General features: G+C 36.8%; 2 protein-coding genes and 1 long non-coding RNA gene across 9 annotated transcripts in view; 1 reads left to right on the top strand and 2 right to left on the bottom strand.

The window, feature by feature from the left end:
• Positions 1 to 13,818: 13,818 nt before the first annotated feature.
• LOC139125572 (UPAR/Ly6 domain-containing protein cold-like) lies at positions 13,819 to 37,904 on the bottom strand. 4 transcript variants are annotated; one of them, XR_011550283.1, is made up of 4 exons: positions 37,345 to 37,628; positions 32,534 to 32,695; positions 29,766 to 31,562; positions 26,767 to 27,143 (listed from the first exon to the last, which is right to left on the bottom strand). XR_011550283.1 is itself a non-coding variant. In XM_070691668.1 (3 exons), the coding sequence occupies exons 1-3, from the start codon at positions 37,729 to 37,731 to the stop codon at positions 15,780 to 15,782; spliced, it is 471 nt and encodes a 156-aa protein (XP_070547769.1). In that variant the 5' UTR covers positions 37,732 to 37,894; the 3' UTR covers positions 13,819 to 15,779. The 4 variants fall into 4 exon arrangements, 3 of the variants coding, with proteins under 3 accessions (XP_070547769.1, XP_070547768.1, XP_070547767.1); XM_070691668.1 differs by lacking the exons at positions 26,767 to 27,143; positions 29,766 to 31,562; positions 32,534 to 32,695; positions 37,345 to 37,628 and adding exons at positions 13,819 to 16,039; positions 16,724 to 16,885; positions 37,683 to 37,894; XM_070691667.1 differs by lacking the exons at positions 26,767 to 27,143; positions 29,766 to 31,562; positions 32,534 to 32,695; positions 37,345 to 37,628 and adding exons at positions 13,819 to 16,039; positions 16,724 to 16,885; positions 20,425 to 20,518.
• Positions 37,905 to 42,404: 4,500 nt separating this feature from the next.
• Positions 42,405 to 45,690, bottom strand: LOC139125237 (uncharacterized). Its single transcript, XR_011550165.1, has 3 exons — positions 45,511 to 45,690; positions 43,813 to 43,974; positions 42,405 to 42,747 (listed from the first exon to the last, which is right to left on the bottom strand). It is a non-coding gene; the product is annotated as an uncharacterized lncRNA (long non-coding RNA).
• A 22,235-nt stretch (positions 45,691 to 67,925) lies between these two features.
• LOC139125128 (paired box protein Pax-6-like) overlaps positions 67,926 to 72,089 on the top strand; it is a 10,117-nt gene continuing 5,953 nt past the window's right edge. Inside the window, exons 1-4 of one of the 4 annotated variants that reach the window (XM_070691231.1) lie at positions 67,926 to 68,098; positions 68,645 to 68,730; positions 70,575 to 70,730; positions 72,020 to 72,089. The exon at positions 72,020 to 72,089 is cut by the window's right edge and continues 89 nt beyond it. In XM_070691231.1, coding sequence (XP_070547332.1) covers positions 68,706 to 68,730; positions 70,575 to 70,730; positions 72,020 to 72,089 — 251 coding nt within the window. In that variant the 5' untranslated portion in view covers positions 67,926 to 68,098; positions 68,645 to 68,705. The remainder of the gene's footprint in view (positions 68,099 to 68,644; positions 68,731 to 70,574; positions 70,731 to 72,019) is intronic. The other 3 variants (XM_070691233.1, XM_070691234.1, XM_070691232.1) reach the window with 3 other exon arrangements.

The following is a 72,089-nucleotide window of genomic DNA, read 5'->3' as shown; positions in this document are numbered from 1 at the left end:
CCATCCAACAAAAATACACAATTTGCTATATATCGCATGTTAAACAAGCTATTTCAGTGATTTCAAAGTCTGACACTAGTAATTTGGCCCAAGGAATTTTTTGGAGGTATAATCTTCATTATAGGTGCTTTATTAATTTGCATAATTCCAATATGGCGGCCAACATCCTACAAAAGACATTTTCGGTCATATACCACGTATAAAACAAACTATTTCAGTGATTTTAAAGTTAACACGATTGGAACTAAATTGGATAATTGGATGAGAGTAATTTTAATGAAAGTTTGATGAAATCGAAATTTTTACAGCTTAAATTTTACAAAATGATAGAATACTGTAAAAAGTAAAATATTGTTTTCATCGAACAAAATAACAAAATCACGTCAATTATTGTATATCCATTAAACCGTATTCATTTCTATGAAAAAGTGGTATTTTTGTGTAAATGTCATAAAAAAACGAGACAAAATGCATAAAATTTCTCTAATTAATGATTTTGAGTCGGGGCACTTTTAAAATGTCCCTTACTTTTTCGTCAATTTGGGGCTTAATAAATACTAAATGTAGTCAGGGCACTTTTGAAATGACCCTGACTAACTAAACCGTAAATCGATCGAAAAACGTGATTTTGGTTGGGGAAAAGTAACAAATCGAGATTAAACCTAGTATTTCAGTACCAAAGAAAGCATAGACAAGTTCGCATATTTTCATTCAAATGTAAATATTGTTCATAAGTATTGAACAATATTGCATTAGATGCAGTCATGCAATGATTCTTACTCATAACATGAGCACAATATCGCAAATTTTGAATAAAATTTTAAAGTTGGTAGGTATATATGGTGTAATATTTAACAAATTCCTTAAATTTTGGAGAAATTGTGCCAATCCAATTATCCCAAATTAGTTCCAATCGTGTTACTGTAAAAGTATCTTTCTTTGGCATGGACAAACGATTTTCGAGATGCTATGATTTGCATAGGTAATTTGTTAATTTGCATAAATTTAATATGGTGGCCAACATTCCTACAAAGGACATTGTCGGTCATACATCACGCATTAAAGAAAGTTTTAATATTTTTCTTGGGTATGAAGAAACACTTTACGGGCTCAATTTTTACAAAGGCCCTTGATAATTTGCATAAATTAAATATGGCTGCCATATTAATGGCCCGTGGCTTAATAGCTTCTAATATAAATAACGGTTTTGGTATAGTTTTTAGCACTAGAAAACTATCAAGAAGAAACGTTAAGCCCTTGGACATTCATTTTTAATTTTTTTTTTATTTTCTGTATATGACGACTGTTAATGTTAATGAACGTTAGTCGTCTGAATGATATATTCTCTTTCTAAATATAATATTGAATTCATCTGTGTGTGGCATTTTCGTAATTTGTAAGGGTGTTTAACACTCTACAGTGTCAAGCATGTATTATATGTAATGTTTACTGTTACAAAAAGGGGTGTTCAAAATATTTAGTTTTTAATTTAGTCTGAACCCCTTCTTATGGATGGGTGCATCTTTATAAGATCCCTAAGATGATTGGAAGAAGTCATCACACATACCAACAAAATACAAAAAACACAACAAAGCTAAAAAAACAGAAAAAATGATATGACCGAAATAAAAAGTGTCGTGATACACACAAATTGAAACTTAGCACTATTGCAAACAATGTCAGATTCATAAAAACTTTCTGGACACACAAACTCAAAATATCTGAAAACTGCATGCTTTAGCAAAGACTTACAATTAATCCAAACACAGAATCCAACTATTACACAATACAAACGAGTACATCTTGAGTCATTTTTCCAAGTGTCATATTTCCAGATGTACATGTTTGTATCGTGTAACAGTTGGATTCTGTTGGGCTAATGAGTTGTTTGAATTAATTTTAAGTCTTTGCTAAGCATGCAATTTTCAATTTTTGTGAGTTTGTGTGTTGATCAAGTTTTTAAGAGTCTGACATTGTTTGCATCAGCGCTAAGTTTTAATTTGTCTGTATTGTGGCATGTGTCATTTTTGGTCACATTATTTTATTTTTTGCGTTGTTATTATCTTTGTTGTGTTTATTGTATTTTTGCTGTTATATGTGATGACTTCTTGCCTATCATCTAGGGGGATGTACCAAAGATGCACTCGTCCATAAGGAAGGGGTTCAGTCTAAATTAGAAACTAAAGATTTTGTCCACGACTTTTTTAAAACAGTAAACATTAAAGATTACATGTTTTAACACTGTAGAGTATAAAGCACCTATAAAAATCACAAATATTGCCGTACACAGATGAATCCAATGTTATATTCAGAAAGAGATTATTATTAGATGACTAACAATCATTAACAGTTGTCATATTGAGAAAAATCACAATAATTAAAATTGCATGACTTTCTTACAACTCAATAGTAAGTCTACCAAATTTGCTTTAACATTCTTTTCAAAAGACAATATATTTATGGGGTATTTTAACGAATTCAGGTATCACAGACACCTATTAAAATAAACTTTTATTCGTAAATGGGTCGTTATTGTAAGTAAATTTATTGTATATTTTCTACATTTTTAAAAATAAATGTTCAAGGACTTAATGTTGAGCTGCACGTTGCCAACACAGTTTTTTCGAAGGAATATTTCTCATCTAAGATGACAAGGAAACCCGTACAAACTATTTTGTGAAATGTAATATTTCACTTGAAACAAGGGTATATCCTCATTCTAAAATGGCATGGGCTGAACGACTGACACTCAAAAAAGTGCTTAAAATCATGGTTAGCAAAATAAAAATGCCTCTAATTCAAAATGTAAGAATTTTATTGCAAAACAAAATAGTTGTTTTGTTATATAGCATTTAAAAACATAATGTGAAAATTTCAGAAAATATGACCCAGCAAGAACAGAGTTATATTCTTTGGAAATCTTGAAATTCGGATAAAAGGGAGCAGGAATTCGGGTGATTTGCATACATTTGCATACATTAACCCTTCTATATCATGCAACTTACGACTGCTTGCCAAGCTAAAAGGTGAACCTAACCAATTTTTAATCTTGGGTTAACAAACTAATAAAAATTGGAAGAATATTTGCAAAATTCAGTGCGTTGGGTGCAGTGCCCTCTTGACAGTTTTTTCTTGATATTCCTATTCCTAAAAACTCTACCATAACCTTATTTATATTAGAAGCTATTTTGGCATTAATTTGGCAGCCATATTCAATTTCTGAAAATCATCAAAGTGTCTTTTAAAAACATTGAACCACAAAAGGTGTTTTCTTCATGCTCAAGAAATATAATTAAATTTCAAAATGGCTGAAATATATTGTTCAATACATTTTATGACCGAAAATTTATTTTGTATTGGATTTATGCAAATTAACGAAGTGCCAAAGCAAATCATTGCACCTCAAACATCATTTGACCATGCCAAAGAAATATACTTTTAACTTTGAAATCACAGAAATAGCTTGTTTAACCCTTTGACTGCTGTAATTTTTACACCAAAATTTTAATGCGATATTTTACCAATTTCTGTGAACATTTCTGTACGTTTTTTTTCATAATTTTGGACCAAATGGATATCATTTTTCAGCAGCTACAGATTTTATTCTAAATTTTGGCAAAAAGCAGAAAAATTGACTGTGGTACATTTTATAAAGTTGACAAAAATAGACTTTGGCGCCAAAAGGGTTAATACATGGTACATGACAGAAAATGTCTTTTGTAGGTATGTTGGCAACCCCATTGGATTATGCAAATTAACGAAATACCTAAGCAAATCATTGCATCTCCAAAATTGTTTGTCCATGTCAAAGATATACACTTTTAACTTCGAAATCACAGAAATGGCTTGTTTACCCTTTGACTGCTGTAATTTTTTACACCAAAATTTTAATGCAATATTTTACCAATTTCTGTGAACTTTTCTGTACGGTTTTTTTCATAATTTTGGACCAAATGGATATCATTTTTCAGCAGCTACATAATATTTTTATCAAAATTTGGCAAAAAGCAGAAAAATTGACTGTGGTACATTTTAAAGTTGACAAAAATAGAATTTGGCGCCAAAAGGGTTAATACGTGGTATATGACAGAAGATGTCTTTTGTAGGTATGTTGGCTACCATATTGGAATTATGCAAATTAACAAATTACCCATAAAAATCATAGCATCTCGAAAATCGTTTGTCCATGCCTAAGAAATATACTTTAACTTTAAAATCACTAAAATAGCTTGTTTAGTATGTGGTATACGACCGAAAATGTCTTTTGTAGGAATGTTGGCCGCCATATTGGAATTATGCAAATTAACGAGGTGCCTATATGAATCATTATACCTCCAAAATGATTCCCTGAGCCAAATAACGAGTGTCAGACTTTGAAATCACTGAAATAGCTTGTTTAATATGTGATATATAGCCAATTATGTCATTATGCAAATTAAACATATTTCCCCAAGGTGGATTCGAGTAAACTTTTAATATGTTGTTCTGGGTTCCTCATTAAAATGCATTCTGAAGAAAAAATTCTGTCGCAATTTGTGGTTGGTTTAGGTGCCAAAATCTCGTAGATTGACTGGACTATTTGAAGAATGCTAAGCTATGACATCCAACCAAGTGTCACTTTACTGAAATTTAATTCCGCATCTTACTCGTGATCCATCAACGGTGAATTTGTTTTGATTTTATGAGCCTGATGGCATGTTAGATATCACTCTCTTATCTAATTCTATTGATTGTTTTTTCTACACTTGGTGGTCCCTATTATGTATGCTATATATTATCCTAATGACGTTATGCTGAGGAGTAAAAGGAACGCCAACATGTATATGTATGGGAGATTTTTCTGCAAAGTTCATTCTTGGTGGTCCCTAATGAATATACTATTCATTATCCTAATGACGTTGTGCTACTCCAACATGTATGTTGAACAAGGTGTCTAACTATTTTTTATAGCTTGAGTTTCTCTGAGTTTGCCTTTTGAGTAAAACAATTGTAGCACGGTGACACTTTGTGACAGTAACACCGCTCGCCAGGTGACTTGGAGCATACTTTGTCGATGAAATGTCAATTATGGCCTTTAATTAGAATGGAAAGGAAAGGAAAAGAACAAAGGACATATTCATAATACATCCACCAATCAATATCACTAGAAACCCATCATTCATTTATTTAATCATAATATGACGCCATCTCCTAATCTGCATACAGCAACAACTTATGCCTTGCAATGTTCTCTTTACTGATTATGTGGTGATATATTTATATATCCGTCATTTGCTATGATCCATAAAGAAGATAGCTGACAGATCTGTGTTTGCTTCTTTGATTGGTCATCGCCTTATAAATTATCCGTTTGCCAGCAATAATGACGATATTTCATTCATAAATGTTTTCTTATCTCCGTCTCTGACACAACTGGCAATCTCATAGCAGTACGCGAAAACTGTAATTTTAGAACATAAAATACATTTATGGTGTTAGAAGGTTCATGCAGTTGCGACTGGAGAAATTTAGTTAGACTCTTAAACATTTACAATATTCTCTCGACGTACCACTTTGGGGAGCTCATTTTGAAGCTTATGGAATATAAAACTGTCACCCGCTTAGTTTCGTAAAAATCGGGACCGACATTTTATTTTATTTTATTCCCATAGAGATAACACAGGATGTTCGGTCAAAGTGAGAACAAGAAATATGGTGACAGAGATTGTGGTGTTGATGTGCCCAAATTGTGGAACGCTCTTCTGCTGAACATCCGTTTGTATTCAAACTTTAATAATTTTAAGGGTTTGCTAAAATCTAACCTTTTTAGATTTGAATTAATTTTTTAAATTAGATTTTTAGGTTCTGTTTGATTTTAAACTTTTGATATCTGAAATTTCAATTTTGTTGATTTTTAAAATTGCTTTTGTATGTTTACTTTTTAATGTGTACTTTAAGCGTCTCTGGTCACTGTCTTATGTGGATTTAGATGCTATAGAAATAAATTATTATTATATTATTATTATTACAGGGATTCCGGCCATTTTGAATTTCAAAATTTCAAAATTTCAAAATTTATCCGATTTTCATTTTGAGTCTGAAAGAGAGTGGCTGAAAATTTGTTTCATTAAAGTGTAAGCAGAATTTCGAACGTGTATCACCGTGATCCAATATGTACAACGTTGTCATTCAATGCCTTGGAGGTTAGTGTTATAAATTGATGGAAGCACTCATATTGTTATTAAAGTAATTGCATTGAGACAAATGATGAATAGATTATTGGAGAGGTCAACATTTACTATTGACAACAGATTCTGTTAAAAAATGAAAAAGGTATTGTCATAAAATAATGCAAAATGACAGGAAATAAACTTCTGACGCAGGAGAGACAACTGGTGGCAGCAAATTGTGTTAAAACAATTACCTAGCACTCAAAACATGAGGACCCGTATTACGCGGTAAAATTATAAATTAAAGCAACGCACATAACATAAAATAACTGTAAAGTAAACCATAAACAAACTTTATAAATCCTATTTAAAAAGAATACGTTTTAATGCAAGGGAACATACGATTGTGTATTCCAGGAAAATCGACAATTTCAGTCAGATTAAGAATCATTTAAGAGCTAACTGCATCCATGGATCACTTTGAATTCAATAATAACATTCGTGCTGACAAATTTGTCGTCTATTACAAAGTGGTGATACATCTCATTTTACAGAAGAAGCTATTTGCATGTAATTAACACAAGATTCAGACACAATATATGTGGCTGTTTCCGAAGACACAACCGATCAATGAAATGAATGTAGCATTATAGACTACAAAGTAATAATAATGGAAGCTTGGTAAATTTACTAGAAGATATGATTCAATATAGCGAAGGACTATTAGCAGATTAAATGCCAAACAGAGGCCGACGATGTATTCAGATGTTTTGTTTGAATTTGGGTTTTTTGAGTTTCTTTACCCCGAAGATTAAAATGGGAAAGATTTTGCTCTTTCTAGTCAAACTAGCTGACGAAAACATACTACTTCAGTGATCTTACTAATGTTTTTATATTAATTGGGCCCATTTGCTTTCTAATATTGCTCCTTGTTTTTTTAATTGGCCTCTTGGATTTCGTCTCCATAGTTCCATGCACTCATGAAACATTATGGATACGGTTCAGTTAATTAGAATATTGTAAAGACAGATACCGACTCGTTAATCGTTTTATCTATTACAGTATCGCTGCAGTATTATGTGTGGGCCACAATTAAGTGTAATGATAGAAAAGTAAGGTTTTATTTATGTTTACAATATATTTTTGTTTTTGCATGACAATCCAATATATTAATGAGACCCGGTATCATATATTATTTTCTCATAAGTTGCCCACAATCCAATAACAATATGGACAAATAAAGCACCGTCACGGTACTATGTGTTCATTAGCAAAATGCTGTGAAGAATGCATAGGGAAGCTTTACCGGCCTATCGCCCGTCGGTATTTTCCCGGTATTTTACCGATAACCGTTTATTATACATCGTTAATTCGTGACATGGGCGTCATATGGACCAGGTATTGGCCGTTCTGTACAATGTCAACTATTTATCTACCGATATGTAACACAACGATATGGGATGCCATCAGGGCATCTCATAAAAGCCTTTGAGCTACATGTAGAGAACGCAAGACATATTCTGCGAATCGTCAATTATGACCTTTGAAACGTTCAACAGTAAACTCGCGTAGGCAGCCGCAGAGTGCACTGCAAATGGGGACGGAGCTTGAAACGGTAAATATTACGAAAAGCAATTTCCACTATTGTACTCTATACTATAAAATAACAAAATCAACGACATACTGCCGAATAGCTGTATGTTAAGATTACATACGCCTTTGATGGATTAGCAGGTCCTTAAAAGCCACAGCCTTAAATTCAGAAAGCTGTAGGCTGTAATAACCAGTCTGTTTTGGTAACTCATGGATGGTCTAAGGAACACGACAGAAATTAAGGGGGGACTGTTTTTCTAAATAATGATGCACCAAAAATAATGACCCTTCAAAAGTGTTTGGAAACAAATTGACCCTCCCATGTTCATGTGCAAAATTCATTGCCCCCTCCTTCTGCGTATCAATTTCAATGATACATTTTCTCATTTCACCTATAGAATACTTTTTAATCTTTATAAATATCACTTTTCTGCGAGGTCTCAAGCAAAATGATGACAAAAGACGCCATTTCACAAAAAAAAATTCCATCAACTACTTGCAATACAATTGGTTATTCAAAGTCAAATAGGTCAGTAACTGTAATGTTTTTCTTCATAGTTTGGCTTTTAATTGTAAAAAAGAGTACTATTATTGTTTGTCAATAAACAAACTCATTGCTACTCATAAGTCACTGCTGAACAACATTTACGTATAAATGCACAGATATAGCAAGTTTTGGCGCGAAAAATGTGTAAGTTTACCCCTAGACTACCATGAATAATGAAATCACTGATACTTTTGGGTAAAATTCCAATATCACGTTTGTTATTCACATCAGCACTTTCAAACATCCTATTCTAATCAGGTACATTCGTATCAATTGCCAAACACTTAAAAACAAGATATAGTTAGGTCAGTATTGTGTAAAATATTCATAGTTTTCTTGTACACATGTGGACTCGTAACCGCCCTATTCTAATCAAGTTTATTTATTTCAAATATTCAATGTCTGTATATGCACAAATATTGCAGGTTTTATATGGGGCAAAAATTATTCACAGTTTTGTCACAACTCCCATGTATACTGGATCACATTTTTGGTGAAATTCCAATGTCGAATCTGTAAGACATCAGAGAAATGGATCATTTTCCAGAAAACAAGGAATGAAATGTCTTAGTGTCACCTTGCCGAACCACATTTTTGAAGAAAAATGAATAATTTGCAAGCGCCTAGTTTGTCTTTACTTGAAAAAATACGAGATTTATACTTTGGTCGTTCTACGTCACTACAACACGCATTTTTGCTATCCATGTTGCTGAGTCGCAAATTTTTGTTTAGATTTTCGATGTGCTCATCAATTTAAAGAAACATTATCACGGTGGTCCGATCAAAAAAATATAACCACTCAGTTTTGACCAGTTCACTTCATAGATTATGCACTTTCTATCATGAAGCGGTGAAAATATTGAGGTATAGCGTCACTGGGTATAGTTTTATTGCTTAAGTACACAAAGTATTTGTTGTACAATTAAATAGCCGATAGCAGTAACGTTGATTTATTTTGATTTTTTGTTTGTTTTCATCGTTAAACTTTTTGCTTCGATTTTGGACATTTTCGAGTAAAAATATTTCATAAACCGCACATGGAAGTATATCGATGGTAGCAGCAAGTATGACCACCCTAACATGTTTTCAAATAGTTAGGAAAGGGGCGTACAGAAGATATAAATATTTCAAACCAGCCCGTGACTGGCGATTTATTGTATTATAAGGCCTCTGGCCCATATACAAATTAATTCTCAATATGAGAAGAAAGTTACACATGGTTCTTCAGACATATTGGTCTAAAGATGTACGTTTTTGAAAATGTATAATAATCATATTTACATAGTTTAATTAGCAGACCAGAATGTGTAGACTGTACAAGACTGTAACAATTTTACATAGCTGCCTCCAGTCTGGAGATTTAGAGGGAGAAATTCTTGTCGTAGGTCTTTATAAATATGACAGATTGAGAGAAAATTACATCCATCTCCTCTTTTTTTTCAAATTAGAGAATATACACACTCTATCTATTAAATCGATATTGTAATGTCTGCCTTCTTCGATTACTATTAGCGATGTATAGCATCGCAACCGAGCGACCTTGAATATATTTTCTGTTACAGTTTTAACGAAGGTATTTCTCTGGTTCCAAAACAACTCTTGAAACTTGAATAAGTGCGCAGTTTGGGTTTTTTTATGACACTGTGTTGCCATTGTTGTGAAGGTCACGTGATGCAAAGTCATATTGGTAGTAAGAGGAGGACCAAACTCTCATTAATATATCCAATTTCCGAATGTTATCCGCACAGAGGGCATTTCAACTGCTCAGAGAAGTTCGTATAGCTACCCAGCCGCCACGGAAAATATAAATCCAGTTTCTCTAAAATTGGGACATCGATTGAAACAGTTATGAAGGTAAGAGGCTCGTTGAGAATATTCAATTTTTTATAATATTATTTTGATATATAAAATACCTGGTAATTAGTATTCAGCAATGATCTTCGCTTTTATTGTTTCATGAAATTGAGCTCCCTCCCTCATTTGATAGATCCAAAAACAGACACTATTGAACATAATAAAGCATCCAGTTGCACTCCGGGAGCAACACATAACACGCCCCGGGGAACGTAAATAGTAGAAATTTCAAAACCAAAAATATATTTCAAACAAATGTTGATTCGCAAATACACTTTCCACAGCCATTCCATAATATTAAAAAAATCTAGACTATGTAAATAACCTCTAGAGGGCGCCTCAAGCTCTGCGTAACAACCCACTCAACAGTACTAATCTCTATGCATGTGAAAATAAATAATCGACAACAGATGAAGAAAATCATACACACTCAAATATGACTTCAAACAATCCTCAGTTCCCGTTGATACTGTGCAGCATACTCACTGATTACAGCAAATATTGTGTGTGCTCAGACGAAGAAATATTATCACTTCATGAGTAATCAATTATCACTATTCAGTGCATGTTGGATCGAACTTCAAGATCTAAACTGTACAGACATTCCTCACTGTCCTTTCAGTTGCCGCGAATAATTCTCCTCATTCCTAGGGAAATATTCAGTTCTTACCTGGATTTCTCAAAATTGTCGTCGCTTGATCCTCTAGAACTCAAACTTTACACTTAATATGTAAAGTTGGGGGTTTCCTTGTTTGTTGATTTGCCACTTTCGATGTCTACGCACTTCTAAATAAATACAACAGGCGCCTGTCAATAGACAAAATTACTTGATCTAGGGAAATGAACTGACTTATGCCTCTCAGAATGTGTCTTTTTTATTTTACTCAGCGATTTGCACGAAAGAATGGTCAAAGTCGCCGTAGACCTTACGGTATACGATGTGGACTGTGGTATCAACGATTGATTGCAGAGATCTATCTTGTTGTACATTACAGTGTCACAGACGAAATTGCATTTACGTTGGCCTTTGTTGGAATTTACGTTCGCTTCTGCACAATGTAGAAAGGCGTTTACTGGTGTAAGCTACTAGTTTGAAACTTACGACCCAAATATCCTTACGGAATACAGACTTTTGAACTAGGGCTTCCTGACTATAAGGGTGTCGTTTCAGTGAAATGACCTTTAATCGCACGTGGCCTTTAAAATTGAAGGCAAAGACAGGCAAACTTGTAAGTAAGTGAAAGTACAGCCATAAGCTTTCGCTATTCTGTTATAGCCGTACCATTGCGGCAAAGACTACTTAACTGTTAAATATCATGAAACCTGTAGCATGTAAATTTAAAGTTGACAGATAGCGACATGTGTTTCTATGAGTGGGAGGTATCATCAGATTAAAAGTGTGTTAATAACCACAGCCTGAATAATGAGCTACTCAATAAGTTGCCATTGACATGTAGGTCACAATTTCTTTACGATTAGCCCATTTTCCATGATTAGAAATGTATTATTAATTTTGCGTATGAGCTGAAAGTGTATATACAGAGATGCATCAGAGCTAGCAGTGCACACATCCATCTTCCCTGAGCCAAATTTCCAGGGAAGCATTTGTTATGATTTTGTGATACCTCTCAACCATCTCTGCAGGATTTAGAAATGAAGGTTGACGACCTAGGCTTTACTGATTCACTTTATCATTTGAATAGGAAATCTGTCGAGATAAAGAAATTGTACGCAAGGAATGGTCTTCAGCTAAACCAACGTGAAGCAGCTTTTATTGCATCTCTTTTGCAGCGAATTGTCAACAGTGAAAAGAAAGGTGTTAATTGACAAAATAGTGTCAACTTTTGTTTTCTACTTGCATGTCAGATGATAACAGTATCACCATGCTTAAGTCTGGTGACACAATTGACAAGAGTATCAATTCCGAGGTTGGTTCATTCTATCTTGAAGAACAACCTGCGCGATCTCGCCTGAACGTTAGGAAGTTTTCCTTTCTTCCAAGATCAATGTATTTTTATAACGATCTAGTGTGAAAATACAATTTTGTTGCCATGTTTGCCATAGGTTTGTCTTCCGTCAGACTGTCAAAGATATTTTGTACAGATAATTGGCGTGTGTTTTGCTTATACTGTCAGACCTGTCATTTAGCTTTTGGCCTGTTAGTTCTCAATGCAAAAACACGATTGAAACTAATTTGGGATAATTGGATTTTCATATTTTTATATTTCTTGAAAGAGTTAGGTGCCATGTAGTTGAATCTTGTAATAATACAAATTATTCATAAAAACAATTGTGTAATGTAAAAAGAAAAGCAGATTAGATTACATTTGTAGCTTACGTCGACATTACTTCACCATCCAGTAATCCAAAATTAGTTCCAATCGTGTTAAAAATAAATACAATAAAACAGACCAATCAATAATGATGTAATAATATAACATAGAGGTGTTACAAATGTGTCACCGAAATATCTTAATTAGTGCATTTATTATTATTTTGTTATAAAGAAATATAATCAAACACAAAATATGAGTTCTGATGAGCATAGTGATTGGCAAACTACGCAGTTTGAGTTGGACTTCTAATGAACCCCAGTTGGTAAGATGTGGATGTGATATATGGTGGTAGGATGAAAGTTAAGAGAATGCAAACATGAAAACAACAACCACGTGGCCTAAAAAAACTAACATGTTTACAAAAATTAGTTATTTTAGTTAATGATTTAACTTATTAAATGGTTATACCAGAAAACTCATGTTGCTATGTGTTCACACATGATTGCGTCTCTTTAGGGACCGTCTCAGATTGTCGCAGAAGTTCAAAAAGCGAAATTTATTCGTTTAGGGGGGAGGGGGTTTGACCTCCATTCAATTAGTGAACTTCACTTTCGCACTTTTATTTTGTGATCACAAGTTTTCGTGTGTTTATTTTAAATTAAAGAAAAACTGCACACTCGTGCCAACAAATTTGTAACTGTTTCCATCTTGTTTGTGCCCCAAACACAATTTACCGATAGGAACGTTGTATCCTAAAACATTTCATTCAGCAAATTATACAAAGACAAAAAGTATCATTTTTTAAATGTGCTATTTATAAGCGTCTGCTCTAACCACTAGATGTCTTTATTATCACTTGTTATGCACCTTGTCATAGTCGTTTTAATATGATTGAACATGCCTGCCCCCCTTGTCAAAGTTTCTCGCTTATTTACCACCCCTACCAAGTACAAATTGCGTGTTCACAAAGACAAAGAACAGCACAAGAGATGCAAAAAGGGAAAGTAAAATAAAATGAAACTTTTATGCGGTAAAATGCCCTGTTAGTACTCAAATCTGATCGATTACTTTAATTGTAATGTGGCAAGGGGAATACGTCTTTACTAACTATAGCAAAATGCAACATTGTACTCTCAGGCAGGCATGAACATTTTCGCACTTTTGAAGTTTCGTTTAGGGGGAGGGGGGAGGGGTTTTGATCTAAAGGAAGAAATTTCGTTTCTTGAACTTCTGCGACAATCTGAGACGGTCCCTTAGAAGACGGAAATCCTTGGGATAATGCCTGGGTTTTAACTAGAAACAAACGCCACAATCAAATTGTATAGCGCCCCCACACGACTGCATTCATGAGACGTCACTGTAATAGTCAGTAAATGAATCGCACATCACAAAACCAGAGAACTGTTTAAGATGTTTTATTGCAAAAATTCTGTTACAAGTCTGTGCATATGCAAGTTTAGGAAATATGCTTCAAGTATTAAAAACAGATTTCAACTTCAAAATCATTTACAAACAAAAAACACAGTAATAAAATCTACACGATAAATCAAAGTATGAATTCTGACAGGGTTAAGTGGCAACGTAGAAGACATACATAGCATTCGCATAACAAGGAACAGCTATACAAACAAACAAACAAACAAACAAACAAACAAACAAACAAACAAACAAATAAACTAAAAGCGTGTAGGATTTACCCAATGTAAAACAAGGGTCTAACTCCTCAGTCTGTTATTGTACTATTAACTCTAGATCTGTCAAACCTGAATTTCCCAATGTAGGGTTAATTGAGATACGTTACCAGAAACTCAAATGGATCATCTATCATGCCACTCAGTTTTCCAAGTTTACCTTTGCAAGCTAAACCTGGGTGATTTTTAAAGGATCACATGAAAATGCAGCGTCATTAATAATCTTATAAATAATTGTCGCAGTTTGTCATCCGATATAAAGCCACCAGTCGAAGACAACATATTGGCCTAAAGCAACATTAAAGAGAAACATTTTTGCTGACAGTTTTGTATGAATCAAGGTTAGCCATTTTGACGGCTGTACACCTATCTGTGTGGATGCTGACGTGAATACGAGAGTGTATATTGGTGTCTACCCTAGATGAGTATTTGGATAGAGGGAACCGTTCATATTTCTAAAATTCACACAATTGAAAAGCCTGACTTAGTACAAGATGACATCCATTAAGTTAATATTGTTGTTAATTTCGGACGCATGCTTGAAACTGGATACATCCATAGTTATGCATTGTTCACTTGTGACGACAACATAATAATTTTTCTTTATCTTTATATTGACGCACTCCTGAATAGTTCGGAAATATCAATCACTCTATTAATAAACCATACTATACATTTCTTGCATCTTTTCAATATTTAAGAAAGGAGAAGTTGTGGTTACCGTAAAGGGTCATGAGGTGTGAAAAATAGTTGACAAGTCCTATCTGCTACTATACAATTGTTTATTCTTCCTAACGTTTCTGTCAACGAATATGAGAATAAATACGCAACAATTTAGCGCATATTAGGTAATGCAGTTACAAAATGTAATTTTCGTCCCTTTTTTCCATTGTATGTGTATACCCTCTGATGAAGGTCGTCCGTGTACGTACAAAACTGTGCACTCCTTACATGTAGACAGTGTGTTGACAAGCAGCATTATTGATGATTGAACACGTTTTGGATGTTGAATAATACAAAACAGAGGGAAAAAATTAATCATTGAGCCCTGTAGTATCTTTGCAACAGTTATAATGAAGGTTTGTCCCTGTACAATTTTTCTGAGAAATAGTCAGCTACAATTGATTCATACGATTTTATGGCATTGTGAATAATTATCAAATCATTCTACGAAAAGCGTCAAAGAAATTTTGTATGTTTGATAGATGACCTGAATAACCATTATCTACAACATTCAACATTCTTAATCCTAGCTAATCGTCGTGTTGTCGCATCTTTCATCTAGATAGGCATCACCCTAACTGTAATTCACTAATGAATAGGTTGCCATGGAAAACATTTGAACAATTTGAAATCTGACTGTACTCAGCAGGGATTCCATTGTTTGAAACTTGTTAGCTATATTCCCGTGCACTCTGTTAAATAAGAATCAGAGATGGTCACATGTTGCATCATACATTGCTCTTCTCTTATCATGTCTTGCACAGTCACCTTCTTTTGTCTGACGTAGGGAGGAGGTCGTCTCTAAATCTGATCCAATCAGATTGGGGCAGTGTACTACCCTTGCATACTACCCTGTTATCATGCATATACAGTTTCTGAAATAATCGGCGTAAAACACACTACAAAGCTATGAACTATATATGATCAGCTGTTTAAAATGAGTTAATCATTTGCAATGATATTTTGCGCCAAATATTGCCAGCATCAGTCCGATAAACGTCATTGTCAATGCGGCCTTTGACCCCCAAGCGCCGCTTTTATTACACAGATCACCTTGACAGCAATAACGACAACTCCATACGTTGTATTTTGTATCACAGTAATAATCTACTTCCAACTTGGCCTTCTCTTTAATACAGTCGTCAAAGGAGTGTTTATCGAATGAACCGAAGCAACCCTTTGTTATCTTGAGTTTGCCTGTGTCACCTGAGAAAAGACGCAAAGGAGTGAGTGAAATTCTAAGTGAGTGAGTGAGTTAGTTCACTGGGTGGGCGAAAGCGAACGAATATAACTGGCCGAGTAGATGCTATCACGGACACACAGGCTGACAAACCGACGGAGATGTAAGCATTACAGGCGAGTCAACTTAAAGGAACCCGCTGATATTATTTTTGCTTTCCACTCCTACAACATTCTCGGCGAACGGCTCCATAATTATCGTGGTGTTTTCACGCTAAGCAAAGGGGACGTTGATGTGAAATAAGTAAATAAAGAAACTTAATCATGACATTTGCGTAAAGGGGAACCACCATCAGTGTGGTAGCTTTTTACTTGAAGGTCTCCGATAAGGTGTTAGAAAAATAAACGGGGGTTTTCGTAAACAAACCCTCATAAAATAGGGTACCTCAGTTGGTTACTTTTTGTTATGTTATATATTTTAATTTATTTCAGATTATTCAACAAAAAGCAGCAAATTCGGCACATTTATGCTTGATTTTTTAAAATGAGATAAAAAGTTAAGGGTCGGAGGTTTTTAAATTGGGTTCGTCGGGTTACGGGAAACGTATATTTTTATCTATTTGTCTTAACCCTCACAATGCTTTGTAGGCTTCAATGACCCCGGCCTTGGGGTGTGCAAAATTCACTGTAAATCATAACTAGCCTTCTTACTGTTGTACTCAACCTGAGTAGAGCAGGTATCATAATTCTCATAGAGCGGCAGAAAAGTGTCGTCACATGTCGTTTCCTCCAGACACTCTGAGTTGTTATTGGCTGTGGGTGGCATTTGACCGTCATACTGTTCCTTACAGATGTAACACTTTAAGCTGTACACTGAAAAGCAAAATGTGGAATGGATTGTCATCAACAGACGACGAAGAACGGCGGCTGATATTATGACCATATTCTTTCATTTCGGGTTTTCATCACCACAACTCAGTTACTGCCTTGGATATTATGACGTATTTTACCTGGCTCCATCTGACACGACGTGTAAGAAAGGTGTAACACGAGGTGACATAAAGTTGCTCATTTTTAACTCAAAGATAAAATAAAAATAAACGTTTTTGGCGGTGCCGATCAGTACCATGACCAGAGTCAGAGAAACTAGACACACTTGTTAACAGCTTAAAACGAAGTGTCAAACTGGTATGACGAGTTTCATAAATTTTAAAATTGTCAGCGTGAATGACTTCAATGCGGCCTTGGAAACTGTCATGGTCAAAATTAAAGGACCTTCACTAAAACAAATTGTCGACATAAAAATCCATCTCCGGGATTTAGATAATTGTTATCAGAATTTACGTCACATATTTTGCAAACGTTCCCGGCTGACTTATTTGGTGACTATATTACAGCAAGAAATCAACAATTAAATCATACCAGTATATAATGTGTCACTTTCTGAAACATTCGTGAAATCTGGATTCTAATTTAGCTAGTTCTACCGATAAATAGTGAACACATTATAAAGACGTACAGGAAATGTAGGTCAAGCAGAAGTCGTTTTCAACCATATACCACATATTCCCTTTGCTCATTCTATATTTAGTGTATTAGTAACACTCTAAGAACACAATCGGACACAAATACAAGAAGATATACCAATAACTGATGCCATTGTTTTGAACAGTGTAACTATGAAGAATAATGCACTGATCCCTAGGTCAGGTCTTTAGAAATCAGAGCCTCTTCAATACATGTCACCGCAGGTGACAAGATTCACTGATAACTGAAGCCGTATACCAAGACCCTTTCTATTCATATCACAATAATCATTCAGTTATGCAGTCGTGTTTCACTCTCTGCAGAAACCTGTCACCTTATTTGACCAGCAAATATACTACCCACAGAGACTCCTCAGGCTGCGTGTAATTCATCCTTGCGCGTCAACAAAGGATCCTAACAACAAACAGGTGGTTGTGTAGGAGCAGTAATTCAAGAGTGAAAGCTGAACATTTACAGTATAAGACAAAAATTACAAATTCAAACAAAATCGTTTGGTATGATCCATGATTTTTCAAATGGCACTCGCATATTATGTCAATACCAACTTTTAAAAAAAATACACGAATTAGCATTGTTATTGATTTTATATATTTTACAAGGATTTTTGCCGAATGATGAGTAGAATATCACGGACGAGTTCATAAGTGTGTTCATATTGATTTTTAATAGCATTTTTTTCCCTAAGGGTGAACTATTATTGTCATGTTTGTTTTACAAGTGACAAAAAACTACTTGACAAAACTTTTAAATATCACATCAAAGATTGTTAAATTGTGAATTGCAAGTCCGGGATGATCGGGCTCTGGGACAAACTAGTTTTAATTTTGTTTAAAAAGTGTAGCAATTCTTATTTTGTCCGCAAAACAACATAAAACGACTCTATAAAAACAAATAATTACGGTCCATTGTGCACGAGTTCCAATAAGTTGGAAATACGCTTATGACTGGGATACCTGCTGACTGTGACTAAGTTGGGTCATCACCACAGAACCGATGGGAAACCATAGGATTTCTTGATAGTTTATTACGACACTGACTTAACTTCCAAAATAATAAGATGATCTTTGAATAATTCAGCCTATTGCTGCTCTATCACCGACTACCAATACGACCAATCTCCAACTCGTGTTAACATTTGACAGTAATGACAATAATTTTCAATATTTTTCCGTCAGCCGTAGACGGTTACTGTTCAAACTGTGAACTTTTGATCTGTAACATGTTTAATGTGCTTTAAGCCAGAGAGCAGAAATCAAATTCAAGTCCGCGACGGCTTACAGCGAGCGTGACAGTGCGTCGCGTATTGAAATACCGAGTCACTGACAAAAACACTGAGCTCGCACACAGCGCAGCACGTCACTCTGAAAGGCCTGAGTCGGTGTCATCTTGCAAGGAAATTTACATACTAGATTGCAATTTCAATGAAAAGCAAAAGGCTTTGACTCTCAATACTCCTCTTACAGCCTAAAACAAACTTGATCCCAGGGATCAAATCCCTGGCCTTTAAGAGAATAAAACATTTGCGTAATACAAATTCCGGGGGCCCGTCGTCTATCGCGTGAGAAATTTTCTTAAATTTTGACGGTTTTCTTAGATTCGTTGATAACATAATGAAAATAATAGACTCCGCGACACAAAGAACCTCCACGAGTCGGCAATAATGTGATTTAGCGGTACCCTTTAAAATATGGCTGTTACAACCATAGAATGCAAATATTTTCTTCTGTTAAAAGTCTGTTTCATATTTCTGGCATGTCCCTGTACAACAGATTTCTTACAAGGCATTGCATGTTTTATTGTGTCTAGCTAACAAATTGGTAGAATTTGCGATTAACTGTAATTTGCGATGTTAAACTTTGGGTATGGGGTAAGGTTTGGTCATATTTCACAAAATGTGTACAAGATATATCATATTACAGTATGTCATCTTAACGAAGAATAAATTGCCTTTTTAATGATATCAAACAACTGAGGTAATGTTAAAAAATAAGCTCAGCAGATGACTTACAAGAACGCAGATTTGAAGAAAATGTATGTGGGTCGCGAAATCGCGATTTTGCGGTACACTTCAAAACATGACCATAACAGCTACTGCATCCCTATAATTTTTTCTGTTAAAAATTCCATTTCGTATTCTAGGGATCCCAAGACCTCTGAAAAATACAAATTTGTAATCCTCTGGGGATCACGTAGACCCCCTCCCGCCGCCCGCCCATGGCCTATAACGCCCTCGGCAAGCCTCGCCCTTTGATTTTGGCTCTCCTGTCGCCCTTGCCTGTTAATAAACGTTGATAGTCAGAGCTTGGCCCTTTATGAAAGTAGTAACTCAACATGCAGACGAGCACATAGCTCCCTTTAACGTAAGCTTTATTATGCTGAATAGTAATTATTATGAACTCGAGGTCACTTGCATGATGAAAGGCTGAGTCACACGGAAATGAGGTATTTTCGTTACGCATAGTGTTGTATATCCTATGTAACCACGGAGGTATGATCTAATTCTAACGTGTGAATCGAAACCAAAATCGTAACCTTAAGCTTGCAGCTGCCTTGCCTTTTCTAGCAATGGACATTTGTGTATCGGCTACTGAAGACACGTCCCGCCATATCAAATGAAATTGTCACACCCAGAGAATGCAGTCAGCCCAAAGGAAGGAAGAGACTGATGCAGAAAACCTAAAATCGGACTTTGAAGCCGCCATACTGCGATCAACAGAAATACATAGATCTGATATTCTGTGCTGATTCATGACACATGATGATGTGGGAACGTTGGTTTTCCGATGTGATTAAACCGTCACGTCGAGTGTAGGCGGCGCATATTGTCAGTGAAACAGTATAAGTAACAAAACCTTGACACTTACCACAAGGAGGTGCGACAAACATCATCATCAGGGTTAGGTATACCTTCATATTGTAGACAGTTCGTGTACACTCTAAATAGGAGACATTTGCTGAAGTCATGACCTTTTGTATTTGCCATCGCAGAAGGGCATTTTTCATGAATATTAAAATTTGTGAATACGGAAGTGAACTTACGATTTTGCGGGAACGAGCCCATTGGCAACTTTCGGCGGAGTTTTTTAACCCCAGTTGACAGATATTCGTGTCTTTCGAATGAAAACATCTCCAAAATGATGAAAACTTTGAAATGGCAGCTTTGGAGGGTGGTACGTGCGAGATTTGTCTCGTTACATAATTTCAAAGTTAGTCATTGAAATACGCAAATCGCCATCACACTTTCCCGCGATTTTAACTTTGACAGTCGACTCATTTTTGCGGGCGTTTTACGATCGTAGTTCTAACTTACTAAGTTATTTCTATATTATTCCAAGGGGGCAGAAAACCAGCTTACTAAAGATGCCTAACACGTGGGTGCAACGATAGGTGCGCAACGGTGCGCGGTTTTGAAAACGGGAAGCATTGTTGATCGCCGATCTCCTTACCAGTACGGCAGTAGTATATTGCAGCCGGTATACGTACCCATGAAGTACGTGCACGAGTATGCATGGATGTAAACCAGATATGAACTGAATGTGCTCACGTGTTTTACAACAAATTCATTAATAGTAGTACGCTTCACAGAATGTTGGATATCCAGTACACGGACTAGAAAATTTTAGCATTTACTCAACAGAACAACTTGACCTACTAATGTAAAAAAAGACCTGAATGGAAGGAATGAACTGAGTTTGACAAAATTACAAACTTAGTTATCAAGATTGAAATTGACTGCTGATGACTCGACATGTATTGATATTTATCAGACACTACTGGACGCCTAAAATAATACAATATGACATGAATTACTTCATACTTTTTGACTGTTTATATGAAGTTGTGTAAAACAATTGTACCTTTGACCTGTGTCAAAACAACGAGCAAGGAGATGTAAAGCAACATAACAACTAACAAACCAAAACACAAGAAGAAAGACAGACATTGTATATTCTGACAGCAGTTCAATTGAGCACAAGACGCGTAGTGGAAGACAGACTTCTGATAAGACTAGACTTGTATAAGGCCTACTGCCAGAGTAATTATCTCTGACGATGATTTGTTGTATTATGTTTTTCAATATTCCTGTCAATAAACCAAATTCATACCAATATAATCGACACCCGTGTGATTCGTGTAATAAGAACAATCAGATATCTGTTATATCATTATATGTAGCAGGTTTCAGCAACTTTCGCACAGTACGTTTACTGTAAGATGGGGTTCTGTGTTATCTAAACATTTTAAAACATGTAATGGTGTGAGACAAGGAGGCATACTTTCTCCACGTCTTTTTTTTCAGTTTATGGTGATAAACTTAGTCATTTACATGTTAAGAAAAATATCGGCTGCTTCGGAATTCCTCGTTGGAAAGTGCATGAATCATCTGTTATATGCTGATGATATAGTACTGATTTGTCCTAGTGTAAAGGGTATCAACAACCTCTTGAATATTTGTACTCAATATGCTAATGACCATGATATTGTCTTTAATGCTTTGAAATCTAAGTGTCTTGCCATTTTGCCTAATATGCTTAATATTTGTAAGATTCCGCATGTGTACTTGTGTGACAAAGAGCTTTCTTTTGTAGATAAGCATTCTTGTCTTGGTGTCATTTTCAACAGCAATGGCGATGATAATGATGATATTAAGCGTCAAATGAGGTTGTTTTATGCCAGAGCTAACATGTTAATCCGTGAGTTTTGGAACTGTTCGTACTCTGTCAAACGAGACTTTTTATAACATATTGTACTTCTATGTACTGCTCACATCTTTGGATTAAGTTCACAAATCAGTGTATCAATAATGTTCGCGTTGCTTATAACAACGGTTTTAGAATCTTGTTTGGTATTGACAGAAGATTAAGTATCTCGAACACTTTTGTTCAGAGCAACATTTTGACTTTCGAAAGTAAACAGCGCACTTTACGCTCGAAATTTTATATGAGGGTGATGAATAGTGAAAATTCTCTTATTAGTGCTGCTATCAATACATATATTATGTGTGGTAGCCTGTTCTGGAAAAGACTGTTTTCCAACTGCTTTTAAAGTAAGTTTTCTCTGTCTGTCAGTTTTAATTTCCTTCATGATTTAGTGTTTTTATAGTTTTTTTTATAGTTTAACAGTCCCCCTTTTTTTCTGTATGTTTTTTGGTGTATGAGCTGGTTCTCGAAATAAATAAATAAATAAATAAATAAAGTACTCTCAGATATATATAGCAGTAACATTGATTTATTATCATTATTTGTTTGTTTTCATCTTGTAACCTTCTGCTCCGAGTTTTGACATTTTTGAGTAAAAATATTTCATAAACTGCACACGGAAGTATATCGATGGTAGCAGCACAGAATGAATAAACAAGTTCTCGCATTTCTGTATGACCATCCTAGTATATTTGCAAATTGGGAAAGGGGATATACAGAAGGTATAAATCTTTCAAATCAGCCTATGACTGGCTATTTAATGCATAACAAAGCCTCTGGCCATATACAAATAAATTCTCAATACCAAAATAAAATCATACATGGTTCTTTCGACATATTGGTCTACAGATATATATCTATATTTTAAGATGCGTAATAAACATATTTACATAGGTTAATAGGCCAAACCCGGAATTCGAATCGACCACGCTACAAACAAAGCCATGTGCGCAAACGCGCACAGACGTACGTGTATTTCCATACGCGTTGGCACACATGTGGGCTTGTTTGTACCGGCATCACGTGATTATTTGCGCGTACTGAGTCTGTAAAACACATCGCGTCCTTTTTATTCCGGAGTAGAACCATTAGCAGACCAGAATATGCAGACTGTAAAAGATTGTAAAATGTTACAGAGTTGCTCCCAGTCTGGAAGTAGGGAGTGAGACATTTTTGTCTTAGTTATTTATAAATAGGACAGATTGAAAGAAAATGACAATCATCTTCTCTTTTTACTTCAAATTACAGAATACACAAACTCTATTTATTAAATCGATATTGTGATGTCTGCCTTCTTATATTACTAGTGGCGATGTACAGCATCGCAAACGAGCAAAAACTTGAATATATTTTCTGCTACAGTTTCATGAAAGTTCTCTCTCTGGTTTCAATAAACTCTTGAAACATGAATAAGTGCGCAGTGTGGGTTTCTGGGTGACATTTTGTTTCCGTTGTTGTCGAGGTCACGTGATGCAAAGTCATACTGGTAGTAAGAGGACGACCAAGCTCTCAACAATACATCCAATTTTCGAATATTATCCGCACAAAGGGCATTTCAACTGATTTCAACTGCTCAGAAAAGTTTATATAACTACCCAGCCGCCACGAAAGATATAAACCGTTTCTCTAAAATCGGGATATCGATGGAAACAGTTATGAAGGTAAGAGGCTCGTTGAGAATATTCAATTTTTTATAATATTGTTTTGATATAAAATACCTGATAATTAGTATTCAGCAATAATCATCGCTTTTTACGTCATTTTATTGTTTCATGAAATTGAGCTCCCTCCCTCATTTGATAGATCCAAAAACAGACAATATTGAACATAATAAAGCATCCAGTTGCATTCCGAGAGCAACACATAACACGCCCCAGGGGAACGTAAAAAGTAGAAATTTCAAAACCAAAAATACATTTCAAACAAATGTTCATTCGCAAATACACTTTCCACAGCCATTCCATAGTAGTAAAAGACTCTATACTATGTAAATAACCTCTAGAGGGCGGCTCAAGCTCTGCATACCAACCCACTCAGCAGTTCTTATCTCTATGCATGTGAAAAAAAATAATAGACAACAGATGAACAAAATCATGCACACTCAAATATAACTTCAAACAATCCTCAGTTCCCGTTGATACTGTAAAGCCTACTCACTGATTACAGCAAGTATTTTGTGTGCTGAGACGAAGAAATATTGTCACTTTATGAGTAACCAATTATCACTATTTGCTCCATGTACTCGAACTTCAAGATCTAAACTGGACAGACATTCCTCACTGTCTTACAGTTGCCGCGAATAATTCTCCTCATTCCTAGGGAAATGTTCAGTCCTTACCCGGATTCCTCAAAACTGTCGTCGCTTGGTGCTCTTAAACTCAAACTTTACACTAAAGTAGGGGGTTTCCTTGTTTGTTGATTTAGCTTAATTTTATACCATTTTCGAGTTCTACGATCTTCTAAATAGGTTAAACAGGAGCCTGTCATTAGACAAAAGTTTGCTATTGGCACGCGGGACTTTTTCGGCCAAAACTTACGTGAATTTAGAGAAATAAACTGCCTCATGCTTCTGAGAATGTGGAGTTTTTTACACAGACATTTGCACGAAAGAATGGACAAAGTCGCCGTAGACCTTACGGTATACGGTGTGGACTGTGGTATCAACGATCGAATGCAGCGATCTAGATCTTGTACTATACTGCAGTGTCACAGACGAAATTGCATTCAAGTTGGCCTTTGTTGGAATTTGCGTTCGCTTTGGCACAATTTAGCCTTGCTGGTGTAAGTTACTGGTTTCAAACTTACTACCCCGATATCTTTACGGAATACAAACTCTCGATCTAGGGCTTCCTGGCTATAACGGTCTCATTTCAACAAAATGACCTTGACTGCGCGTGGTCGTTACAATTGAAGTCAAAGTAAGTGAAAGCATAGCCATCAGCTTCCGCTATGTACCAGTGTGACAAAGACTACTGAACTGTTAAACATATCAAACGTGTATCAAGTAAATTTGAAGTTGACAGGTAGCGAAATGTGTTTGTATGAGTGGGAGGTATCATCAGATTAAAAGTGTGTTTTATAACTGCAGACTGTTTGTGATGGGATTAAATGAGCTACTCAATAGATTGCTATTGGCATGAAGGTTCACAGATTCTTTAAGATTTGCCAATTTCCATAATTAAAAATGTATTATTAATTTTGCGTGTGAGCTGAAAGTGTAGATACAGAGTTACATTGATCAGAGCTAGCAAGCAGTGCATATACCCATCTTTAGTCAAATTTCATGGAAAGCATTTTTTATGATTTTGTGATACATTTCAACCATCTCTGCAGGATTTAGAAAAGAAGGTTGACGACCTAGGCTTTATTGATTCACTTTATTATTTGAATACTTAATTAGGAAATCTGTCGAGATAAAGAAATTGTTCGCAAGGAATAGTATTCGCCTAAACCAACGTGATACAGTTTTTATTGCATCTCTTTTGCAGCGAATTGTCAACAATGAAAAGAAAGGTGTTAACTGACAAAATAGTGTCAAACTTTGTTTCTTAGCTTTTACTGTCAGACCTGTCAGTTGGCTTTTGGCTTGTTGGTTCTCAATGAAAAAATAAATACGATAAAATAGACCAATCAAAACCGATGTAAGAATATAACATAGTTGTGTTATAGATGCGTCACCGAAACATTTTAATTAGTGCATTTCTTATTATTTTTTAACAAAGAAATTTCATCACATTTGAAATATGAGTTCTGATGAGCATCGTGAATGGCAAACTACGCTGTTTGAGTTGGGCTCCAAATGAACCCCAGGTAGTAAGATGTGGGTGTGAAATATGGTAGTAGGATGGAAGTTTAGAGAATTAAAATACAAATATGATAACAACAACCGGGAGGCCAAAAAAACAACATGTATACAAAAATTATTTCTTGGCGCATTAAATGGTAATTTTGATATCGTATAAGGGCGTGATAAATGCCGTGTGTACATTTGTATTTACTTTTAATATGAATAGATTGACTTCTAGTCCTAGTAACAATACTACATAGACAGCTGTAGAGGTCGACAATGCACATTATTTACTTTTGAAATAAATACATTTTACATATTTCAAGTCATGCATGCTACATATAAGTAAACATTCCAGCAAGGTCGTTTGGAATTTTCTGTTATACAAAAAATTCCCATAGTGTATTTTCAAGCTGACGAACTCTTTGACTCGAAATTACTCCATGGAAGATTTTTTGTCCTCAGCCATGAATAATAGTTAAGGATCTGTGCAGTTTCTTGGCCTATGGATGATTGTTTATATCAGAAAACTCATGATGTTATGTGTTCACACATGATTGCGTCTCTTTAGAAGACGGGAAACCTTGGGATAATGCCTGGGTTTTAACTTGAAACAAACTCCACAATCACAATGTATAGCGCCCTCACACAAATGCATTCATGAGACGTCACTGTAATTGTCAGTAAATGAATCGCACATCACAAAACCAGAGTACTGTTTAAGATGTTTTATTGTAAAGATTCCGTTACAAGCCTGTGCATATATAAGTTTAGGAAATATGTTTACGTATTAAAAAACTTCAACTTCCAAATAATTTACCAAAAAATACACAGTAATAAAATCTACACGATAAAGTATGACTTCTGCACGGTAAAGTGTCAAAGTAGAAGACATACACAGCATTCGCATAACAAGGAACAGGTCTACAAACAAACAAATAAATGAACTAAAAGCGTGTAGGATTTACCCGATGTAAAATAAGGGTCTAACTCCTCTGTTATTGTACTATAACTCTAAATTTCTCAAGCCTGAATTTCCCAATGTTGGGTTAATTGAGGTACGTTACCAGGAACTCAAATGGAACATCGATCATACCTTGTGTTTATTTATTTATTTATTTATTCGTCACATTTCTTGTAAAGTTCCATTGTCTTTACTACATACTTGTAGATGTAATTCTTTATCCTATGGAACCAAAAAAAAATTTATATAAATCTTGATTTACAAAAATACATAAGCTTAGAACAGGAAAAGAAGGTAAGAAACGTAACCATATTTTACATGCTTGTAGGGCAGAGATGTGACGGGGGCTAGAAATAGCTTATGTGAAGCTAATGTAAATCTGGCTCCCAAAAGAACAATAACATAGTCTTAAATACAAATGAAAAAGTAAAGTGGGCAAAACTTACACGAGGAAATCACGATTTATTGATAATGAAAGATTTTAGGGCATGCTTGAACTGTTTACGATGTGAAATGTTCCTAATGGAAAGTGGAAGCCTATTCCAGATTTTAGCACCGTGATAACTGAATGAGAATTGACCAAGGCGAAGTTTGCATTTTGGTAACAGAAAGGAAGAGTTGGAAACTGATCTAGTGGTATATTTGTGAGTGGACAAGGAAAAGTAATCATTGACGCTATGGGGTAGATTACTTGACAAAAGGTCATGAATGAAAATCCCAATCTGATATTCAAACTGATTGTATATGTTCAAAATATTTAATTCCTTAAAGATCTGTTCACTTGGAGTAGTGGGTGACTTAAAGGTAATAATTCTAACTATCTTTTTCATAAGTTTGTGGATAGGGAGTAAAGCGGAATGGTATGTGCTTCCCCATATCTCCAAACAGTATGAAATATGAGGAAGAATAAAGACATTATAGAGCATAATAAGGATGTGTTTTGGAACCAAGTGTCTGATTTTTGCTAATAAACCAATTTTTGGACTGATTTTTGTACAGACTTTATTAATGTGATGTTTCCAGGACAAGTGGCTGTCAATCTCTACTCCAAGGTGTGAAACATGCTCAACGTTACTAATCTCATTTGAATCGATACTAATCTGTCCGTTTTTAACGTAAGAACGATGATAAGTAGAGAAAATAACATAATTTGTTTTGTCCTGGTTAATGGTCAAACTGTTATCTGAGCACCAGTTCACAATGTTGTTAAATTCAACGTTGGTATCGTTGATATCAAGCGTATTACTTGTGAAGGAGTGGAAAAAATTAGAGTCATCAGCGAAGAGGTTGGAAGTGAAGTACGACGTACAATCTGGGAGATCATTAATGTAAATAAGAAAAAGAATGGGCCCTATAATTGATCCCTGGGGAACACCGTAGCCAATGGGACTAAGAGTTGAAACATAATTGCATGCACTGACATATTGTTTTCTATTAGTCAAGTAGCTCTTGAACCAATCACAAGCTGTTCCTCGAATGCCGTACAGATGGAGTTTGTCAATAAGAATCTTGTGATCAATAGTGTCAAAAGCTTTCTTTAGATCTAAGTAAATTCCAAGCACAATGTTGCCGTCATCAAGATTGCGTAACATATCATTAACAACATTGATAAGAGCCAGTTTGCAACTGTGGTTTTTCCTAAAACCATATTGATGGGGATGAATAAGTTTATGCTTATCTAAAAATGAAACCAATTGTTTGTTGATGATTTTTTCAAAAATTTTGCTCAGTTGGGGGAGAATTGAAATTGGTCGGTAATTGTTAACGTCATGTGGACATCCCTTTTTATAGATTGGAATGACTTTTGCGATCTTGAGAGAATCGGGAAAGACACCATGCTGGAGAGAAAGGTTAATGATATGAGACAAGGGTTTTGAGATAGCCACAGCAGCGTCAATCAGCAATCGAGCAGAAATATTGTCATGTCCTGATGACTTGGCAGGATTAAGGCACAAAATCTCGCTGATTACATCTTCAGCTGTTACTGGATGAAGGAAAATGCTAGTGGAATGGGGTGATTTGTGAAAGTTTCTTTGGCTGGTACTTCTTGTGATTTTATCTGCTAAGTTACTACCAATGTGAGAGAAAAAATCGTTGAACTTCTGAACAATATGTGAAGGGTCCGTAATAATCCCTGTACTGTCAATGATTTTGTTGGGAAGATTAGTACTTGTTTGACCTGTTTTCCCAAGGATCTCATTAATAAGCTTCCAACATTTTTTTGAATCTGTACAACTATCACTGAATTTATCACAGTAATACATTTTTTTTGACTTCCTTATTAAAGACGTCAAAATATTCCTGTAGACATTAAATCTAGCTTTTAAAAGGGGCTCGAAATTACTTTTAACTACTTTCCGGTATGTCCTATATTTAGTATAAATTGACTTCCTTAACCCTTTTGTGATCCATGGTTTTCTGGACTTGGTTTTCTCTCTATTCCTAGTGACCAATGGGGCAAATTCCATACAAACATCAGTGAAAATATCTGCAAAACTGTTGAAGCATTATTAACATCATTGCTTGACAGAACTGTGTCCCAATTTATATCAAACAACGCTCTTTTTAAAAGAGCTTTGTCATAATTAACAAAACTCCGTATTTGAGCTGATACCTGATGAGGACTCTCAAAGACTGAAAGTAGGTTTTCAAAGGTAGCAAATATCGGGAAGTGGTCCGCAACATCAGCTGTAATAACACCACAATTTACAAAACGGTCTGTAAAGTTACAGTATACATGGTCGATCGTTATACCACTCAGTTATTCAAGTTTACCCTTGAAACCTTGGTGATTTTAAAAGCATCACATGAAAATGCAGCGTCATTTATGCTCTTATAAATAATTGTCGCAGTTTGTGATCCGATATAAAGCCACCAGTTCAAGACAATATATTGGCCTGAAGCAACATTTCAAGAGAAAACTTGTTGCTACAGTATTTCTGTGTGAATCAAGGTTAGCCATTTTGACGCCTGTACACATATCTGTGTGGATGCTGAGGTGAATACGAGAGTGTATATTGGTGTTTACCCTAGATGAGTATTTGGATAGACGGAATCATTCATATTTCCACAATTCACACAATTGAAGAGCCTGACTTAGTACAAGATTACATTCATTTAATTAATATTGTTGATAATTTCGGACGCATGCTTGAAACTGGATACACCCATAGTTATGCATTGTTCAATTGTGACGACAACATAATAATTTTTCTTTGTCTTTATATTGACACACTCCTGAGTAGTTGGGAAAATATCAATCATTCTATCAACAAACCATACTGCACATTTCTTGCATCTTTTTAATATTTTAGAAAGGAGAAGTTAGGGTTACCGTAAAGGGTCAGTTGATGTAACCTATGAATATTTTACTTTTTATATACCAACAATAGTTATTGTCCAACTCTCCAAAGCATGTTAAGATACACATTATTCAGCTTGTCACCAGTTAGCCAGTACATGTGAAGACTGCATTATTACTGTCGACATAAGTGAAAATTTTGATGCGGACCAGGATTCAAATGTGAACAAAACAGTGGTTAACAAAACATGTAGACACAGTGTTGACAAGCAGAATTATGGACGATTGAACACGTTTTGGATGTTGAATAACATAATATGCCGTCGGTATAAAAAAAAACAGAGGGAATAAATCATTTAGCCCTGTAATTACTCTGCGACAATTATAATAAAGGTTTGTCCCTGTACAATTTTTTCCAAGAAATTGTCCACTACTATTGGTTCACAAGATTTCATGACATTGTGAATTATTATCAAATCATTCTACGAAAAGGTTTCAAGAAATTTTGTCTGTTTGATAGATGACCTAAATAACCATTATCTACAACATTCAACATTTTTGATCTCAGCTAATCGTCGTGTTGTTGCATCTTTCATCTAGATAGGCCTCATTCCACCTGTTAGTCACTAATGAATAACATTTGAACAATTTGAGATCTGACTGTACTCAGCTAGGTTTCTATTGTTTGAAATTTGTTAGCTATATTCCCGTGCAATCTGTTAAATAAGAATCAGAGATAGTCTCACGTTGCGTCATTCATTGCTCTTCTCTTCTCATGTCTTCTACAGTCACCTTCTTTGTCTGACGAAGGGAGGAGTTCGTCTCTAAATGTGATCTATCAGATTGGGACCCTATACTACCCTTGCACGCTACCCTGATATCATACATATACAGTTTCTGAAATAATCTGCGTAAAACACACTACAAAGCTATGAACTAAGATCAGATGTTAAAATGAGTCAATCATTTGCAATGATATTTCGCACCAAATATTGCCAGTATCAGTCCGATAAAAGTCGTCGTCAATTCGACCTGTGCCCTACCGACCTTTGACTCATCAGAGTCGTTAGCGTTAGCGTTTATATTACACAGGTCACCTTGACAACAATAACGACAACTCCATTCGTTGTATTTTGTATCACAGAAATAATCTACTGCCAACTTGTCCTTCTCCTGAAGACAGTCGTCAAAGGAGTGTTCACTGAATGAACCGAAGCAACCCTTTGTTATCTTGAGTTTGCCTGTGTCACCTGAGAAAAGACGCAAAGGAGTGAAGAGTGAAATTCTGAGTCAGTGAGTGAGTGAGTGAGTGAGTGAGTGAGTTCACTGGGTGGGCGAAAGTAAACGAATGTAACTGGGAGAGTAAATGCGATTACGGACAGATACGCTGACAAACCGACTGAGATGTAGCATTGCAGGCGAGTCAACATAAAGGAACCCCCTGGTATTATATATTTTTTTAAATCCATTGCTATAACAACCTCGGCGAACGGCGCCATAAGGGTCGTGGTGTTTTTATTATGACATTTGCGTGAAAGGGAACCACCATCAGTGTGGTAGCTTTTTACTTGGTTTTACTTTTTATTGGATTGTTTTTGAAACTTTCTTTTTTTTATTTCACAATTTTTATTGAGCTCTTCCTTTGCTTACATGCCCTTTTACAGTATTATTTTATTTTATTTTAGTACAGAATGATTTTATATAATTTCATTTCTTTTTATTTTTTATCTTTTTATTTCACCATGTTTTTATTGAGCTTTTTCATTTTGCTTACATACCCTTTTTACAGAATATTTTTATGTACAGCGCCTTCGAACAATAATATTGGATAATGGCGCTTTTTACTTTTGCTTACAATTGATTGATTGAAGGACTCCGAATAAGGCGTAAGAAATATAAACGGAGGTTTCCGTAAACAAAGCTTCATAAAATTGGGTAGCTCAGTTTGGTACTTTTTTGTTTTGTTATATATTTTAAATTTATTTCAGATTATTCAACAAAAAACAGTGAAATTCGGCACATTTTTGTTTGATTTGTGAAAATGAGAAAAAGTGAAGGGTCGGAGGGTTTTAAATTGGGTTCGTCGGGTTATGGGAAACGTGTTTTTTATCTTTTTGTCCTAGCCCCCACAATGCTTTGTAGGCTTCGATGACCTCGCCCTGGGGGTGTGCAAAATTCACTGTAAATCTGTGCCTGATATTCAAATAACTAGTCTTCTTACTGTTGTACTCAACCTGAGTAGAGCAGGTATCGTAAGTCTCACTGGCAGGCAGAAGAGTGTCGTCACATGTCGTTTCCTCCAGACACTCTGAGTTGTCATTGGCAACGGGTGGCATTTGACCGTCATACTGTTCCTTGCAGATGTAGCACTTTAGGCTGTACACTGAAAGGTAAAATGTGAAATGGATTGTCATCAGCAGACATCGAACAACAATTTCTACTTTTATTACCACAACTTGGTTACTGCCTTTGATATTATGACGTATAGCTGGGTGTGCTTTATTGCTTAAACAATCGACGTCAGCCTCGATCGGCTTGTTGTCTTAGCAAACCAGAATGTAATTGTAAAATCAAATAATATAAAATCAATGTGTCACTCGCTGAAACAATCGTGAAAATGGATCGATAAATAGTGAACACATTATACGGACGTACAGGAAATGTAGGTCAAGCAGAAGTCGTTTTCAACCATATTACTCACATTCTCTTTGCTCATTATATATTTAGTGTAACACTCTAAGAACACAATCGGACACAAATACCAGCAGATATACCAATAACTGATGTCGCAAGCGATATACACAATAGGTAAGTTTACAGTCATCGTTTTGAACAGTGTCACTAAGATGAATAATGCATTGATCCCTAGGTCAGGTCTTTAGAAATCAGAGTTATTTCAACACATGTCGTCCAAGGTGACAAGATTCACTGGTCACTGAAGCCATATACGAAGACCCTGTCTATTTATATCACAGTAATCATTCAGCTATGCAGTCGCATTTCACTCTCCACAAAGACCTGTCACCTTATTTGACCAGCAAGCATACTACCCACAAAGACTCCTCAGGCTGTGCGTAATTCACCGTTGCGCGTAAATAAAGGACCCTAACAACAAACAGTTGGTTGTGTAGGAGCAGTAATTCCTGTTTATACAGAGTGAAAGCTGAACATTTAAAGTATAAGACAAAAATTACAAATTCAAACAAAATCGTTTTGTATGATCCATGTCTTTCAAACGGCATTCCCATATTATGTCAATACCAACTTTAAAAAGAATACAGGAATTAGCATTGTCCGTGATTTTATATATTTTACAAGGATTTTTTCCGAATGATGAGTAGAACATCACAGTCGACGAGTTCATAGGTGTGTTCATATTGATTTTTGATAGCATTTTGGGGTTCCTATGGGTGAACTTTTATTGTCATGTTTGTTTTATAAGTGAAAAAAACTACTTGACAAAACGTTCAAATATGACATCAAAGATTACGAAATTGGAACTAATTTGGGATAATTGGATGGTGAAGTAAGGTCGTTTTAACCTGCAAATGTAAGCTCATCTGCTTTTCTTTTTAAGTTACACACTTGTTTTTATGAGTAATTTGTAATATTGCAACAAATAGCTATACTGCACCTAACACTTTAGATAAATTTGAAATATATGAAAATCCATTGTCCCAAATTAGTTTCAATCGTGTTGATTGTTAAATTTTGAATTGCATGTCCGGGACGATCAGACTCTGGAACAAACTAGTTTAAATTTTGTTTGAATAGTCAGCGATACTTATTTTTCCGCAAAACAACATAAAACGACTCTATAAAACGAATAATTAAGGTCCATGGTGAGTTCCAATAAGTTGGAAATACGCATATGACACTGAGTGGGGTCATCGCCACCGAACCGCTGGGAGCCAAAGCATAGGCTTTCTTGATAGTTCATTACGACACTGACTTAACTTCCAAAATAATATAAGTTAACCTTTAAGTAATTCGGCCTATTGCTGCTCTATCACCGACTACCAATACGACCAATCTCCAACTCGTGCTAACACTTGACAGTAACCACAATAATTTTCAACATTTTTCCGTCAGCCGTCGACGGTTTCTGTTCAAACTGTGAACGTTTTGATCTGTAACTTGTCGATGTGCTGTAAGGCAGAGAGCAGAAATTCAAATTCCAGTTCACGGCTTACAGCGCGCGAGACAGTGCGTCGCGTGTTGCGATACTCACTGACAAAAACACTGAGCTCGCATACAGCGCAGCACGTCACTCTTAAAGGCCTGAGTCGGTGTCATCTTGCAAGGAAATTTACATACCAGATTGCAATTTCAATGGAAAACAAAAGGCTCTGACCCTCAATACTCCTCTTACAGCCTAAAACAAACTTGATCCCAGGGATCAAATCCCTTGCCCTTAAGAGAATAAAACATTTGCGTAATACAAGTTCTAGGGCCTAATTGACTTTCTAATGATACCAAACAAGTGAGGTTATGTCAAAAAATGACTTACAAGAAGACAGATGACGGTCGCAAAATTGTGATTTTGCAGTACCTTTCAGAAACATGACTGTAACAGCTATTGCATCCCTATATCTTTTCTGTTAAAATTCATTTTCGTATTGTAGGGATTTCATGGCTTCTGAAAAGTACAGGTTTGTTATCCTGTCGGGTGCACGTAGACCCCCTCTAGCCCACGGCCTATAACACCCTCGGCAAGCCTCACTCTTCAATTTTGGCTCTCCTCTCGCCCTTGTCCGTTAATAAACGATGATGGTCAGAGCCTCGCTTTTAGGGATGGACCATTAGATCTTGGGAGGGGGGTGGTCACAATGAAATTGTGAAAATTTTTTTTTTACTATTGTAAATTTCTGAATTTTTTTTTTCCAATTGAGATTAGCTGTGCAATTTTTTTTTTCAGAGTAAATTTTCAGATTTATAATTTTTTTTAGTTCGTCGCTGTCTGAAGATAAAGAGGACAAAGATGTGGTGCCAAGCACCACAAGCGGCCACGAAGCGGTCACGGGGGGGGGAGGTCAGGAGAGGGGTGTCCCCTTGCTGCTGTTGGAGCTTTTGAAATATAGAGATTAAAATGGTGGTATTTGGTGTCCCCCTCCTGCCGTTGAATTTTTTGAAAAATAGAGATTAAAATGGTGTTATTTGGTGGCACTTGGGGAGTATTTTTGCGGGGGGAGGTCAGGAGGGGGTGTCCCCCTCCTGCCGTTGGAGCTTTTGAAAAATAGAGATTAAAATGGTGTTATTTGGTGGCACTTGGGGAGTATTTTTGCGGGGGGTGGTCAGGAGGGGGTTCCCCCTCCTGCCGTTGGAGCTTTTGAAAAATAGAGATTATAATGGTGTTATTTGGTGGCACTTGGGGAGTATTTTTGCGGGGGGAGGTCAGGAGGGGGGTGTCCCCCCTCCTGCCATTGGAGCTTTTGAAAATAGAGATTATAATGGTGTTATTTGGTGGCACTTGGGGAGTATTTTTGCGGGGGGAGGTCAGGAGGGGGGTGTCCCCCTCCTGCCATTGGAGCTTTTGAAAAATAGAGATTATAATGGTGTTATTTGGTGGCACTTGGGGAGTATTTTTGCGGGGGGAGGTCAGGAGGGGGGTGTCCCCCCTCCTGCTGTTGGAGCTTTTGAAAAAAAGAGATAAAATGGTGTTATTTGGTTTACTATTTTGGTTTCCTGGCTTCCCTTTCTACTGCGTGGTGAAATGCCTACATTCACCCCACCAAACATCATGCATATCTCATGATTTACAAATAATTTTGACAAGCTGAGAAGCTAAAATAAGCTAAATAATATAGTTAAAATTGCACATTTGTGTTTTTAGAGCAATTGATGCACATTTTGGATCAAAACATCTATTTCTCTGTAGCAGCATGTCCAAATTGATTGGATGTGTATAGATGTGTTGAAATTTCAATATTTGTCTGAAAGGGCTTGTCCAATTTCTTTGAAATTTGCTACACAAAAACGATTATTCATGCAGATTTATTCAGTATTTGCTATCGAGAAACTTCCAAAGTTCAACCCTTTTGTGTGTTTTTGTGTTGGGATTTGTTGGATAGATGGCATTCTACGTACGGTAGTGTATTGTTGAATGTTAAAACATGTGTTGCTGTTGTTTTTTGAGGCTGTTTTTTGAGAAAAAAAGAATTGAAAATGCCTTTTTAAAAGCAAAATAATACATAATGACTTGATATGTTGTTTATCATTATTGACGTGTTTTCTACTTGTTCAGCCATTCTTGCATTCATCATTGCAATAAAATGCTGTGAAAAAAATGAAACTGATGTAGCCTGCATCTGTTTACCTTGATCTTTAAAGGCAAATACAACTTTCTGTCTTGACAACCATACCATAGTTTCAATGTTTTACCTAGTGTACCTGCTTGGTTTGTACGCAGGAAACAAGTAGAAAACAGGCTCTATAATTTCATAATTTTCAAGTGATCAGAATACAAAAGTCCTGAAAAGCTAAGATAATCACAACTTCCAGTATAAGGGGATACAGTCAAACTCAATGTATAAATTACAATGAAAATGTGCCTGGAGGATGTAGTAAAAAATACAAAAAGTTGCTTTCAGTCGGTAAAATCTAAAAAAAATTCAAAATTTTAAAGACTTTTGCAGATTTTTTTTTACGCCTTTGTCTTCTGATTTATTTTTTTTTTATTTTGCAAACTAGTTTGAAGATTTTTTTTTTCCTAACTTTTTGCTCTGAAAATTTTTTTTTCTGTTTTTGACCACCCCCCCCCCAAGATCTAATGGTCCGTCCCATAATGTTGAGTAGTAACTCAACATGCGGACGAGCACATAGCTCCCTTTAACGGCAAGCTATCTGGTTTATTATGCTGAATAGTAATTACTATGAACTCGAGGTCACTTGCATGATGAAAGGCTGAGTCACACGGAAATGGGGTATTTTCGTTACGCATAGTGTAGTACATCCTATGTAGCCACGGTGGTATGATCTAATCTATATCGTGATTGACTATTCTAACGTGTGAATCGAAACCGAAATCGTCACCTTAAGCTTGCAGCTGCCTCGTAGTTTTCTATCGATGGAGTCAGATACTGTGTGTGTCGGCTACTGACGACACACCCTGCCATATCAAATAAAATTGTCACACCCAGAGAATGTAGTCAGCTCATGGTGCAGTAAATTCCACGCTTTTCACGACCTAAACTCAGACTCTGAAGCCGCCATTATGCGATCAACAGAAATACATAGATCTAATATTCTGTGCTGATTCTTGACACATGATGATGTGGGAACGTTGGTTGTCCGATATGACTGAATCGTCAAGTCGCGTGTAGGCGGCGCTCTGCTCGTGAACCCGTAAGGGACATAACCTTGACACTTACCACAAGTAGATACGGCAAACATCATGAACAGGGTTAGGTATACCTTCATATTGTAGAGCGGCTCCAGCGAGATCTATCCAGAAAATTATTGATTTCTATCAGGAAATGTTGGAAGTAATGGCAACTATATAGGGCTGTGGACGATATAGATCAATGTTTGTTGTAGCTACGCCTTTCACTTTTGAGTGACGTGTTTAAGGTCAGACTCGTTGATAAGGCTGCCTAGCAAAGTGAACATTGTAAACGCCTGCTCCCTGGACCGGGCCCCTGGACGGCTTCTTCACAAATATTCATTCGTGTTTCTGTTATAAGAGACCTGGACATCCTATATTTTATATGGCATGTGGGATTATAATATGAAAAAAGGTTTCAGTGCAAACAGGAAATTGGTAGCTACGTTATAATGATTTCAAACGATATCGTTCAGGCGTAATTTGCATTCGCTAACCTTCGTCGGGATTACATGATAACATGATTCATTTGTTGCAGAAATATTATAAACTCAAGTCTTTATCGTCCAAAAAAATTATGCAAGCAAGATTTTGTTTCAAAAGGTGAAAAAAACTGACTTTGCAAGCACCTGGAGCCCGATTTTGTCTCCGATACAGTCAAATTTTAGGAAAATGCACAATACGCAAGCAAAGATTCATACGATGCGATTATCAATAAGTGATAGCAATTTCTATTATAGGGGACAAGAATGTAACAATGTACGAAAGATTGATATTAAACATGGGAGAGTTTCTTTGACGCCTTCAAGTCTGCTGTCAATGACGACAAAAATCTGGGAGACGTACAGTGAGTGCAAATCAAGATTCAGCTGTCGTATATGCGGTAGAAAACATCACACGTCTCTTCATCAAGATCACATGGACAATAACACTGATAATTAGAGGTTATTTAAGCAATAAAGCACACCCAGCGACGGTATACCACGAGATTTTGACCAGTTCACGACATATATGCACGAGCGATAGCGGGTGCATATATGAAGTGAACTGGTCAAAATCAAGTGGTATACCGTTACTGGGTGTGATTTATTGCAATTATATCATTATAGTATATTGAAATTCTGGCATCGAACATCAAAAACGGTTTTTGCTCAAGCTGAGAGCTTGCAGGTATGCCAGCCGTGGTATATCACCAATATACCACTGTTCTTTTCGCGTCTCGACCAATCAGATTGCTGCATTTGCGCCATCAATATACTGGTATGATATAATACCCATTATATCATACCAGTATATTGATGGCAGAAATGCTGCGATCTGATTGGTCGAGACGCAATAACAACCATGGTATATTGGCGATATACCATGGCAGGCATGCGCGCGAGCTCTCAGCTTGAGTAAAAATCCGTTTTTGACGTTCCACCCCAGAATTTCAATATACTGTTATGATATAATAGCAATAAATCACCCCCAGCGACGGTATACCACTCGATTTTGACCAGTTCACTTCATATATGCACTCGCTATCACTCGTGCATATATGTCATGAACTGGTCAAAATCTTGTGATATATCATCGCTGGGTGTGCTTTATTGCTTAATTATTACACCTCACTCATTCAGCGTGCACTGCCATTGGTTAAACACGACTCACGTGACATGTAAAAGAACGTGATGATGCCCTCTGCGAACGTGATGATGCCCTCTGCGAACTTGATGATGCCCTCTGCATTTGATATTACATGGATGACGTCATTTTACTTACTGCGCATCCTTTCTGCGCCTAACAAATTGTCGTTCGCTTGTACTTGCTACTATCGCTGCGAAACGTCATGCAGAGCTGTCACCGGCACAGTTAGACGATATTTTGATGCAAGTAAACAGCAAACGAACGAAAATGGCAACAAGGAATGCAATTTCTGTGTTCAGCGACTATGCAAGCAACAAATTTGGATACGCGACCGAGGAGATCGGCAAACTTTCAGCGGCAACCCTAGACTTGGCACTGACAACATTTTACGCTGAGGTCCGGACTCATGCAGAAAGGCGAACTGTACTCGAAGAAGTTTGTTCGGTGTAATAAAAATAATAACACATGAGAGCTAGGGCAAGATCACGATTTTTTGCCTGCCCTCCTTACGGCTCGGGCATCATCAATATTTCGATCATTACCACCATCCCTTGGGCAGGCAATAAATCGTGATCTTGCCCTCGCTCTCATGTGTTATTATTTAAATATTGCCTGTTCCTGTGTCGTATCAGCATGAGTGTCATTTGTGCTGCGTCAGACACTCGACTTCGTCTCGTGTCTGACGCAGCACAAATGACACGAATGCTGATATGATATGATATGATATGACTGTTTATTTCACCAAAGTTAAATACATTAATGTTGAAATCTGACTCAAATAGTGAATTTAGCAAGTTCTAACTCCTGGTGAGGACCATAGAAAATAGGTATACATACCTAGTCGAGTCTATGGTCCGTAATGAATATTTAGACCTATCTTGTTGCGAGATACAACGAAGAATGACAGAAATCACTTCTATTAAAAATGTTAACAACAAATGCGGATAAATATACATATTGCTGAGAAGTTAAAACTCTTTCTCAGTATGCCATGTAGGCATGAATAAGCAGATCTATAGAAAATAATGAAAAATACATTGTATAGCACAGTCAAATGCACAGCGAGAAAAATAAAATAAAATATGGATGGAAAATAGAAAACATTACTCTGCCAGGAGATATCTTTTCAGATGTTTTTTAAACTGATGTCTATTAGTGATATGTTTTATGGCTGAAGGAAGGGAATTCCAATGCCGAGTTGCTGCATACTTAAAGTTGTGATGGTTGACCGTGAGCTTTACTTTGGGAACTGGTAAATTTCCACTGATACTTGAGCGAGTTGAGTAATTATGCGGAACAGGATGAGGTAAATAGTGGTAAAGACTGTGTGCATAGTGGCCTGTATTAAGGTCATATAGGAACAAGCAGGACTGTTGTTTGCAAAGTGCATGGATGTCAAGGATACCAAATTTGGCGAACAGGGGAGCTGAGGGGGCATCAAAAGCAGAAAAAGAAATTAACCTTACAAGTTTCTTTTGAATAAGGAGAAGCGGTTTAAGGGTGGACCGATAAGCATTCCCCCAAATTTCGAGACAGTACATAAGGTGGGGCAAGATGAGACTATTATATAATAAAAGAAGAGCAGTTTTAGGAACATAGTGGCGTATACGCGAAATGATGCCAACAATGGGACTAATCTTACTTCGTACTCTCTCGATATGAGATTTCCATGTTAATGAAGGGTCAATCGATACCCCGCGGTAAGTTGTTGAGGACACACCGTTTATAGTCGCACTACCAACAACTAATGATCCGTGAACATGTATCTGCTTCTGCTGAGTTTTAATAATCATGTAATTAGTTTTTCTCAAGACTAATAGTGAGCTTATTTGCTCGACACCATATACACACCTTGTTAAAATGGACATTTAAATCATCTAAGTCAACAGTTGGGGTATCAATGGATCTGAAGAGGTTAGTGTCGTCTGCAAAAAGACGAAAGCTGAAAGCATCAGTTGAGGAAGTAATATCATTGATGTAAAGGAGGAAAAGGATAGGTTCAAGTATAGAACCTTGAGGCACACCACATTTCAACTGCATTGGGGATGACAAGTTCCCATCTATATCAACCATTTGTTGCCGATTTTCAAGATAGCTTTCGAACCAATTGAGGGCGCGTCCTCTGATACCATAGTGAGAAAGTTTATGAAGGAGAATGTTATGATCAATCGTGTCGAAAGGAACAGGCGATATTTTGTAATAACCGATTTATCATATACCCATGCCCATAATTTTACTAATAGAATGAAAAGCCTTAAATGTTTAGGCTTTACTTTATTACGCCTTGCGCATAAATATCAAAATGTTTATGTGAGCAGGCTTCATTTATAAAGTATACGACGAAGCTGTCAACATCAAGCGCGACATCGCTCTCGATGAACCCCAAGAAGAAAGACACCGGGATACAAAAATCGTCATACAGGAGGAACCTTTTAAGGTGCAATATGCTATTTCAGTTGTAACCGATCAAAAACTGTGCTCAGCTCTAAATCTATCCTGATTTTGATCGTCGTGCGCTACTTACAGCTACAGGGGCTTTAATGTGTTAAATATCGCATATTTTTACTTAAAGTTTTTTATGAGGCTTCGTGGGACAGTGGTAAGGCCACCCGAATCACGCTTACTATCGGAGGGCACAGGAGAACAAGGAGCAAATAGTCCAAGCAATGTGATATTCTTTTCTTGATTATTAAAACAATTATTTTTTATGAAACATCGATATCAATAAATCCGTGTTAGTATTTCATCAGGTTGCTTCTTTTCTGCTTCGCAGCACTCGATGAAATCACTGAAAGTCTATGAAATGTATGTGCAACATAGCCCTGGGCGTCCAATGGCAGTTGAAGTATACTTCGGATGGTGATGAGTTTGAGACCCGGTAGATCCAGAGCAAAGCCCAGAGTAAGTTTAAGTTTATATTCAGACATCATTGTGCCATTTCTATGAACAATACCAAAATAAGTGGCTATATTCTGTTATTCGTACTTGTGATTTCACTCTGAATGCAGCCTCTCAATTCAGAATGGGTTAAATAGTTCGAAATAATGATTTCTGTCATGTGACTCAACCTACTTCCTAGTCAGGAGGTAACACTGCATTTTTTGCCACTTTAATGGCGTTTTATCGATTACACTGTCTCAGCGATATTGTCATTCAAATTGGAATTTAATTTGTCATTCGTACAACATGTCAATTTGAAAAATTCCAGCGCTTGTCTGCCAATCACACATGAAGAGCAGGTTGAAATACATAAAAGTGAAAGAACACGACAAACAAAACTACAGTGAAGTTTGTTCGAAAGGCGGCGTCACTTCTGTTACACAGGTCTCCTTGGCAACAATACAAACAGCTCCATTCATCGAATCTTGTGTCACAGTGGTACATCACGTTGAGTTTCTTCACGTCTTCCAAACAGGCTGCGTATTGAAATTCTCCGTTCTCGTTCTGGTAACACCCCTTGACGATCTGCAGTTTACCGGAAGCGGCTGAACAGGCCAGAGGAAAGACACGAACAAACAAAAAAAACAAAAAAAAACAAGTGTTATCTCGGCTGACGGATGGTAAGATTCGACTGGGAGCTGAGAAAGCTGAAGTGGAACTGGAACCTATGGTTGTATCATACACGTGAACACATGCCGGTCGAGCTGTCTCAAATTGACTACAGGAATTAGTAATGACCTTACCTCACGTGAGTTATCGAGATAGTCATATATAAAAAGAGCAATGAATCAATTAATAAATTTGTTTATTAATAACTAAGTGAATATTTGTAATAAACCTGGGAATGTTTTAGAAGACTAACGGTGAGACGAAAACAAACGTAAAGGAACTGTGAAAACACATACTTTGAATCAATGCAACATCGAGAGTACACATATATGATATTTTTACGACTACATGTATACAGATACCTTTGACTTGGGCAATGTTAAAAAAGTAGACTTTTGACCCCTGCATTTTACTCCAGCACGACCCTAGTAGCATAAAATAAAATCCTTTGACCTATTATTATGTAGTCATAGTAGAGATTTGAATAAGGAATTAGAAATTCCTCCATACTTGACGAAATTTATAGAGTTTGTTCTTTGTAGATTCCTGTTCTGACAGGATACCTGCACCAAATTCTGGACTGAATACTAACATGCACTGAATAAATTATGATAATTGCAATATCGACGTTGATCCCATTCCACTCGGCAATGAGTTCATCTACAAGCAGTTTGTTATCAAGGAAGTAGGTGTTTCATGATAACGTCATTCCGAGATTGTCCAGACATTCATGGCTAATATTATCATAATTCCTTCACCAAACTGGTTACTGGGCGCGAATATAGCTGGTAATTTTATTTTCACAGGATTGAATCATTCTGATAACAAATTCGCATTAATGTTACAATCACTGAATATACATGACTGTTGTATACATCATCTTCCTCAGTTCTCTATTTCACCATGTCGAGCTATACATGTAAAACATGAACTCATTGCTTTGTGAGACCAGCATTGAAGCGAGACCTCCCCGGTAGTGTGATCTGAAATTTGTTTCTTACCGTTGTAGTTGACGTAGGTGGCGCATGCCTGGTAGCTAGATTGTAGTGGTAGTTCGGAATCATCGCATGTGTAATCAAGCAAACACCTTTGATTGTCTTCTGCAATTCGTTGTGTGTCGTTGATGTATTGCTGCTCACATTGATAACATCTCAGGGCACTGCCTATAACATAACACGACAATAACTACTCTTTATTCAGCGAGAGTGCTGCTCCGCCAGGGACTGTAAGATTCAGGCTTATGAGGGCGCTCACTCACGCCTCTGGCGTGTCCAATGCTCCAACTCTGCTTGACTGAATCATCCTATTGAGAACTACGCTTAAAAAAAGTGATTTTGTTTAACAAACGACAACAGAAAAGTTGTTATATTCTTTTAAACGTTTATATTATAAACCTCGAAAGTGAAAGACTTAAACGTTTGTTCACACTTTTCTCAATGTTCTAATTTTCATTACATACAACCATACTATCTTTTTTCATTTTTTCAGTTGTTACCCGTTTCTTTTCGTAGAAACTTACTGTGTTTTAATACCAATGTGCTCGTAGACGGGAAGATCCGTAGTCTTGCCAGCCAAGTCGACTGCATGCCCATGCAATATGCCATATTGTGTTTCTCAGCCAGACCCCACATATTGTGAGGAATCAGATGGCGTGATATAGACAAGAGCAATGTAATCTGGGAGCAACTGATCCATTTACTATATTTTTAGACAAAGTCACGGAAAATGTAGATTCAAGTTTATTAATTTTAAGAAGTGGCTTTCGATATTTTTCCCTAGTAATGAGTGTGATCTATGACTTTTATATTCTGGTTCAGCTATATCTTACGGGCCGTAAACTGATCCTAGACACAAAGTCACAAATCCCACTAACTGCAAAGAATTGACTTTGAAAGCTAATTCCAGATGAACTTGAGGGCGATCTATTTTCGTTACTTTATCTCAAAACATAATTAACTTCATATGAGTGTGTCAGGATGCATCACTTTTGTCAGCATTGCGCCGTCTTTCCTAGGGTATTTTATGTGGCATTTCTCCCTGACCGAGAGGGGGGCGGCGTCGGATGAGGGTCCAAAAGTGGAGCCCTGGTAACCGAAACCAAAGGATCTGGAAGCAGGGATGTCCCCCTCTTGTGTAGCGCGTGTGGAAGTGCCATCGTATCCGAGTCGAAAGTGCCCCCTATTTGCCTCTCAACAAAATCAACATCAACAAAATGGCTGCCAGGAAAATCGGAATACATTGTCTGTCATCTTTTCTGATATTATCAAAGATTAGATTACGTAGTCTCCCTACTCGTCACAAAACGCTAATTGATGATAATAATAATATTAATTAATAATATCTCTTGTCTTTTCCAAGGCTTTGCTGAAATTGACCACTGTAACATGATTCATTTCTAGAAGTGTTCTCGTCTTTCAGCAATGTTATGGATTTCATCAGTCCCGTCACTTGACGTCTTCTTAAATTTGAGAAGTAAAACAAAATATTTTTACGTAACAATGTCGCTCAGTTCAAAATACGTAAAAGAAAAGCATAAACCTAGTTTATCAAAAACCGACATCTCAACTTCCGTATGATAAATGATTAAAAATGAACAAAGACTATTTTTTACAAACTTCTTTGATGTCCACTTTTGCGCTTTGCAACCTGTAACATAGCGTCTTTGCGGAGAAAACTTACATAATATGAACATAACTTACCAACTGTCAACGTAAGTATGATAAAGATGGTACGGATAGATGATATGATCGCCATGACGCCTTGATTTGTGTTCCGAATAGAGAGGACTTAACCAGGGATTCAATGATTCACACACTCTGCCTTCAAGATGCTCTTGAATCGTAAATAAATGGCTTTATCATTCGACGTGTGTTACCATGGAAACCAGTCTCTATTGAGCAAAAGAAAAATTGTCGAATCGTGTTCGTAACATGGAAGCCGTTACGTAATCGTTCCGATCTTTTGCAAAGAACCGGAAATAGGAAGTACTGCCCTGTAGATGTAAAAAGGAAAATTGGTCGTCATTATTTTAAATGCCTTTTCAGGTTCATTTTATACTACTCTGGTTACCAAATTTACAGATTACTGATGCGTCGTCAAACACAACATCACACGTTCAGTCTTCTCTGAAACCGCATTCTGGTTATTTCTGTTTCATTTTGTTTTTACACCATTCAGCCTCTCGTCAACCGACATTTTCTGTCGATTTTTTCAAAGTAATATACTCTAAAACCGATATTTTTCGTGTATAACTGTACTGAATGGAAGGAATAAACATTTGACAACGAGTCCATGGTGGCGGTGCTATTCAGATAGATTAATCACCGGCAAGGAGCTTCAGCTAAGTAAAGAGAGTAGGAGCTCACACTTCTATCGCTTCGGAGGGAGGGGCACTGATTGCTATCAAAAGTTTGCCTTACCATCGCCGACACATTTTTGCGATGGCTAACATAGTACATGAACGGGCCCAAGGTTAAAATTTTCGGACAAGACCTATTTAGCTTAATCGCCCAGACTTATCTTTAACAAAATCATACTAGATTACGTATTGCACTACAGCTTTGACTAGTGTTGATGAAAATTATAGCAAATGAATTGTCGCTGGGATTACGATGGGATTACCATGAGAGTTTTTCTTACATTTCAGTTCAGTTCCATAAATAACCTTTTCAGTGTCGGGCAGTGGACAATCAGCGAGCTGAACTTGTGACCAACAAGCACGCCCTCAAAGGGGTACTTGGTCAAATATTCTAAAGTTTTCGATAAAATGGCCGTTGAGGGCAGGCCAACAAAAGTCCTCATAGGTGAACTTCTCTGTGGTAAAATGAGGTTGTCAATAAATGAAGAGTCTTGAGTATTCTGTACGTAGCAAAGTGATGAAAGGGCGACACTTAAGAACGACTATCGCAAATCTGGCGGGAAAACGTTTTAATATATGCGCATGCTTGACAAAGCATGCAGATGCGTGCTTATCCACTGTAAGCGTACAAACAGAATAATTATCCGGGGACTCATTGATGAAGTCTACACGTTAATATATTGCAATTTCTGTATGTATATTTTGAAATCTATTTCCGCCTTTTCTTAAACTAGTCGACGTTATCTTTGTGTAATGATATCGGCTTATGGCGCGGTGGTTCCCCTTTGTAAAAAACACCCGGGAAATAACTTCAAATTAAGGTTTGTTCTACTCCAGACCAGAATTATAGAGACTTCAATTTTAAAACAGACCATGACAAAATAAAACCAGTATTAGTTGAAACGTGAAGACCGTCGAATCGTTTCTTTTAAAATTCGTTAATTAACGGTCAAACTTTTTTCATCGTCGACATTTGGTGGCGACATATTATGTGACTGTCATCCAATTTTTTGAAATGCAACCTTCTTTTACTGTGAGTATCATTTTCAGTCAGTCATCGAGTTTATCCGTCAGCAACTTAATGTCCGAGAAATTTAAGTGTCAATAGATGTTCACCAGACATCATTTTTACCGAAATGCTTTTCTTTTGATGATCCAAACTTTGTTCCGATGAAGTCTAAGACCAATGACTGTCGGCCTGGCCATTTCATTTTAATTGACGTTATTTTTGTCGAGCACATTGATTCGCTAATAACCCCCCCGCTGTTTGTATTTATGAAGGACACTGGCCGTGGATTGGTTGAGGGCGGGCAGTCGCCACAGCCAGCAATCAAAGGTAGTTTCATTTGAAATTGCATTTTTTCTTGAAATCGCAAATGCCTAAAATTCAACAAAGGCTACCACATAGCGATTTCAAATTGAAAAATTAATAAATATTGTGTATATTATGCCATGGATGATAACCACCGATATATTAAATGAACTTAATAATGGAAGATAGGACGCCACGCTGTTAAAATGGGTTACTTTTAAGCGCGGGTTTTGATTGATCTACTTTGGCGCTCAGTGGGTAGTTTCCCTATACAGCTATTAATATTCAATTAGGCAGTAATCGACTTTCGATGACGGAGGGTACAATATCATTCCAAATCCTACTCCACCAGTGACAAACATTTGACGACGTCAGAAACAAATCATGACAAATTCTGCATGGCTGTCGTTAGTTGATACGCGTTTCCAAACGTTTATGATTGAATTCAAATAGAAAACAGCACTCCAGTAGGAAGATAACTTTAATATCTCAACAGTTTTTTCTTGAAAGAAAACTATCTTCAATGAAATAGTATTTGCTTACATCAGTAAGTCTTTGTTATTTTTTATTGCTTACGAAACTCTCTCTCTCTCTCTCTCTCTCTCTCTCTCTCTCTCTCTCTCCTCTCTCTCTCTCTCTCCTCTCTCTCTCTCTCTCTCTCTCTCTCTCTCTCTCTCTCTCTCTCTCTCTCTCTCTCACGACACGCCTGCTTTCGGTATTGAAAGTCCCCTTTCTGCTTTAAAAGCTTCACCATTAAGGTTTGAAATTTCTATAATGACTAAATTAAAGTGTTCTGTAACAAACAAGTTCTACATACGGCGCTCTCTGCTGTTCTCTGGAACTAAACGCCTCGCCTTGCAAATGAATCCTGACCATGACGTCATCAGCTTTACGATGATAAATCCAGGTAAGATGCATGCCAGGATTCTGAGTGACATGTTTTTACAAACAGTACCAGAATAAAACCGAATGTCACCAGCTGAGGTCTCGTATAACATGGTGAATTACCTTGCAATATGTACTAAGGCAAGGCAAACAAAGCAACCTTACTTAATCAAACAATGTAAATCATAAAACAACATCCGACGTTGAACGTGGATCTCAATCACAACGTTGTAATTTCTCCTGGATGATAAATTGAATCAGAACGAATACATCAGAACTGCAATTGTGTCTGTTCACTTTCAAAGGATACGTCATAAAACAAAATAGTCTATTCACTTTGTCTCTCTATTTTCTATCTATCTATCTATCTATCTATCCATCCATCTATCTTTTTATCTATCTATCCATCTATCTATCTATCTATCTATCTATCTATCTATCTATCTATATATATATATATATAATATCAAAGTAGCAAATAAGAAATTATATATATATATATATATATATATATATATATATATCAAAGTATCAAATAAGAATATATATATATAATGTATTAGAGTTGTTGTATTTACTTACGATCAAAAAGACTTAAACACAGCAGAAACTGAATTCAATGATAGATCGTAGAACGTGCTGTTACACACTTCCCGTGTTCACTATGACAAAGACTGAAAGCTACCCCTTGAGAAAGATCCTTATATTAATGAGTATGAAGATAAATTTGGCCGATCAGCGTTTTTGCTCACACAGACCTGAACCATAGCGTTGAGATGGGCTCTGCTTCAGATTGAATATCTTTGTGACAATGAAATTAAGTTTCCTTCGCCAGGTAATTACGAATCCTTGAATAAAAACATACAAAATAGTTCTGTTAATTGAAACATATTGTAAAAATAACGCTGTTGGCAATTGTCTGCTAATTGCCCTACTTTCATCTCCATTTTAAAATTATTCTCTACAAACCACGGAAATGACATTTACTTATCGCTTTACAGTCGTGCTAATTAAGAGTATCTCAATGAAATCAACATACAATCGATTTGTACTTTTCTTCCTTCGACAACCTCCCATGTCTATTTTCACTTTTTCTGGACTCCCTCCAAGACCCAGCAGAGGACACAAGCTCGAAGATGTTTCGTATACAGATGAATCCTTCCCCATTCAAACAGAGTAACTGTCAAATGTCAGCGCAACTTTCGAGGCTCTGCAACAATATTATCCGAAGAAGAAGCGCAGTCGGCTTTTGCGCATGAAAGGAAAGATACGAGAATTCGAAAGTGCAATAAACGATCAGATTGGTGAGATCTAGTATATAGTGTATATCCGTGTCACTTTCAGAAACAATCTATTGTTGGTAGACATTTTTAGACAATGGACAAATGATAAGATCAATAATGATGTAATTATCAGTCATTTCGATTGCTAAACCTAGATCATCTTGATGTTTGTTTTTGCTGCATAAATAAGTAGACTAGACGACCCTGCCCTCTAAACTCCATCGCTTAAATTGTTTCATCGTTCGTTATTCACAAAATCACCATTTTCTCCAAGAATAGTTTGTTTTGTCTTTTGTGTTTGTTTTTGTTTTTTCCCAACCAATTCGCCCCCTGTCAAAGAATTCCTTTCAGTTTCGTTAACATTCAAAATTAAGTTCACCAATATTCAGCATATCAATGTGATCCCCTTTTCTCAGTTTGTTGATGAATTTCGATTCAGTACAATTCACTTTGCGAGAGCAATCTTTAACTTACCGGGATTCTCAGGCTTCTTTTGTAAAATGCATTTAAAATGTGCTCTATGTATTTATCATCTAATTGCGTTTAATAAACCCGAATATTGAAGCAAACAGACGCTGAATATCAATTGAATTAACACTGCATTTATCCGTCATGTAAGCGTGTCTACGTTGTCGGTAAGGAGACTCGTCTTTGTCGCATAAACGTATTCACTCGTACTATTTACCGGCAGATTACAAAAGACGGACCACAGTTTGCAATTACTAAGATAGCCAAGTGTAGACAGCACAAAGGAAGCACCAGTGAATTTTAAATTTACCTTCAGTTCACAACTCGCTTTGCGTTTGCATGTGTAGACCAGGCCGACACGCGACTGTTATGCGTCCATGGGTAAACTAACCGGTAAGAGAGCAACGCCGCGTCACCACACAGTGCCTGTAACTATTCATCGGACTATCATTTTAAGACTGAAAGTTTGCACCGAGCTGATAGCTGCGTATGCATAGAAAGAATAAAACAAATTATGCCGATCCCATTAAAAACTACCGGGCCAATTTAAGTGCAAAAACGTCCAGCTGGCATGAACCATACGATGAAACGTCTTACACGTGTATACACATGAATATATGTCGTAATATCCTGATAAACGATGACGTGATCGTTTAAAGTCCATCTAAAATTTTCACAATCACTTTTAAATCTGCTCACAAATGAATGTACTCACAATATCTCGCGCGGAATGAAAACATTTGCTGCAAAAACACACTTGTACATATACAAGATGCATGCATTTTTACACATGCAAGTTGCATGTATTGGTACGCACAAACATGCAGAGATACACCTCCATCCACAAACTCTCACTTCCGTTCATCCATCAACGCATCCATCCATCCATACATCCATCCATCCATCCATCCATCCATCCATCCATCCATCCATCCATCCATCCATCCATCCATCCATCCATCCATCCATCCATCCATCCATCCATCCATCCATCCATCCATCTATCCATCCTTCTTTCCTTCCAAATAAATAGGTTCACTAAGGACAGAGAATACTCGGCATAACGAGAATTTTAAAGAACTAAAAATATCATATGAAGTCTATTTTTAAATTAACAATCCTATTTATTCAAGATCATTAAAGAGCACTGAACTTAGCATATTGTGCCTCATGTTCGATTTTAGGTGACTGAAAGCACCCGAGATGGAATTTAGTTACTAAATGCGCTAATTGTATTTTAATTAGTGATAATGTTCGCGGCATTGTTCATTTATCCTTCATCATCCTTGGAATTGTCTTTGATCACGCTGATTGGCTAATTGATGATAGTCTAACATGAAGGGTCTATTAATTATTGACACCAGTTATGCACAGTTGATAGTTCGGGAATAGTTTGTTACTGCCTATCCCACGCTGAGACAGAGACTCGATGAAGAATACACTTGTATGTCGATGAACTGTAGCCCCTGGATTCTGTACCGCCCCCCACCCTATGAAAATGTTTATGGAAAGTAATCTTGAGCCGACTCAAACTTAATAGATATATATTATTTATTTCTGTCTACCTATTATGAAGTGATTTTATCTGTCTGATGATTACAGGATGCATGAAACTTAAATAACTGATATTATTACTTTGTACTTGAAGTAATTTGCGTTATTATTTATAACGCCGTGCTTTAGCATCGAGCACTGTAATTGCCCACGGGGATATCTGTATACTTCAATATATATATATATATTATATATATATATATATATATATATATATATATATATATATATATATATATATATATATATATATACCTTGTTTGCCTTGTCATATATTTCTATCGTTTGTGACATTATATTCATAGGTGAATATACTGACCATGTAAAGATTGTCTCGAAGATTTTAGCGTCAATTGTTGGTTATTAGAAATGGAAAGCAAATGTGAAAATCGCTGTACAAAACATGAAAATAATTTTAACGCTACTGTCCTTTATATAATCTTAAAAACCAAAAACCAAAACACTACTCCGGTACATCGAACAGATATAGGTAGGACTTACCGGATTTCTGTCATTAGCTGCTATGTTGCTGTGCAGGCGTTAAGTCGTCTTCTAATAATCATTGTAATGTTATATATCGTAAGGTAGTATGGGCCTCCAAATAAAAAAAATGTTTCAACTTTTTTCAACTTTTCCTCAAGGAATCTTTCAACCATTCTCTTTCAAAATCAAGAATAAAACATCGGGAGTCACTGTATAAATTTTGGTACCAGAGAAACAAATTACCCAAGATTTACTGAGATTTAAATTTCAAACTGGCTACCGTCCCTGTGTTAACTCTATGGAGAAAATTAAAATTGTCGATTTTCGAAAAACCGAGACGATGAAAGTTTTTATTACGCCAAGAGATTTAAAATGAGCACCCACAAGTGGTAAACTCCCCAAGGCGCATTCTACCTTAACTCGATTATGTAAGAGAAAGTAGAAAATTATGGCAAGACACCAAGACAGAATAAGTCAATGCGCAAGACGGAATGGAATGAAATTTTGTAGGTCCTCGAATAAATCCGTCTGGTTTCAAATACGTGCATGGAGAATGGACAATGAGAAAAAAGCTATTTGACAAATAAAGGAACCCCAACATCCATTTTAAACCAATGTACCTGCCCCTTTTTGTCAACTTAATTCATGGCAGATATTCCCTGGTTCTTTCTTTGTAAGAGATCGGCCACGCTAGGCTAGCATACAGTCGTGACAACGTAACGGCATGGCGTCGGTAGCCAACGTTAGCACGGTCACTATTGTTGTAAAACGTGGCCGGCAAGACTCGAATGCTTTCAGACCACACTGCGATTTGGCTACCGTGTTGTGTTTTCGTATTCATCTTCTCAGAAGTGATCTGAATGAAATGTACACCCACATCTGTCACCATTTCTACACCATGGCAACCAAAGGCGTCTACCTCGTTTCAGAATCCTATTACTCAGTGTTTCACAGCGCTCACTGTTCGGCGAGAAAAATAGAATGCATCCCCGAGACAGACATTCGGACTCTCAAAATTTACAAATCATTTCTGATCTAGTAAGTAAAGTTTTCACCGTCTTAGTTAATTGTAAATTTGATTTGTTCTCATGGCAGTCATTTTGACTTTCAAATACAAGTCAGTCTTGGGAACTGTGCTTCAATCTCCTACATGATGGCCATTGATTCTTACTTTCGTTTCGGTAAGATTATGGCCTGAAATTTTCTTGTCGAAACTTTGAGAAAAGCTAGAAGTATTTGATGTTCGAAGGGTGTACTACTTTTAAAGTAGTACGCCCTTCGAACATCAAATTAACTTTAAATTAACGGTTGACCTGGATCCGTGGATTAAAAGTTTAGCACTCGCCACAGTTAATTTTCAAATCAGTAGATCGATTCAGCACTGTGCAGGTCTAATTTTTACTTCATGTCTTTTGAAAAGAACCAACGTTTATGGGTTTTTCACGATTTTACAATATTTTTATTCTCGTGACGCTATGAGTCAGCTAAATGTTCAATATGAGCATTGTTGTCGTCATCATCAGTAGAAGAAAAATCTTTTGATGTATATTTTATACTAACTTTATGGTTGATATTGAAGCAATAAAGCACACCCAGCGACGGTTTACAACGAGCTTTTGACCAGTTCACGATATACATATATGCACGAACGATAGAATATGGAAATGATGGAACGTTTACATTTTTGTCCATTTTTGGCGCGCATTCTGATGCAATATACAAAACACAATGCCTGCACATTCTGAGCATTTCACTCATATCTTCCAAACACAATTGTTTAATGTTACAGAACTGTGTTGAGTTTTTCAGTGTTAGCATATCACAATTGACTACTTTGTCTGACATTAAACATACATAGTTAGCTCAGTGTCGTACGCGACATACAGTTAATGAACTCTGTTCGTTACACAGTATTTTATAATTTATCATGAAAATGAAGAAAACACTATCGATTAAAGGGACATAAGCTGTAACTTGTGGCAAGTTTTTCGGTATTCTGCTTCTGTATATCAACTACCGTGTCTGACCCTAATATGTTTGTCATGCTGAAATTTTGAGTATTCTTTTTGTCAACACAGCTTGTATGTGTGTAGTGATCATTGTTTATTGTTTACAAATGAATTCTAGTCCGGACTTGAATACAATTTTCAACAATAACAATGTAGATTATACTCATGTAGGTTGTGTTGATATGCTAAATACTTGGCATTAAATTACAGTTTAGGGATTCAATGCAGAAAGTGTAGGGAAACCACAAAACAAAAGTTCTGAAAAAATAGCCAAAAGATACAGCTTATGGATCTTTAAAGCAGATGAATTCACAAAAGTTGGTAAGACTAGACTCTTTTAAAAGTATCTTTAATGTTCGATGGCAAAGTTTAACTTTTATTTCGTCACAACATAATATTTATCATGGTCGTTATAAATACGGTGATGTTCTCCGAGAAATATCTGTAGACAAAAAAAACTACCCGTCCCCACTCTTAATGGCTTGTGAAAGTGATATCACTATGCCCTTGTTAAAGTATGACATTTATAAAGACCCGGATTTCGCTCTACCCAAATTCTCCTGATATAACAAGCACTTTCTCAGGTCGTGGTGATGACCCTGATTTCATCTATAATGGTTAGACAAGAGAATGTCACTCATCGTGTCATAATACTGCAAATTTCAATATTAATCCATGCGAACCAGCTTGCTGCAATTCCTTGATTACTCCAGTCACACGTTAATATTCCCATTGAAAACAGGTCTTAATAAAATGGTATGGCTGTATCTAATTAAACGCTGAAAAAATTGAACCTTGCTTAGAGACATTCCTTGTCAACAAGTCTTCCATATATTCAGTGTTTAGAATTTCAATTACATTTTTCTGTACAAATTTATTCAACTGATAATATTCTGGTCCTGTCTTTCGATTGCTATTCTCAGCCAATTTGTCAATATTACCTTACCATAGTCACAATAAACGCCATTTACGCGCAAACATTATTATTAACATTTTATTTTAGAATATAGTCTGTTTCGCCTGTTTAATAATAGTGCAAGAATAGAATTTTCATCCCCAGTGCGTCGACGACTACTGACTGTCCCTACGTGCTGTGTGTCGCCCTGTTGATCAGCACATGGTCGACTGAGGATGTCCCGAAGATATAACGATACAACACCCCCAGCCCCACCACTTATTTTAGAAGGCTTTGTCATCATTGCAGCCTGTAAGGACAAAGAACATTAGCTCATATGTAATATGGATTAAAGCTATTTATGCGATATTACTTTTATCGATATATACACAACTACTATTGGCTCCTTTGATATATTGTTGCAGTCGATAACTGGATGTAAATTAAATAAATAAATAAATAAAGAATAAGTTAATAGATTAATTAATTAGGTAATAAATTCACTTAGCTACTTTCATCTTCATTCATTTCCTTAGTTTCTTACATGCCCTCACAATTCCTTGCTGCTAAATACGCTACAGGGACCTACCTACCTACCTACCTACCTACCTACCTACCTACCTACCTACCTACCTACCTACCCACCTACCTACCTACCTACCTACCTACCTACCTACCTACCTACCTACCTACCTACCTACCTACCTACCTACCTACCTAAATACCTACCTACCTACCTACCTACCTACCTACCTACCTACCTACCTACCTACCTACCTACCTACCTACCTACCTACCTACCTACCTACCTAAATACCTACCTACCTACCTACCTACCTACCTACATACCTACCTACCTACATACCTACCTACCTATGTTGTCCTCTGCACTAGGTGATTGGGTGCCGTGCGTTGTGGGTTTGAGTCCCGGTTGATACCATCGTATACCTACCTACCTACCTACCTACCTACCTACCTACCTACCTACCTACCTACCTACCTACCTACCTACATACCTACCTACCTACCTACCTACCTACCTACCTACCTACCTACCTACCTACCTACCTACCTACCTACCTACCTACCTACCTACCTACCTACCTACCTGCCTGCCTATCTACCTATCTACCTACCTACCTACATACATACATACATACATACATACCTAACTACCTGCCTACCTACCTACCTACCAACCTACCTACCTACCTAAATAACTACCTACCTACCTACCTAAATACCTACCTACCTACCTACCTACCTACCTACCTACCTACCTACCTACCTACCTACCTACCTACCTACCTACCTACCTACCTACCTACCTACCTACCTACCTACCTACCTACATACCTACCTTCCTACCTACCTACCTACCAACCTACCTACCTACCTACCTACCTACCTACCTACCTACCTAAATACCTACCTACCTACCTACCTACCTACCTACCTACCTACCTACCTACCTACCTACCTACCTACCTACCTACCTACCTACCAACCTACCTACCTACCTAAATACCTACCTACCTACCTACCTACCTACCTACCTACCTACCTACCTACCTACATACCTACCTACCTATGTTGTCCTCTGCACTAGGTGATTGGGTGCCGTGCGTTGTGGGTTTGAGTCCCGGTTGATACCATCGTATACCTACCTACCTACCTACCTACCTACCTACCTACCTACCTAAATACCTACCTACCTACCTACATACCTACATACATACATACCTACCTACCTACCTACCTACCTACCTACCTACCTACCTACCTACCTACCTAAATACCTACCTACCTACATACCTACCTACCTACCTACCTACCTACCTACCTATCTACCTACCTACCTACCTACCTACCTACCTACCTACCTACATACATACATACATACATACATACATACATACATACATACATACATACATACATACATACATACAGACAGACAGACAGACAGACAGACAGACAGACAGACAGACAGACAGACAGACAGACATACATACATACATACATACATACATACATACATACATACATACATACATACATACATACATACATACATACATACATACATACATACATACATACATACATACATACATACATACATACATACATACATACATACAGACAGACAGACAGACAGACAGACAGACAGACAGACATACATACATACATACATACATACAGACATACATACATACAGACATACAGACATACATACAGACAGAAAGACAGACAGACAGACAGACAGACAGACAGACAGACAGACAGACAGACAGACATACATACATACATACATACATACATACATACATACATACATACATACATACATACATACATACATACATACATACATACATACATACATACATACATACATACATACATACATACATACATACATACAGTTCAATTCAATTCAATTCAATTCAATTCAATTCAATTCAATAGAACTTTATTTATCCCAAACATGGGCAATTAAAAAGCGTGGCTCAAATACAACATCAAAAAAAATATATAATACAAATTTACAAAATGGTAGGAGACGCAGGACTATACAAAAAACAGTTTAGGAATCATTTAAAAGCCGCACAGCGGTTGGAATGAATGACAACTTGCGCCGGTTTGACCTGCAAGCCGGGTATCTAAAACGCCGACCAGAGGGAAGTGTGTCGAACTCTGCTGATAAAATATGATCACAAGACAAAAGAATTGAGCGGGCTTTCCTGAGTACTTGCTGATTATAAAACGTAGAAAGACTTCTCTGGGGTATACCAATTAGTTTTGAGCTAAGTGAAACAATTCTATCAAGTGAAGTTTGTTTTTAACAGACAGATTTTGATACCAACAAATGAATGAAAATGAGATAACGCTTTCAATGTAAGATTTATAAAAAAGAGATAAAATTTGTCTATCAACCATGAATGAACGCAGTTTCCTTAAAAAGTACAATCTTTGCTGCCCCTTCTTCAGTATAGCATCGGTGTTATGATCCCATTTCAATTTGTTGTCAAATATTGAACCAAGGTATGTATACTTCGAAACAATCTCGACTTCTTGATCGTGAACAATGGACGTAGGAGGGTTGCATTCTTGCCTCCTAAAATCAATTATCATTTCCTTAGTTTTCTTAACATTTAAGTTTAGATACGAATTATCACACTACTCAACAAACTCACTAAGAGCGGGACCATGATGACATTCTGATCCCTGTAGAAGTGTAAGCAGAGCACTATCGTCAGCAAACTTAACAAGATGGCTACCTTCATGTGTACTTCTACAATCGTCAGTATAAAGGATGTACAACAGAGGAGACAGAACGCAACCCTGAGGAGAACCTGTATTTGTTTGAATGATACTTGACAAAATACCATTGACAAACACCCTTTGTGATCTATTTGTAAGAAAGTCAATAATCCAAAGTACAAGTTGATTGCTAAAATTAAATTTTAGAGTTTTTCTGCAAGGATGTGGGGTTGGATTGTGTTGAAAGCACTTGAGAAATCTGCGAAAAGGCTTCTTGCATGAGCACCTGTTTTTTCTAAGTGTTTGTACAGTGTATTGAGAATGAAAAGCTTAGCATCTTCAACACCTTTTCCGGTCGATATGCAAAGTGTAGGGGGTCTAGTTGTTGCCAACCTTTGTCAGAATAATGGACTTAATTATTTTCTCAAATGTTTTCATTACCAGGGAAGTAAGAGCAACAGGTCGAAAATCATTGGGTTCTTTAGGGCTAGCTTTCTTTGGGACTGGTACTACTATAGAATTTTTCCATATGGCAGGAATACTAACTGTATCAAGAGAAACTTGGAAAAGGTGTTGTAAGACTACACTAAGCTGATCAGCACAGAACTTCAGGGTGCGACCACAAATACAATCAGGACCTGGACTTTTGTTCACATTTAATGATTTTAAAGTTTTAGCTACTTTCTCTGTCTCAATAGACATCCCTAACTCAGAAGATAATGACTGTTTTAGATTTGAGATTTGAGATGAAAAATCCTTTGTTTCAAAACGAGTGAAGAATGTGTTCAGGACCTTTGGCAGCGCCGCTGAGTCTAAGTTATTTAGTGTAACTTTTGACTCTGAAGGAGTAACCTTATTTACTGCTGCCATATGCTTGACACCTTGCCAAGTAGATCGAAAGTTACCAGAAAGAAACTTTGATTGAATTTTATTTTTATAATCTAACTTTGCCTGCCTAATCGCTCTCTTGACTTCTTTGTTTATCAACTGCTTCTCGCCTGATGTACCCTGAAAAAAGATTCTCTTCTTCTGGTTGAGAATAGACTTTAATTTTTTGGTCACCCATGGCTTGTTATTGGGAAACATTTTAACATTTTTCGTAGGAATAACAGAATCCGCACAAAATGAAATATAGGAAGAAACGACATCGGCAAGTTGATTAAAATCGATACAAGAATGATAAAACATCTCCCAGTCAGTACATTCGAAACACGCCTGTAAGCTAGAAATACTGTCTACTGACCAGTTCTTCACAGTTTTTGTTACTCTACGAATCCGCTTAATGACTGGTTTATAGATAGGGGCAAGCATTACAACATTGTGATCTGAAAATCCAAGAGAGGGCAACGCAAAAGATTTGTATGCGTCAGGAACTGTACCATAACACCTATCAAGTATTTTATCAAAACGAGTAGGACACGAAACATATTGGTGGATATTTTTTGCACTCTTGCTAAAGTCACAATGATTGAAGTCACCAAGTACAAACTTCGGAGCATCCAGGGCAAGTGATTCCAATTTCTGTAAATTATTTGATATGTGTATACATACATACAGACATACAGACATACAGACATACATACATACATACATACATACATACATACATACATACATACATACATACATACATACATACATACATACATACATACATACATACATACATACATTCATACATATACATACATACATACATACAGACAGACAGACAGACAGACAGACAGACAGACAGACAGACAGACAGACAGACAGACATACATACATACATACATACATACATACATACATACATACATACATACATACATACATACATACATACATACATACATACATACATACATACATACATACATACATACATACATACATACATACATACATACATACATACATACATACATACTACATACATTCATACACACATACATACATACATACATACATACATACATACATACATACATACATACATACACACACACACACACACACACACACACACACACACATACATACATACATACATACATACATACATACATACATACATACATACATACATACATACATACATACATACATACATACATACATACATACATACATACATACATACATACATACATACATACATACATACATACATACATACATACATACATACATACATACATACATACATACATACATACATACATACATACATACATACATACATACTTGTTCATTCAAATATTCGCCTTGCACTCTTATAAATACTCTGCTTCTTACGTAGTTAGCCCCATACTACTACTCAACTATCACCTCATTCACTCACTAATTCACTCACTCACTTGTTGCTTTTTTACGGTCTTCTACTATGATGACTAAAGCCAAGATTCGTCTTCAGTGAACGGAAATAGCGTTGACTCGTGTATCGGATAGTTTGTCCTAAGTCTGCAATTGGCTTCTCATTTTTCTACATTTTAAATGGACAAATGAAGATCGCTGTTTACTAAAAAGAACGAAAAAAATCGAGCACTGATTGATGTCTAGGATTGAGTGACGCCAATAAGTGTGAACTGCCTTATGTCTGAGAGAGAGAGAGAGAGAGAGAGAGAGAGAGAGAGAGAGGAGAGAGAGAGAGAGAGAGAGAGAGAGAGAGGGGGGCAGACAGACAGACAGACAGACAGACAGACAGACAGACTGACAACAAACAAAGACAGATATACATGTACAAACAAACGTAAAGAATTTTATAACCGGTACTAAGAAGCAGACAGAGACAGACAGACAGATAGAGACACAGACAGACAAAGACAGACAGAGACAGAGTAGGGGAGACATAGTAAATACATATGATATTCAAAGGCTGACGTACAGGAGGGGCTCATATAATGAATTTTGTGCTGTGTTTTTAAAAAAAAGACGTTTAGTGAACACTGACAAACATGATATACCAGCGTACGCCGCCTGGCTATTTTCTTTTCAGTGTAGCCTTTGAAGCGTACAAGGCACCTGTAGTCCTATCAATGTTGATTAGCGGCATTCATGCCGCATTAATTAAAGTCGGAAATATAATTACTTCAATTTTATAACTGGTACTAAGACTATTGTCTCATTATTTGTAGCAAAGTACGCCACTTTGTCTCCACAGCAGCCATGAACAAGTTCATTGACACCAAACCATTGCGTCTCATTGATAAGGTGGAGCAATGCGTTTTTTCTAGAAGCTCTTTCAAGAGAATTCCTTCGTTTTTTATTGTTTCATGCTCTTATGCTTTGTTTTATCTCTTGCAACCCGTACAATGATCAGCCTAGAGCACCGACGCGTAATATATCTGCATGATTGTTAAATACACAATGACGAGATGTTTCCTGAAAAGGCGTTGAAATCTTGCAGGGTACATGAAGATAGCATTTTGTTATCTCTATATTTGACTGACAGGGTAAGCATAAGACAGATAGTGTTTCATTTGTCTATTTGTCAGTCACTTCACTTTCTTTTCGTATCTCCTGTCTGTCGTTCCCCGCCACTCTGTCTATATTGCCCTATACGCGTCTGCCCTTCCCTGTCTCGGAGTGTGTCTGTTTGTCTGTCTGTCTGTCTGTCTCAGTCTCTGTCTGCCTGTCTGTCGGTCTCCTTTATACCATTGTCACGTATAGCTTTGCTTTTTCTCTCCTATGTCATATTTATCTCTAAATTACGTCATACTCCAAACACTTCCAACTGGCCTTTTATCTCGCACGGTCTCATCATCAGTTTTCGCATAGTCTTCCTCCCCATCTGCTATTTCAATAAGCCTTTTGTTTTTATTTGCAGCTTTTTGCAACATACTAACTTTGAAAGCCCATTATAGACAATTTTTTTTGGCCAAGAATCGTTAAACAAAGACAGAACATAATGCAATGCGTATGTCACAAACTTGCAAGTTGATGACATAAAGGCGGCAAGGCGCAGGCCGGTTTGAGTTGCCTGGGAAATAAAACAAGTGCTAAATGTTGACTTACAATAAAAAGTCGGCATATGTTGCCTGGGGTCTACCTCTGAACTGAGTCGAAATTCAATTTTGACGTAATTACTGGGGGCTTAATGTATCCTAATGACGTCACAATTAACGACAAAAAGTGACATACCTTGTTGTACTGGGATAGTCCATTATAACATGATTTTAAAACGACGTAATTATGTTCCCTTACGAAAAAATTGAGATTGGAAACAATTTACAATTGTGTGGAGATAATGCTTGTATTTTTTTAAATTTACATCTTTTTTTGTATATTGTCTCCCTTCAAGTTTGTTAATTATATTTTCTGTTTTGGTGTCATGAGTTAGACGACCTAGGCAGCAAAGTTACGAACCATCACAGAGATGATTTGACCATCGTGTCAAAATTACATTTAAGGGTATGATTAATGACAAACCGTTTTAGATTTTTAAACGTAGGAATATTTTGATTCGCTCAACGTCGACGTTGCTGTTGTTTACTAAATTGAGGATATATTGTTCCTTTTGTTTGATACACTCATATTAAAATTGGTTACCATGTGTGTATGGGTAGACTTTGGCTGAGATCTCTGCCTCTTTTCCTCATAACTGACTTTCAAAATTCTTACCCGAAAAGCAATTTTCGAATTTCTTTACTTTATAATATCACAAATTATCGCGATGGGTTATACATCGATACTTTGTCTATATTGCCATTCACTGCTAAGCATGGTTCTAGCAGACAGTAAATTGATGAAATACAGTACCAGGAAGAGCACTTTCAAATCTCTGGAATTGATAATATTTACAGCAACAGAACGTGCCGTTTACGCTATTGGCGTGACAGTCCAAAAATAATGTGCATTTCAAAGACGTCAGCGCGTGTCGACAAAATCCTATGAATAAACATCAGAATCGTCAAAAGTTGACAATATTCATTTTGTCTGTCGATAATGTCCCTAACAACCTATTCCATAATATCCAATACATCAGAAATATCCTTTATACTGGTATTAGCGGGTATCATTTCAAGTCATGATTAATCTCACGTTTTATGATTCCTATTAGCCTAAAATAATTCATAATCGACTTTCATGCAGTAACTTTTGTCACAAATGTGTTTTTCCCGCGCAATGATTACACCCCCCCCCCCCCGACAATGATCTTGTTGTGTTTTTTTTAAAAATCAAAGAATCATAAACCTCGATGTAATAATATTTGTCCTCTCGTACTTTTCTGTCCCCGAACTTTTGTTTAAAAAAGAAAGACTGAATTTTCGCGATAGATTAAACACGGATCGAAGAATTCAGTTGCCGAGTGCTATTGTAAGTTGTGGTCAATACAGCCGTGATTGAAGAGTAGATTTTGCAAAGACCGACAATCTTTGACAGATATGATTCGTTTGCCGCCAGCGGTAAAAAAGTGCAGACGTGGAGTTTGTATCTGCATAGTGTTAGTATTAATGAAAGGGGCTCAATTTACAACCTCGTTACTTACGTTCTTTAATCATAATGCAATACAATACGCCGTGTCAACATTGCAAAAAGTGGTCGGACACACTCTTCTTGTTGATAAAAGAAACGAATAAAAAGAATAAATACATTTCTAAAAAGCTGGGACTGTTGTCAGTTTTATATCGCCTGTATTTTCATAATGGGTTATTTCAATTGAGCAAACCGTCAACGGAGTAAAAAAATCTTCTCATTATGTTGGAACTAAGGCTAAAATAATTAAAACTTGCTCTTTTTCTGCTATAGAACGGGGAAAACGCTACGACATCGCACGCATGAATAACGCTTGTATCTGCGGGACGGGGAGACAATAATGCAATCACGCGTGTCGCAGGGAAGATCGTACAGTAGAATTCAAGTACTGGGATAAATTCGTGATATGAAATAAACCAAAAGATTTTTCACTTCATTATTTTGTCACTGTAGTCATTTCAAACAGGATTAAAAGGAAATAAAAATATTTGCAATATTTTTATGTGTACATGATTCGCACCATCTTTGCCACAGCTTACATTTTAATGTTTAGGTTTTTGTTTATCATGCAAAACCTGATCCCCGATCTCCAGCATTTTGGATTTGCATCGTCAATAAATTTCTGCGTGAAAAGGGACAAATTTTACAGCGCACGCTACAGCGGTGCCCGCGAAAACATCCCCTAAGTGTGTAGGTCTTGCTACGGTTTGGGTTTGCGCTATTTGCATTGTGAAATGTGACGAGCGCGAATTTGATGGTCTTTGAATGGCATTTAAATGAGAATTTAACAAGGCGAACCACTTCCCTATTCCAGCAAAATCTAAATACAAATGAGCGGTAATAGTTACTTAACAAATCTCATCCAAGGTTCCTGTTTGTGAACCATTTAATATTGAATAAACCCGTGCCTGCAACAAAAGGCGATGAATTAAAGTTGTGAAGCGCTCTGCCTATAAGTATCTCCTCTTAATATTATTTTAACCAGCCCCCTTTATGGAGCGATGCGCTCGTTTTTTACCCGAGTGCAAAATTAGTGCGCGGCGGACAATGGACACGAACCGCGCTACAACGGCGACCGCTCGACGCCGGCACTGGAAAACGTCGAAAAGGACAAAGAGGGTGGTTGCACGCCGCCAAGTTATGAAAAGAAAGATTGACGAGTTTGAGATCTGATTCTCTCGCGTTGAGAAAACCATGTACAAACCTGAATGTAGATTTAATTCATGGGTTTTGATTAATTAACTAGGCATGACGTATTGGGGTTTACATGATAGAAATTCAGTTGACAGTTCATAGTCATTTAATCTGATGGACATACGGCAATCTATCTGTCAATCTATCTATCTATCTATCTATCTATCTATCTATCTATCTATCTATCTATCTATCTATCTATCTATCTATCTATCTATCTATCTATCTATCTATCTATCTATTTTTGCGTTGAGCGGTTTTTATCGAGTAGTTTTTGTGTGCACGACAGTCAACTCCAATATCTTAGAAAAATACAGTACAGTTTATCTATACTGTAGATTTAATAACAGTATAGTGTGTGTGCTCACTGCAATAGCATTCACAGTCCTTTCTGCTTCACTGCTCTCACCGGAACGCTAAAATACAACATGCTCGCTGCAATATTTATCCAGCATCGTTAGCTGCTGCATAGTTGAATAAAGAATGGAGCTGAAAGACGTTTTGTTCGCTTCATTAGAGCCGTTTTTGTTCGCTTGTACTTCCATATTGATTCTTGAAAAGATAGGACGAGAAATAAGCGGTTTCCGGGTCCCGTGAGAGGAAGACCGGTGTACGTTTAATTCTGCCGAGTAAGTGACTCGACCACCGCGACAAACAGGTGGAAAGCCGGTGTTGATGCACTCCGATTAACTTTAGTCGATCAACAAAGCGGAAAGCCGGACATGAATCGTTGCAGACTGAATTTGAGGGAATGTGTATATATATAGCTAAATGTGTATATATACACACATATATATATATATATATATATATATATATATATATATAATATATATATATATATATATATATATATATATATATATATATATATATATATATATAAAGTTGGTTACAATAATGGAGCTCGCATTTTTCTGGGCTATGAGAGACGCAGTAGTGCAAGCTCTATGTTTGTTTCTAATAGGATTGATAGTTTTGATGCTCTTTAACGAAAGCAAATGTATAGTCTGATAAAAGAATATCTTACTGTGAAAATACAATTGTAAGAATGGTTAATGATGTACTGTTTTACAGTTCTGACTTGCATAACCTGTGGAGAAAGTCGATCTTAGTGAATGAATTTATATATGGATAGTATATCCAACACCAGTTGTATTTTTGTATCACAGTATCTGTATTTCCTTTGTGTAATTTATATGGACGAATGTAGTCCGAAATAAACGAGTATAATAATAATACATATACTTCATTGTATTGCTTTGAAGAATGTGGCTTGTGTTATCATGGAAGGTAAAAGTCAGGAAAATGAAGTCGAAGAAACTATAAGCTATCAGGAGACGGAATGGTTTTTGATGACAGATTATACAGATGTAGAATAGCAATGCCTAATAAGGTTAATGTTAACGCCGAGAGATCTCGGAGATGAGCTGCAATGAGTGGTGACACTGGCAAACACACACGATACTGACGTCACAGATGACACAGAGAGAATGATGACATAGTGAGAATAAATCCAGAAGGAAATATTGCAAAGAGAGGCTCTGGTTAAGCAGAGAATCACTATGGCTCTATTGCTTTTTCACGATTTAGGTTCAGTTGTGACGAGGCGAAAGAGAAACGGAAGGGTATTCTATTTTAAGCACTTGACTTTTATCAAAATCTTCTTAGCTGTTTTAATAGCTGTTACATTGACCTGCCACATCGCCAATTGCCTCCGATTATAAGTAGCGGAAATAGAAGTGTGGTCAAACAAATTTACATCCTAACAGCTTACAAACATGTAACTGATCAGTTTCCTCAATCCGTTTCACCGTGTACATTTCAACGAAATATTGAAAACTTTCCGATGAATATCACAATTTTAAAGTCATCGATATATTCGATAACAAGGTTCTCCACCATGCAAATCTTCTCCTCAAAGGGAAGTAGTTACTTTGATCTAGTTGGTCTCTTATTCTCTGTCTACCTCTGTCTTTGTCTCTGTCTCTTTCTCTCTCCTGACTGTAGTCTCTGCCTATCTCCCTGTTTCTGTCTGTCTGTTAGCCTGTCTGTTAGTCTGTCTGTTAGTCTGTCTGTTTGCCTGTCATTCTCTGTCTCTGTCTGTCTGTCTGTCTGTCTGTCTGTCTGTCTGTCTCTGTCTCTCTGTCTCTCTCTCTCTGTCTCTCTCTGTCTCTCTCTCTCTCTCTCTCTCTCTCTCTGTCCTCTCTCTCTCTCTCTCTCTCTCTCTCTCTCTCTCTCTCTCTCTCTCTCTCTCTCTCTCTCTCTCTCTCTCTCTCTCTCTCTCTCTCTCTCTCTCTCTCTCTCTCTCTCTCTCTCTAAGATAACAGACGGCATCTACTAAAGCCTTTTAATAAAACCAATAGAGTGATTTGTATCGCTTACAGTAACAGTTCTACAGTTCCTCAAAAGGAATTGTTCCTACGTATAAAGAGCGGATTTAAAACCATTTAAAGTACCGTCAATTATTTACATTTCTCAATCCTATTGTACGATAACAGTGGGGACCAGAACGACTTAAACACGCTCCCAGCAAAGCAATAAGCCGGACGCCAATTTCAAACATTACCATTGAATAGTGATCGCTGGTTCCATATGTAATCGCTGTACCATTAACATATAAAACATTAATACTTGGAAAATGAACATTATATCAGTAATTCATTAAAAAACACATTTTAAACGTTATAAAATGTAGTTACTAGAAGTGAAGAACTGCCCTACTGAAACAAATTGCATTTTGTTTTGTTTTTTGTATGTTGATGACGATTTAGCTACAGATACTTCGAACATAGCAAGTTGTTATGAAAACCGCGGACGAGGCTGAGTTGTCGAGTGAAGATAAACGAAAAAGCAAAATGCATCAAATTTTGACGAAAATATTAATGAAAATCATTGACCGATCACACGAGCCCAGACTTGTCACGTGACCCGCGTGGACAACTTTCCAGGAGGAGATTGTCATCAACAAACGCGTTAATGATTTTGCCCTGGTCAATTATTGGAGGTTGGCTGGGTGTAATTACAGTCTGTGCCAGGGCACATACAATGGCCCTGCTATAAAAACGACAGTCTGCGCAATCATAACTCAGAGATTATTGCGCAGTCCAGAAAATCAGAAGGTAAGAACTTCAACTGTTGTTTCCAGACTTTGTTCTGATGGAAATCGTTTTCTTTTGCGGAAATAGCATGGTTTGGTTCGATTCATAAGGAATATAACATAGTTTGTGATATGGCTTCTCACTTTACGTAAAACACGCATCGAATAACGTATTTCAAAACGCTTGCCAGAGTGTATTAACAATTTACTGTAATTTGTTTCATAGTATGGATTACTGAGGTCTAATATTCTTGCGGTGTAATGTCATTTTCGTCTTTGTATTTCCAGCTTTGTTCTAGTTCTAGTGTTTTTATAGAATAATCTGGTGTAACTTTGTTCATGAACTCCCTCAGCTGGAACTCATTAAGACTTGCTCGTCACACTGCCGTTTTTATCCTTATAATAATGAAAGACGTAGAGGTGATCAACTTTCCTTCCGTGAAACTTGTAGACATGCAATCAGAGAATCAAAGCATTAAAATCTCGAAGTCTTCGTTCAAATATAACAGTGTGATTTGTTGATAGCATCTTTCAATTTCAAACTTTTGCATCGCTATATTTTTCTCAGCTTGTCAGTTTTCTAAACGTTACGGCTTGACTGAGACATCAGCAGACGGTTTATAAGAGATATGGACTCATCGGCCTTACATCAACGTAAGTATAGAGAGAGAGAGAGAGAGAGAGAGAGAGAGAGAGAGAGAGAGAGAGAGAGAGAGAGAGAGAGAGAGAGAGAGAGAGAGAGAGAGAGTATAAAATCAAAAGGCGATTTAAAATTTGTGATGATAACTCGCGATAATTTCCCGTGATAATGGCAGTATTAATTTTCTGAAACCAGTGACATTTATTTTCGTTTCCTTCATCTTCACTGACAAATTTTGTTAAAAGTTTATTGCGCGCGAATACATAATAATTATTTTCCTGTTTTCGCTTTGCTTCGAGCATTTTTTCATGGCGTTTTGTGAGCAGTGATAATATCCAAACAACACGAAGTCATTATTGGTAGAAAGTAGTTCTGACTCTAAGAGTTCCGTTCATTTCTCTCCGATGAAACAAGTAAAGGTTTACATGTTTTCAAACTGTTGTTTGGGCATATTCAATCAAATTACATTGAATATCTCGTTGAAACAAGTAAAGTGTTTTCTTATGTGCGACAATGCATACTAACCTGAAATGGGGAAATACTATTGAAGCAGTTTCTTGGAAACCAACATAACATAATATCACCGTGAAGTAAACCAACCGGGGGACTTTGCGTGAGACTTTCAAATTATCCACCCTAACGTTGTTTTACCGCCTCGTTTTAATAGAAAATCGTTTACGTATAAGATACTTAGACCAATATACAGCGAAATGTGGAGCGTCAAATCGAGATCAAAAGATCCCAAAGTCTGCGAGGTTGAAATTTTCCATCTCCAAAAAAAAACTATGATTTAAAACGTTTATCATTGTTTTGTTTTATTTGGGTCTGCCAACTGTCGTGTGGTATTTGTTGCAGCGATTAATTTGAAGCAACCCACGGGACACTGCTATAAAATTGTTGTCTGGGGAGTTCTTTCACACACAAATCAACTTGAATAGAAAAAGACACTGGTTGGTGTGCAATGATGATTGTCCCACGACGTTCCAAAATCCCAATATCCGTGATCAGTAACTCCCAAGTTTATTTAGAGCCGTCGCACTAATTAACACCCTTTTTGACTGTTCATTTGGGAATAATTGGTTGTCGTTTCGCGATCAAAGGAGAGCAATCAGTGGTAATTATTTATGTTATTGCTGTTGTTTTTGTTCGTTTTCCCACGTCTTGTAGATGCTCCAAGCACAATGCCTCATAATAATGTCGTTAAGTTTGTCATGTCCCCCTTAGTCAAGTGAACATTTCTTCTCAGTTCTAATTAATTCCTTCCGGTGAACACAGATTGTCCAAGTCAGTATTTATGTCAGCGTGTAAACTTAAGACTCGCAAATTCGAAATATTAAGCACAACGTCTCGGGACAAATCGATATTTACTGTATTTTAGCAAACCATTTCATTGATAATTACTCTTTTATTCCTAAGCATCAATTAACAATTATTAATACTTTATACAATTGAATTACCTCTTGATCTGTCGAAATATGACTCTTGTCGAAATAAAATCTCTCTGGGGCACATTGGAACGTTCTAAGTTTCATCTCAACTATTATTTTACATCTTTTCGTTCAATTTCTGTTGTAACAGTTGTAATTATTTTATCTTTATCATGTTATCCTAAATTAGTCTTCAAGAATTTTATTGCCCGATTACCTCGCCCTTCTTCAGATGCGAAATGAGAATCATGAAGTTCCACCTTTACAAAATGACGGCTTAGTGGCATGCAGGTTCGTTATAGCACCACGCTAAAAATTACTAATCGCAACATGGACGGGCAATTTCTGATAGAGAAACGGCGTACTTTGTGACATGAAATTTCGCTTAAATGATCTACCCTCATCTCTCAACGTTTTTGGGTTTTTTTCAGAAGCTGGCAACCTGGCCCAACTAAGTGGTGTATTCGTCAACGGGCGTCATTTAACAGACCCATTGCGCCATCGTATGTTGGAATTATCACACATCAGATCATCAGACCTATCCCGACAATTGCTGTTATCACATGGATGCGTCAGTAAAATATTAGGTACGTTATCGACCGCTTATCTTATAATCGGATGTGTTATCAAAACGCCACTTTATGACAGGATGTTTCAGCTCTCAATTCAAGGATTTGACTCAAATATGCTATGGTTTCGTAATCCCTGCGATCAGAGATGTGTTGTCCGGTATCTCAAAAAAATTGATGATGATGATGGTGGGGTGGTGGTGGTGGTGATGAGATGATGATGATGATGATGATTGATAACTTGATCAATTTATTTTAAGGAACAGTGGCGTTGTATTTTACAAATTTTGAAGGAAAACTTTACCGATTTAGAAGCTGAAACAAAGGGAAAGTAATTTCTAGTACCGATTCAATTTTGTTAATGCGCTCCTAGATCATATTGGTAAAAGTCGACGGTTTAATAAGTTGAAAATAGAATCTGTTTCCTAAGATCAAGAATTATATCAAACATTTCCATACATGTAAAATGAGTGTCCAATGTAGTCAAAATATACTGGCAGATATTTCTGATAGGGACAAGCTACAACGGCATATCTTCGGTGTCTATTTTGTTGTCTGTAACCGAGGTTGACCGCTTGTTCACGTTTATTTAAATACTGCAAGCCAATTAATCTAAGTGATTTCTCAAATAACACAAAAATGGCTAAATAAACAATCCGAAGGGACCGTCTTTGTCTCGGCTATGTGTTGAGTGCTACAATCGAATGGCCATCCTCTCACATCGCATTACGGTGCATTTATGTTGACCGTTTTGTGCCATGGAAATGAAGCTGTCGCTAAGGGACCTTGGGCCAAATCCTCGACTTCGTTTCTCTCCATGAAAACAATATTTTTGTAGTATAGGCTACTTGGCTCATCGTTAACTCGGAAGTTAAAAAGCTATCGACCGAATCAAATCACGGTCCAGTTAGAATTCTCTCACGTTCAACTGACGTTGGACTCTATACGTGCTATTCAAAGCCACAGTGCAGATGTTGTCAAGGGGACAAACGAGGGATATTTTCTCACACTTCTCTATTCATTTCACTAAATTCACATGGCCAATAATAGTCGCAGTCAACGGCTGGTTCCGACTTATTCCGTCCCCATGGTATACGAATTGGTGCAGATATAGAGACTAAAACCAACCATAGCAACGCGATGCGAACACCGAACCTACTGCGATGTCTATAATATTGTGAAAACCCACTTATTATTAAATTTTTTCATATCTCTCTCTCTCTCTCTCTCTCTCTCTCTCTCTCTCCTCTCTCTCTCTCTCTCTCTCTCTCTCTCTCTCTCTCTCTCTCTCTCTCTCTCTCTCTCAGCTGGGCGATACTACGATGCGGCATCTATTCGGCCAGGGACAATAGGAGGAAGCAAGCCGAAGGTAGCGAC

The sequence above is a fragment of the Ptychodera flava genome (genome assembly GCF_041260155.1).
Source record: "Ptychodera flava strain L36383 chromosome 3 unlocalized genomic scaffold, AS_Pfla_20210202 Scaffold_25__1_contigs__length_14229661_pilon, whole genome shotgun sequence".
In the NCBI taxonomy this organism is placed as follows: domain Eukaryota; kingdom Metazoa; phylum Hemichordata; class Enteropneusta; family Ptychoderidae; genus Ptychodera; species Ptychodera flava.
This window is presented reverse-complemented; position numbering and strand designations above follow the sequence as displayed.

Coding starts and splice junctions, on each gene's coding strand:
- LOC139125572 (XM_070691666.1), bottom strand. CDS start 37,731: ATGAAGGTATACCTAACCCTGTTCATGATGTTTGCCGTATCTACTTGT. Junction 32,696..37,682: donor GTTTGCCGTATCTACTTGTG/GTAAGTGTCAAG, acceptor TTTACCTTTCAG/TGTACAGCCTAAAGTGCTAC. Junction 31,563..32,533: donor TACTCAGGTTGAGTACAACA/GTAAGAAGACTA, acceptor GTCTTTTCTCAG/GTGACACAGGCAAACTCAAG.